Source organism: Pipistrellus kuhlii, unplaced genomic scaffold (genome assembly GCF_014108245.1).
Source record: "Pipistrellus kuhlii isolate mPipKuh1 unplaced genomic scaffold, mPipKuh1.p scaffold_m20_p_21, whole genome shotgun sequence".
NCBI classification, from domain to species: domain Eukaryota; kingdom Metazoa; phylum Chordata; class Mammalia; order Chiroptera; family Vespertilionidae; genus Pipistrellus; species Pipistrellus kuhlii.
In genome coordinates, this window is record NW_023425520.1 from 15,140,213 (window position 1) to 15,210,544 (window position 70,332).

General features: G+C 55.3%; 1 protein-coding gene and 1 long non-coding RNA gene across 2 annotated transcripts; one reads left to right on the forward strand and one right to left on the reverse strand.

Moving 5' to 3' along the window:
• Nucleotides 1-1,238: 1,238 nt before the first annotated feature.
• On the forward strand, nt 1,239-1,563 carry LOC123652869. Its single transcript, XR_006742408.1, has 2 exons — nt 1,239-1,289; nt 1,440-1,563. It is a non-coding gene; the product is annotated as an uncharacterized LOC123652869 (long non-coding RNA).
• A 6,364-nt stretch (nt 1,564-7,927) lies between these two features.
• On the reverse strand, nt 7,928-35,297 carry NDNF (neuron derived neurotrophic factor). The gene is made up of 4 exons (XM_036450416.2): nt 35,013-35,297; nt 13,836-14,024; nt 11,555-11,679; nt 7,928-9,312 (listed from the first exon to the last, which is right to left on the reverse strand). The coding sequence occupies exons 2-4, from the start codon at nt 14,021-14,023 to the stop codon at nt 7,928-7,930; spliced, it is 1,698 nt and encodes a 565-aa protein (XP_036306309.1). The 5' UTR covers nt 14,024; nt 35,013-35,297.
• Nucleotides 35,298-70,332: the final 35,035 nt, after the last annotated feature.

Below are 70,332 nucleotides of genomic sequence, written 5' to 3' on the forward strand. Positions count from 1 at the left end.
CATGGTGCTGGAGGCTGGGGGTGCAGGTGGCAGGGGCTCTGGAGGCTGGGGGCAGGAGGCTGGGGTGCTGAAGGCTGGGGAGCTGGAGGCTGGGATGCAGGAGGCTGGGGCACTGGAGGCTGGGTAACTGAAGGCTGGGGTGCAGGAGGCTGGGATGCAGGAGGCTGGGGAGCTGGAGGCTGGGGTGCTGGAGGCTGGGGCACCAGAGGCTGGGGGGCTGGAGGCTGGAGGTACTGGGGGATGGGGTGCAGGAGGCTGGGCCACTGGAGGCTGGGGTGCAGGAGGCTGGGGAGCTGGAGGCTGGGGGTGCTGAAGGCTGGGTAACTGAAGGCTGGGGTGCAGGAGGCTGGGGAGCTGGAGGCTGGGGGTGCTGAAGGCTGGGTAACTGAAGGCTGGGGTGCAGGAGGCTGGGATGCAGGAGGCTGGGGAGCTGGAGGCTGGGGCGCTGGAGGCTGGGGTGCAGGAGGCAGGGGCGCTGCCGTGGGCTCTGCGGGAGGGAAGACGGGTTGGCCCTACAAGACACGAGGGGATCTTCGGGCACGAGCAGGTGGGATGGGTCCGCAGACAGAAGCTGACTGAGAGTCCAGCCATCCTTACTGACCCTGCAGGCTCCTTGCTGGAGGCAGGAGGGGGAGCAGAGAGTGCCTGGTGGGGGAGGGGTGCGGGTCAAGTCAGATACGGAGGGTTCCCAGCTCCCAAGGTAGGGTGCAGTAAACAGACTCTCAGAATTGCTGCCCGAGCTGGGCTGTGGCCGGCCGGGAGGGCCCAGCGATCGCCTGCGGTGGCTCCCCAGGGCCCGGCGAGTGTACATCATGAAGAGGAAGCTCAGGGGCAGCAGTGACCACAGGGCGCAGGGGACGTCTGCTGGGAATGAGGATGGTGTCACTTGTAACTGGCGTGTTCTCTCACATGTGCTCACACTGACATGCACGCGGGACATCGGAAAGAATGTCTGGGAAGAGTCGATGTTTTAAAAAAAGAGAATGAGGTCTGGCGTCATGGAACCTCGGCCAAACAGCGAGTTCAAAGAGAAAGCCAAAGGCGAACTGAGTGTCATTCCCCGTTTGATCCCCATGAAGGACAGTGAGTGCTGGTTTGTGTGTAGGAAGTGCGAGCCAGTCGCTGCTGCTTTCTTTGGGAACGGAACTAGAGGAAGGCACACATTTTGTATGTTCTGCCGATGCCGTTTTTAAACATCACTGTAGACAGCATCACTGCATGTCAGACTCAAAGCCCTCGGGCCACGTGTGGCCCACAATGAATATCTTTGCAGCCCAGACAATGTAAGGGTTTGTAAGAAATGTTTTAATAAAAATTTCATAACTTAATTTTTACAATGTCCTGTTTTACATAATTATGAATAACAAACTACAGTGTTCCCTAATTACTCATTCCTATAACCATGCTGCCTTCACGTCCCTTATGCACCTTACACACAGGCGCACCATTTCTCTCCACTGACACCAGCAGCGAATATTCTAGCAGCTGGTGGCCACATCCTTGGTCTTGGACTGACTTGTTTGGTGTGTGCAACAGGAAATATTTCGCTTTCAGAGAACAAGAGAAATAGGTCTATTTGTGTTACTCTGATTAATTTGTGCAGTTATTCAGTGTCTGGTGAGTGAATGTTCAAGAAAAAAAGTAAAATATTATTAAAATGTTCTATTACTTCGTGTGAACGGTGACTCATTTATTCCAGCCCTCTGTTCAGCGCGTCTCTATCAGAATAAACCTCCCTTTCTATGAACACGGAAACGTTTGTTCTTTGCGGCCACACACTCAGACCTCGTGTACTGGGCCCGGGGGGCCTTTGGGTTGGCTGTGCTGGCTGCAGGAATTAGGAAAATCTATTTTTAAGGTGGAAAGGGGGCAGCAGAGCCCTACTCCCCTTCGCCCCGTCCCAGGAAGAGCAGGAGAGGGTCGGCCAGAAGGCAAAGGCCACTGACACTGGACTCTGAGGGGCGGCCTGGGCCCTGCCACCAGAGCGCCTGCCCCGGGCAGGGAGGGCTCACCAGCCTGTAGCCGGGCCTGGGCGGGGCTGGGCGGGCTTCCTCGGCCGAGGATGCAGGGAGCATTCGCAGGGAACAGAGGTGTCTGGAGGAAAGGGAACCGGGGAACCATCGACAGCAAGCACTTCCCGTGCCGGAAGCAAGGGCTTCAGACAGTGAGCACAGTCCACGGGCTTTAGGAGAACCTGCACCCACGGGTGCCGGAGCCCCGCCCCCAGGCTGGGCTGAGACTCCGCCTCCGCCCGCCCTAGCTCGCCCTGGAGCCTGCGCTGCCCCCTCCTCCGCTGTGTGACCTTGGGGAGGTGACCTAACCTCTCTGACATTTGGTTTCCTCGTCGGTGACTTGTGGGCAGTGGTAGCATCTGCTTCTCAGAGTTGTCAGGGGTTAGCAGCACCATACCTCTGCACCCTTCCCAGACCCGGAGACCACGCGTGGCTCACCCGCAGGAACCCGGCCATGTGCGGGATGGGAAAAGGAAAGACTAGGCCACCCCTGGTTCGGGTGTTGAGAAAAAACGTTAAGCTCTATTTAACAGGGAGGAGTATTCAATCCTACCGCTTAGAAAGCCGGCTAAGGGAGCCCGGATTTCTTTAAAAACATGTTTTTATTTTATTTCTTTTTTCTTTTCCTTTTTTAATTTATTTTTTAATTTAGTACATTTTTATTGTTCAGATTATTACAATTGTTCCTCTTTTTTCCCCCAATAGCTCCCCTCCATCTGGTTCCCATCCCACCCTCTTCCCTTACCCCCACCACTGTCCTCATCCATAGGCGTACGATTTGTGTCCAGTCTCTTCCTTCACCCCCACACCCTTTCCCCCTGAGAACTGTCAGTCCACTCCCTTTCTATGCCCCTGATTCTACTATATTCACCAGCTTATTCTGTACATCAGATTTTTAATTCACTTGATTTTTAGACTCACTTGTTGATAGTTATGTACTTGTTGTTCATAATTTTAATCTTTTTAAACTGAAGCTTTACTGTAACAAACCTGTTGGAGCTGCATTTGGTCAGTTAAGAGCAGACGTGTGCTTGTTTGTCTCACTTGCCTCCTCACCCGCCTCCATACAGTTCTGGCCCCGTCCGGAAAAAGCCAGAGGAGTTCCATGTCGCCAGGGCTGCTTGTAGGTGCCAGGGGCTGAGCCTCAGCCACTCCATTAGCCCCGGGGTCGGTGGAGAGCACAGCTCGGCCTGGCCACGGTTGTCCAGGGTCCCCTCGCCTCTGCAAGCCACTCCTCCATGGGCGTGCCCAGCTCTCCAGCCTGTGGGAGAGGCCCACAGACCGCCTCCTCCCGTGGATCCGAGTCATCCCACAGGGAGGGGTGGGACTGACCCCTTCCCCCGACTGGGCATTAACATGGTTCTGTTATTACAAACAATTTCTCTCAGAGCAGAACCTGTCCGAGCTGTCACTGACTATGGTCGTTTCGGGGTCTTGTCAGTACACAGATCGTATGTCTGTCACCCTGAGTCTCCCTGTTTATAGAAGCTGGAGGGACGACGTGGAGAATTGACTACGGACAAGGAATGGGTATGGGCTTGTTTGGATATTCATCCTGGCAGATTGCTTCCAAGAAGAGAGACGACAGATGTTTTTAAATTTCTGCTGAAAATTCACCAGGTTCTGACAATAATTCTGGACTCGAAGCAACACATTCATCCTGCCTCTTAGTTGTAAGATGGTTATGTGGGTTTGTTTGTTTGTTTGTTTTTAAATATATTTTTAATTGATTTTTTTTTACAGAGAGGAAGCGAGAGGGATAGTTAGAAACATAGATGAGAGAGAATCATCCATCAGCTGCCTTGCACACCTCCTACTGGGGATGTGCCCGCAACCAAGGTACATGTCCTTGACCGGAATCGAACCTGAAACCCTTGAGTCTGAAGGCTGACACCCTATCCACTGAGCCACACCGGTCTTGGCAGATGGTTATGTTTCGTAGGCGGTGCTGACAGAGTCTCACCGCCATAGCCACACCTGCCCGCCCTATCTCTGTGTCACTCCGAGTCCCCCCTCAGGACCTCGCTCCGCAGTCTGCAGGCCAGGGCAGCTCTGGCAACGGAGACTCACGTGCCCCTGGTCAGAACCTTCGGACTCCACCTTCCCAGCGAGTTCCTGCAGGCCCTCAGCTCTCCTGAGGCGCCTCCCTGTGGCATGGGCCGTGGTGAGAACATTCGCTCTTATTCCTATTCCCAGTGGGTCTTTCCTAGCACCAGCGGCCCCTCTGGTACAAGTCCCTCCCTCTCTCCCTGAGGGACGGCCGCGACCACCCCATCCTATTGGCATTCGGCCTGTGCCTGTGCCCCGGAGACCATGCCTGTGCCCGACGCCTCGGTCTCAGAGCCGCTGTTCATCGCCAGAGGCCTGCTGTTCTGTTTTCACTTTGAATATTTACAACATCTTTGAAGGAGCTCCGGGGGTGGATATGAAAAGCCATTCTGATTAACTTCCTCTCTGAACGTTGATTATGAAGTTTGTTCCTCAGAATTGAGGAGGAGGAAAGTAAACAAACAGAAATGAAGGGAATCCTCCCCAGACACACAGCCCACCGCTCCCAGGAACCGAGTGCCTATCACGGGAGACAATGTTAATTACTCATTTTTAAAACTCCTCACCAGGGACGTGTTTATTTACTTTGGAGAGAGAGGAAGGGAGAGAGAGGCAATGACTGGTTGCCTCCCTTAATTGCCCAGACTGACCCGGGACCAAACCCAGAACCTCCCGGCGTGGGGGACGCTGCTCCAACCAGCAGAGCCACCCCTGCAATGGTCAGAATCCCCAGGGAGGCTGGGTGTCGGGCAGAATCCCAAACCTTATGCAGTGGAGCCACATTGGCCCTCACAGGCCCCTCTGAGAGAGAAATGGGAGGACCATACCCTCCTCATCTCCTCTCTGCCCCCCTCCCACGACTCACCTCCCACAGAGCAGTGAAGCCCGGGTGAACCCGTTTGCTTTTCTGGCCGGAACTCTGGGAGAACAGGGCGTGGGTATGCAGAGCCCAGGCCCCACGGACCAGCCCACAGGACGGCTGAGCCCGCCAGCGTCCCTTCCCCAGAGCCCTCATGGAGGTGAGAAGGGGAACCCCTATTTTGTAAAACTGCTGTTTGGAATTCTCTGCTGCGGTTTTAGATGGCCTCTTATTCTAAAAAAGTAACTTTGCTTTCTAGCCTGTGTTAGCCTGCTTGAATAATGAGGCAGATAAACTTAGCCGTCTGACCTTGTAGACCAGAGACTAGATATGCCCATACTCTCAATGCCATGCCAGGTGCATTTTTTAATTGGATAGAACTGTGTTGTTTTCAAGGCCAGCAGCGAGATAACCATTGAGTGCCCATGGGGCTGGCTCTTCAATAAAAAGGGAAGCCTGTGTGTAGCCTTGCTTAGAATTTGAATCCATTTTCACTAAGCCCTCCGGTGAATGAAATGTGACTCCAAACTCTCTGGCATTTTGTGATTATTCTGGTTCTCTGTAACAGGGGGACACCCCAGGCCCAGCTCCCAGCCGGACTTCTCGGCGTCCCACCGTGTCACGCGGGAAGGGCGTGGCTTTGGAGGTGCCACAGATCTCTTTCTTCAAGGTCGATGCCGGTTAGGGTTTGGTTCTGCTTTGATGCCAGCCTGTGAGCAGAGACAGAGGTGCGCCCAGTTGAGGTGCCCTGGGTTTCTGGGGGGAACATGAACAGGGGCATAGGAATCGGGGTTCTGCTCTCACTGGGCCTGTTTCCTACTCTTTTTAAAAAGCAAACTCCACTGGGGCATGAATGAATGCCTGGATTTGCCCAGAACACGTAGCAAACCCATTGCAGTGGCTGGAGATGCCCACTCGGTGATACTGACTCGGCCTGGTTCCTGGCTAGCTGGGCATGGAGCATGCCCCCTCCAGTTCACCAAGTGGATTCAGTGCTTTGCTGGGAGAGAACATACGCGTGGCTGAAACCGGTTTGGCTCAGTGGATAGAGCATCGGCCTGTGGACCGAAAGGTCCCAGGTTCAATTCCGGTCAAGGGCATGTACCTTGGTTGTGGGCACATCCCCAGTTGGGGGAGTGCAGGAGGCAGCTGGTCGATGTTTCTATCTCATAGATGTTTCTAGCTCTCTCTCTCTCCTTTCCTCTCTGTAAAATAAATCAATAAAAAATATATTTTTTATAAAAGAATAAATGTGTAAGTCATGGGAAATGGTGGATTCCCTCCAAAGGCATCACGCTCAACTTTTAGGAGTGAACATCGCGGGGACCTGATCAGTTTTGAAGGTTTACTTTCAACCAACCAAGGGTCTGGGCGGGTCACACACATCCTTTATAGAAGGTGATTCCAGGGGTCGCTTCTGTGCTGCACAGGCACACGGGACACATTTTCATTTGGTCCCAATACGGACGAGTTGGATGGTCGGACGTGGGGAGAGGGGGCGTGAGGACCAGCACTCACACCCCCGGGGCCGAAGCCATCTGCCCCGCACAGAATGCATCTGTGCTCACCCCTGGGGAAGGTGGAGCCAGCACGTCGGGAACGAGGGAGCTGGGAAAGTTAAGCCTGTCTCCGCCAGGAGCTCAGAGACCCTCTAACTGAGGAGCAGAGTTCCCCAAGGGCAGTGTCTTCTGATGGAAGGGAGCCTGTCATGTCCTCTGACCCGCGTCCACCTTACCTCACTGTGTGCGTGGGCAGGAGCAGGTGTTCCTGAAGCCACAAAACTCAGGCGCCTGCCGGTCCCTGCCCGCCCGAGGCCCAGGTCTCACGGCCTCGTGTGCAGCACGTGCGGAGAGCGAGACCGCCGGGGACTGGCCTCCCAGGGCTCGGACACGCGGACACTGCCCCTCGGCCTCGGCTCTGTCTGACGTCTGAATCACTTTTTAAAGATTCATGGAAAGTCGAAGCATCGGACCGTTCACGTTACAAAGCAGCCGCCTCTGGCATGTCTTCCCATTACTATAATAGTTACACGCACGCAGGACACAAGTGGAAGGACCCCAGGTTCGTACTTAAAGGAAGAGCTTTTTCTCAGGAGAGACGTCCGGGCTGCTCAGGACGAGCTTCTGGGCGCTCGGAGCCGCCGTGCCTGGCTGTCCTGTTCTGAGAAAACCGGCCCTTCCGACCCTCAGGGCTCACAGCTGCGCGCTGTTCACTGTCTAGGCTCAGACCCTCACACCCGTCTCCCATGCCATGGCGGCTTCAGGGGGACACACCACGTCTTTAACTTTAAAAAAAGGGTCAGGCCTGGTGCAAAGTGCATACGGATGGTTTTGGGGGACAGACATTAACGGAACACACCAGTGTAGCTGCTTGGGAAAATGAGCAGAATATGCTGTAATATTGATAGCTTTAATTTTATGTACACGGATAGAACGTGTCAGCTCTGCACAGGAGACACACACCAGCACGTCAACAACCCGCTCCACAGAGAAGCGTGTACAATACAGCCGACCGGAGCTTGGATCCGATCGGCACATTCACGGGAGACCTGAATAGTTTATGACTACAGACACACCGACATTTAAAACAGGACTTTATAAAATAACTTATATCGATATATATCCTAGCATCTATCAGGAGGACTGGCTTGCAGGTTGGGGGATGTGTGCAATGAGTGGCGTCTCTTCAACGTCCAGGTAATAAAATAATTTAGAAGCAGTCCATGCAGTGGTTGGGGCAGGGATGGTGGCTCCTCCGGGGGGTCCATCTGTGACATCACACACCGGCACCCTGGGCACGCGAGGACCCGTCGCACCTCTGGAGGGGACACCGGCACCCACAGATGCCCGAGGACCCCTCCCTCGCACTCAGCGGCGGGCTCGTGTGTCTCCTGGAGGCCCCGGGACAGGTCCACGGGAGAGGTCCACGGGGCAGGTCCACGGGACAGATCCATGGGGCAGGTCCACGTCCACAGGGCAGGTCCACGGGGCGACGCTCCTGCCCCAGGTCACGAGCAGACCCTGCGGGTTTTGACGACTTTGCTCTGGTACCGGACGGAGTGCCCACCGTGCCCCACGAGGTACACATCCAGCAGGTAGGCCCTGCCCGGCTGGAGGCCACGCACCGTCTCCGTGGTCACGGCCCGCTGCGGGTTCCGGCTGTGGAAGTACTTACACAGCACCTTCTCCGACCTGTCCCTCGCGTCCGGCCCCAGGCACTGGTTCCGCGCCCTCCTCCCCTGCCTGTCGGCGTCGGCGCCGCCCAGCTCCCTCTTGTAGAGGCAGAACTTGCTCCGCTCCTGGGTGCCCAGCCAGGCCACGGTGGCCGAGGAGCAGGTGCGCAGCCGGTCGAAGGCCTTGATCCGCGTGTCCTCGGGGAGGGGCGGGAAGGCGTGCTTGTCGGGCCGCGTGGTGGCCAGCACCTTCAGCACGGACGCCTCCTGCCGGCCGCCCGTCAGCCGCAGCAGGTACGTGGCCTTAGGCCGGCCGCGGAGCAGGAACTGTCGCACGCCCTCCACGCGCTGGGACAGCACCGGCCGCCCGTCCCGCCGCACCTGCACCCGCACGGCGTCCAGGCAGGCGTGCACCAGGAGGGCCACCTTCTGGTGGGAGGCGGCCGGGGCGAACCGCAGCAGCGCGGCCCCCCGCCGCTTCACGAACACCTCGGTCGCCTTCCCGTCCTTCAGCTCCAGCGGCGCGGGCGCGGCCTCCTCCCGGGTGCGGGCGAAGGTGCCCACGTAGGCCGTGCTGGCGTTGGTGCGGGCGTTGGCCACGAACACGTCGAAGTAGTACTGTGTGCCGGGCCTCAGGCCGGACACCGTGAAGGCCGTCTTGTTCCCGACGCAGACCTTCCAGAGGTCAGGCTGGGGCGGCCGGGGGGGCGGCCGGGCCCGGGGGCCCCGCGCCCCGCCGCCCAGACTCCCCGGGGGGAAGCCGAAGCGGGCGAAGTCGAAGGGGCTGAAGTCGCGGCCGGGCCGCGGGGCCGCCATGAAGGCGTCGTCGGGGCTCAGCCGCGCCTCCACGGCGCACAGGCTCTTGAAGTTGTGCTCGCGGCCGACGACCACGCAGTAGGCCACGGGCTGGCGCAGCCGGGTGGCCGTGGGGCTGGGCTTCCAGGCCAGCGTGGCCGTGGTGCGGCCCAGCGCGGTGACGTCCACGCGGGGGTCGCGGGGCAGCTCAGGGTAGGGCCGGTCGGATGCGGGCGTGGTGGTGGCGTAGACGCGGAAGTGGGCGTCCCGCTCCGTGGACAGCAGCTCCAGCCGGTACAGCCCCGCGGGCGCGCCGGCCGCCGCGAAGGCCTCCACGTCGTTGCCGCGGTAGGAGAGCAGCGTGGCGCCCGCCCCCGGCGTGGCCCGCGGCCTCTGCTGCTCCAGCGGTTCGGGCTCCTGCTCGCCTGCAAGAGAGAGCAGAGGGGACCGTCAGGGCTGGGCTCTCAGCCGCCTGCAAACCCCGGGCTCCAGGCCCGTGTCCCTCACCCTCACAGCCACGCCTGCTGCCAGCAGAGACCTGGGCAGCTCAGGACAAGATGGAAAAAGCCCTCCCAGCCAAAGCCGGTTTGCCTCAGCGGATAGGGGGTCGGCCTACAGACTCAAGGGTCCGGGGTTCGATTCCGGTCAAGGGCACGTACCTTGGTTGTGGGCACATCCCCAGTAGGGAGTGTGCAAGAGGCAGCTGATCAATGATACTCTCATCGATGTTTCTAACTCTCTATCCCTCTCTCTTCCTCTCTGTAAAAAATCAATAAAATATATTAAATTAAAAAAAAGACCCTCCCAGTCCCCCTGGCTGGCTTGGTTCTGTGGGCTGAGAGACACTGTATGAGCCAGGAGGTCAGGATTTGATTCCCGGCCAGGCCATGTGCCCGGGTTGTGGCCTCGATCTCCAGTGAGGGGCGTGCAGGAGGCAGCCTATAGATGATTCTCGTCACTGATGTTCCCCTCTCTCGCTCTCCCCCTTCCTCTCTGAAGTCAGTACAAACATTATTAAAAAGAATAAGAAGTCATTCCAGTCAGGGTCCTGAGCAGCCCATTGAAGGTTTTGGGCTATTCCCATCCAGTCTTCATTTTTTTTAACGTCCTATTTTTCACCCTTGTTTTTCCTTGTCACCGAATCACATTCTTCTTCATGCCTGCATCCCTCTGCCTCTGGACAGACCTCTGTTGCTGACCCTGTTTTCCCCACGTGAGACTCCCGCCTGAGGGTGAGACGGTGGGTGGTTTATGACCATCGTCACAGGCGGTGCTGAGATGTGGGTGAGGCTGTGGTAGTTAACGCTCTTTCTCAGGAGAGACCCCAGTGATGGAACTTGTAGGTCACAGACAGCAGCCCTCCGAGCGAGAGCCACGCCCACCATCTGTCCACAGATGGGATCATCCCTTCAGCCCCATCCCACTGCCTGCCCCTCGCCAACCTGCCCTTGTGGGCACCGGGCGAGCTCCCTACATGCAGAGTGGGGAGCTCAGTGAGAGCACCAGTGTCCCGTGTCAGGAACATGGGTCCCAGAGTGATGCAGGGAAGGCGCTGGTAGCCAATCCCATGCCACAGAGATGGTGTGGGGATGAGAGCCGGCCCGCAGAGCCCGCCTTTCCCAGCTCACCCTGCAGGGGGCAGGCAGGGGGGATCCTGTACTTAAACCCGAGATCAGCAGCCCTCACAGGACTGTTCGCTTCCTCTCCCAGCCTCCTCCCCTCAGGAGCTGTCACATCTCCAGGCCCACAGCCCATGGCTGAGTGCGGCCCCCATGCCCGAGGCCTCACCCCTGCAGGCAGCACTGTCCGGCCCCTCAGGCTCCTCCCCTGCCCTGATTCTTAGCCATTTCCTGTCACCTTCATCGCACTTCCTCCAGCTGCCCTCCCTGTGCCTCCTGGGACATGCTTCTCCCCAGACTAAGGGGCCATGTCGCAGCCCTTTCTGCCCCAGAGACAGAGGTTTGTGGTTGGTGGGTCACTGTGGGCGCTGAGTCCCAGAGCCCAGCCCCAGGGCTTCTCAGACCCACTCAGAGCCCAGGGCTTTCACTTCCCTCCTTGGGGGTTCCAAGTTCAGGCAAGACGGAAACCCCAGCCAGAGCAGGGGGGCAGGCATACCCTCCATCTCCCCCCCACACCTACTTTCCTACCTTCCTCCTCCAAGGCCATGGACCTCCAGTGCCTCCCTGTCCTCTGTGCCTCACCGTCCTCTGTGCCTCCTCCCCGTCCTCTGTGCCTCCTCCCCGTCCTCTCACTCCATCCTCTCACCCTGTCCTCTGGTGTCTCCCCAGCTTCCCCTCATCTCCATGGAGAACTGCTAGCGCCCCCTGCATGCACCACTGACTTTCTGCACCTCTAGGAGGAGAGGCCATTTCTTGCCACAGCCACCTCGTGGGTCCTGGGCCTGCCCCGCTCCCCTGAGTCCCCTCTCCCCTGAGCCTCCCCTGTTCCCCTGCTCCCCTGCACACCCCCTGCTCCTCTGAGCCCCCCCAACTCCCCTGAGCACCCGTTTCCCTATGCCCTCCCTGCTCCCCTGTGCACCCCCACTTCCCTAAGCACCCCTGTTTCCCTGTGCCCCCCTGCTCCCCTGAGCACCTCCCCCCGGTCCCCTGGGGGCACCCCCCCTCCATTGAGCTCTTCCCTCCACTTCCCTCCCCGCTGCCCACTCACCGGAGCCCTGCCCGCTGGCCTCCTCCGGCAGCTCCTGCAGACTCAGCCGCCACTCCAAGGGGGTGTCGCAGGGAGTCACGGTCACGGACAGCGGGGTGTTGTCCTCCTCCACCATGAAGAAGTACCTGCGGAGCGGGCCGTCCGTCAGACCGGGGTCCACTGAGCCCGCTGGGCCCGAGCCCGTGGTTGGTTTTATTTTACAGACCAGTCAGCTCCTCATCTGTTACACTCACTCACACACACCGTGTCCTCCAGGCAGCGCTGAGCAATGCCCAAACCAAAGGCCACGTCAGTCCCTGTAGGACGCTGACCCTCTGCGACTGTTCACTTCGAGGACCGGAGGTGACATGCTGCCGGGGCCCCAGTGGGAGGGAGCCACCCCACTCATCACTGTCAACCCAAAGTGAAGTGACAAGAGAAAGAGAACCCAGCCGAAACCAGTGTGGCTCAGTGGATAGAGCGTCGGCCTGCTGACTGAAGGGTCCCGGGTTCGATTCTGGTCAAGGGCATGTACCTTGGTTGCCGGCACATCCCCAGTAGGGGTGTGCAAGAGATGATTCTCTCTCATCGATGTTTCTAACACTCTATCCCTCTCTCTTCCTCTCTGTAAAAAATCAATAAAATATATTTTTTTAAAAAGAGAGAAAGATGCACCTCAGCCTCTGGACAAAGGGTCATGGGTGGTGTGGCACAGTCTTTCCCTTCACAATGCTGGATGCCCCAGCTAAACAGAGAAGCTATTTCTGAAATGTGGTTGAGTGGGGCTTGGGGCACCACAAAGTAACTAACTTCACATAGAACCAGCATAATGAAGGGTATACGCATATATACTTAATTATGTAACACACTAGAGGCGTGGTGCATGGAATTTGTGCATGGGGCCCCTCAGCCCAGCCTGCACCCTCTACAATCCAGGAGCTCTCAGGGATGTCCTACAGATGGCTTAGGCCCACTCCTCGTGGTTCTCTGCTCTCTGTGGGCCTAGGGTTTTGCTGCAGCCATGGAAGTTAAGCCCCATGCCCTGCTCTCCCCTCTCTGCCTGCCACTGCCATGCGCCATGTGAAGGAAGCCCCAATGCCCAGCAGAGTGCTCTGTCTGCCAGGCCTGGGGGCTTTCCTGACACTGACACACTAAGTAAGTCCCCATGCCCTGTTGTCCCGGCTCTGTCTGCTGGGCCTGGGGGTGTTCCCATCCCCTCTGCCTAAGGAAGCCCCCAAGCCCTGCTGTCCAGGCTCTGTCCGCCGTGTCTGGGGCAGATCGAGACAGATCCAGCCTTGCTGTTCCTATAGACAGGCCAGACACTCCAGCAGCAGAGCTGAGGGACCTGGGTGCCACCATCTTGAGGCTATGGGGACTGCCGTTTTTGTCATGGAGTGATGGTTAATTTGCATATCATTCTTTATTATTATAGATAGGGCTAGAAGCCCAGTACACGAATTCGTGCATGGGTGGGGTCCCTCGGCCTGGCGGGCCATCAAGGTCTATCAGGAGGCCGGCAGGCTGGGGGAGGGGCTGCGGGAGGTTGGCTGTGGGAGCGCACTGAGCACAACCTGCACTGAGCATCACAGCGACCGGTCGCTGGCTTTTATATACATAGATGATTCGTTTTTAAAGGTCAGGATGTTTGGAAGAACTACATGAGCCCAGTTTGAAGAGGCTGGTGTGAAGTAAATGAACAGGGTCCATGTTTATCACCGTTGGGTTTGATTCGTTCAGAAACTGATGATATTGGTCAGAGTCGTGTTATCCTTCTAAGAGTAACTACACAACGCTGAGGAAGCGTGTGTGTGTGTGTGTGTGTGTGTGTCTATGAATCTCATTTCAATCCTAGAGAGCCCGCCTTGGAAATGTCCCTCTGTCCTGAAGAAAAGAAAGCAGCCGTCCAAAAGGTAAGACGTGGAAAAATCGCCCTCCACCCAGAAGGCCACTGTGGGCCAGAATGGGTGCCCCCGCTGAGGGCTGGCAGTGGCTCCACATCTTTCCCACGAGAGAGACCGGCCAGGCCGCCAGAGGCCAACCCCACAGCGTCCAGGCCCTGCATGCTGGCTGACACTCTGATGGCCCGCGGAAGGGGAGTCAGGGGAGGGGGTTTCGGGGGAGGGGGAGGGGGTGTCAGGGGAGACGGCGTCGGGGAGGGGGGTGTCGGGGGTGGGGTGGTGTCAGGGCAGGGGGGTGTCGAGGGAGGCGGTGTCAGAGGAGGAGGGAGTGTTGGGGGAGGGGGTGTCAGGGCAAGGGAGTTGTCAGAGGAGAGGGGGTGTCAGGGGAGGGGGTGTCGGGGTACCTCTTAGGCGTGTCCCGGAAGAGGTAGCCGCGGACCTCTGCTCCGTCCGGCAGCACCGCGGAGTCCTGGAAGAGGGCCTGATCGAGGACCTGCCTCTGGAAGCGCGCCTCGTTGCGGGTGGGCAGCTTCTGGGCCTGCGGGCCAAGGGGCAGCAGCAGCCACAGCAGCCACAGGGGCAGGGGCGCCATCCTGGGGGCGGGAAGGGGCGTCAGTGTTGCAGGCAGACACGGTCGGCGGGCTCCCGTCCTCAGCTCTGAAGGTCAGGGCCGCCTCACGCACAGGGGCCCACGCATCTGATACTGACAACAGCTTTGCTGGGTTTTCCCCCGAAGTACAGGGTCTCACTGAGTACCAGCAGGCGGCTCAGTGTGAAAACGAGGTATTTTAACAAACCTGCCTTAACGGTTACTCAGAGTGCGCGGATACACTCCAGGACGCTGTGTATCCCAGTCGGTGATGGACGCACGAGAACTCCAGGCAGGGAGGAACCGTGAGAGGAGAGGACCCTCGGTGCCTGGCCTCCCTGGTGCTCAGAGGGGGAACCCCATCTCACAGCGGCAGGAGCCCGTGGGGTCCCTGGAGGCGCCTGCAGACCATGTCTCCGAGTTTGACACCTACTGTGCGCTGCTGAGGGCCAGGGAACGACCAGCACACAATTACTTGATCATTTGTTGATTTTATTTTTTTAAATATATTTTATTGATTTTTTACAGAGAGGAAGGGAGAGAGAGAGCAAGAAACATCGATGAGAGCGAAACATCGACCAGCTGCCTCTTGCACACCCCCTACCAGGCATGTGCCCGCAACCAAGGTACATGCCCCTGACCAGAATCGAACCTGGGACCTTTCAGTCCGCAGACCGACGCTCTACCACTGAGCCACACCGGCTTTGGCCATTTGTTGATTTTAGAGAGAGTGGGAGGAAGGGAAGAAGAAAGAGGGAGGAAGGGAAGGAGGGAGGGAGGGGGAGAGGAGACATTGATCAGTTGCCTCCCGAAAGCATTCCAAATCTGACATCTAAGCAAGCGCCAGGACTGGGAATCGGACCCGCCTCCCGTTTGGTGCACAGCACGGCCTCCAACCAACGAGCCCGTGGCAGCGCCCTGCACAGCCGTGTGCGTTCTTCCTCATCACCCGACTCAGAGCTGTCCGCGGACAGTAGTATTCCTATTCCCACACCCAGGCTTGCACAGACCCGAGCTTTCTGCAGAGGCTCGGCTGAGCATTCTCAGGTAAAGCAGTTTGTTAAGAAATGCTATTTCACCTCGAGGAGGCGCGCAGCACGCTCTGCAGTGGCACCTGGCACTCTGCCTCCCAAGCATGAAGCCGGCCTCTCTGAACGGGAGGGCTCGCTGTCCACACTGACGGGGGATGTGGAGCCGGCACGCCCCTCGGCACGCCCGAGAAGGCCGGCCACGGCGGGTTCCCCCCAAAACCGCTCACGGCAAAGCAGCAGCCCCACGAGATGCGGGTCCGCCCGGAGTTGGGGAGCCAGCTAGGTCTGATGGTGGAGGATCCCCCAGCATCCTCGCTGCCCTGGGCAGCACTTCCTCTTTATCCAATCAGCTCACTGTAAGAGACGGGCTTTGAGTTCACATTAACAAGTCTCGTTGTGTCCACGCTGCATGCCATGCACCCTTCTTCGCGCTTTCCCTGCACGGTCCCCGGCAATGCCCAGACCACTCTGCCATGTGGGCACCGTCACTTCTCTCCCTTCTTTCCAGCCAAGACCCCAGGGCGAGACTGGGCACTATTTATCCCGAGTGCCTTTAGAACCTTGGTTAACGTTATCATGCATTCCTTCCCCAGATATTCAGTAATTTAGTTTAGTCAGGCAGGCCACTCGAAGGTCAGGTTATGCAGCTACGTGTTGCGACAGTTCCCCTGGGGCCTGTGGGCCGCTGTTTGTGTCTCTGGGGAGTGGAACAGGCTGCCATGTCTCCGGAGAGCAGAACAGCTACCGTGATGTGCGATCACCTTCTCCAGGGTGTGTGTGCAGTGAGGAGCCGTGGAGCAAAGAGCAGGCGTGGTCACTGCCTGCTACAGAAGGCGTGGGTCCCCCCTGAACTGCTGGTGGGAATGCAGACTGGTGTAGCCGCCGTGGAGAACAGCATGGAGCTTCCTCAAAAAGCTGAAAATGGAACTCCCAATTGACCCAGTGATCCCACTTCTAGGGCTATATCCCAAGAAACTAGAAATACCCATCAGAAAGGATGTATGCACCCCTAGATTCATAGCAGCACAAGTCACCATCGCTAAGATCTGGAAACAGCCTAGGTGCCATCAGCAGATGACTGGATCAGAAAACTGTGGTCCATCTACACGATGAAACACGACATTGCAGTAGAAAGGAACTCCTACCGTTTGCAACAGCGTGGATAGGCGTGGAGAGCATTGTGCTAAGTGAAACACGTCAGTCGGAGAAAGATAAATATCACGTGATCTCACTCATTTGTGGAATATAATGAACAACATAAACTGACGCACAAAAACAGATCCAGAGACAGAGAAGCATGGAATAGACCGACCAACCTCAGAGGGAAGGCGGGGGCAGGGGGAGATGGGTAATAACTCATCCAAAGGACTTGTATGCACGCCTGTGAGCATGATCAATGGACACAGAAAGTAGGCGGTGAGGGCATGTGTTTGGGGTGGGACTGGCCGGGGAGAGGTCCATGGGGGGAAAGGAGGCATATGTTATAATCAAGAGTTTTTAAAAATAACAAATAAATAAATAACAATGAAAAAGGTGTGGGTCCCGGGCTCAGGGCTGCCTCTCTTGTAATAAACCCATCCCACAGGCTGGTGCCGTCCCCTGAGAAGTGGGGGCCAGGGCGCCGGGGGAGACGATGCTGACCCTGTGGACCCCGCTGGGGGAGACGATGCTGACTCTGAGAATGAGGTCCCTGACCTCTGACCTGGAGTCTGGGCCCCGGCACTCAGACAACCCGGCCGGCAGACCCGGTGGCTCACACATCGGGGGGAACCTCAGTCTCCCCAGCTCTCCACTCTGAGCACTCACAAAGTAATCTGGTTACCAGCTCATCAACGTTCTGGCCTGGGGACACTGCCCTGGGGACGGACTCAACTTCACCTTTGGCTTTCTCTCTATAAAACACCCGCTATCCCCGGCTAAAACCCTGTCAGCTCGCACTTTTTATTTTATTTTTAAAATATATTTTATTGATCTTTTACAGAGAGGAAGGGAGACAGAGTTAGAAACATTGATGAGAGAGAGTCATCGATCACTGACTCCTGCACACCCCGTACTGGGGATGTGCCCGCAACCAAGGTACATGCCCTTGACTGGAATCGAACCCAGGACCCTTCAGTCCGCAGGCTGATGCTCTATCCACCGAGCCAAACCGGTTTCGGCAGCACTTTTTATTTCTGAAACAAATCTAACCATTTTAATCGTCACATCACTCACGGGCAGGAGGGATGGGTGCGGTCCAGAGAAGAAAAGCCTCCTTTTCTCCCTCCTCTATCTTGCTTTCCTCGTGCCCATGTGAGAAGAGGGGTATTAGCTGACCCTCCATGGTAACCACGTCACAGTATATGGAAGTCAAACCATCATGTCTACTCCTTAAACTTATACAGCAATGTGTGTCCATTACTTCTCAATAAAACTAAAAAATAAAAATAAAAAAAGCACAATCCCAACACACAAGACTTTCTACACAGTAGGAGTCTAGTTTCCAAAATGTTACGGAATCACATTCATTGATTGTTGGGGAAATGTAGTTAGGTATTAGAGAAAGTTACTCAATCAGATCAGCATATGGGGAAATTATTTTTAACAAAAAGTATTTAAAAGAAGCACTGAACAGCCTGGCCTGCCTGGCTCAGTGGGTAGTGCGTTGGCTTGTAGACCGAAGGGTCCTGGATTTGATGCTGAACAAGGGCGCGTACCGTGGTTACAGGCTCGATTCCTGGGCCTGGTTGGGGTGCATGTGGGAGGCGGCCAATTGGTATGTCTCTCTCACATCCATATTTCTCTCTGTCTCTCCTCCTCCCTTCCACTCCCTCTAAAAATCAACAAAAAAAATACGCTTGGGTGAAGATAAAAAAACAAAAGAAAACAAAAGAAAAACAGAAAAGAGAGAAAAAAAATAAATAAAAAACACATTTTTAAAAATAAAAAAATAGAAGCATTGAATATCGCTAATCAAAAAGCTATTTCACAGACATGTACATAGTCTTACAATTTACATTCAATGATTCAAATGTAAAGCTTTACTTATTCTTATAATTTCTCCTTATTGTTGAAAGTGATACAGATGTGTGTCCTCCCCCTCCTTCCGCTGACCCCCTCACCGGCTCCCGCCCTCACCCCAGGCCTCACTGCACTATTGTGTGTCCATGGGTTGTGCATACTGTATGTGCATCTAAATTATCTGGTCAGGGTGGTTTTAAGATTTTATAGGCTCTTTCCCTCCAAACAATAAAATACTCCAATTCAGCTTGAGAACAAGTCGCTGTAGATAAGTGACGGAAAAGCCAGGGAGTGAGCCTCGGTAAGCCAGTCCATGGGGACAGACATTTGTTCTAAGATTGCAAAAGTGCCCTCTAATGGCTTAACGCCTCCTCTCGTTTCCTTCTGTGACTTACAGGGTCCGAGCTCTTCTCGGCTGAAGTTCGAATGGAAAGACGTTTCTCAGCACGTCTGCGTCCACAGCTCTTCCTTCTCCCACTCCAGGGCGTCCAGGGAGACCTGGCCGTCTCCCTCCAGTCGGGGTCCCCCTCCCACAAGATGGGACGTTGCCGTGGTGACGGCGGGCCACAGATGTGGCGCCCCAATCCTCCCAGCCCGGAGAGCGGGGTCCGGGTGGCGGTCTCCAGTCGCTGAGAAGATGGCCTGGGACAGTCAGGGGAAGGCTCCGAGGGGCCGAGCCCGCAGGTCTGGCACTGACCTCGCTCCGGCACGAGGACACACCGCCAGTCCTGCTGAGATGACGGCCTGACACACCGCAGCCTTCCATCCATGTGGCTCACAGTCTGGGCCATGGTGACGCCAGCTAGTTTTATCGTTGGATTTGCACCGTGTCCCCCACCAAAGAGCAGGTGTTGGGAGAGATCACCGTCCTGGACGGCCCACGTGTCCTGCATTCAGACGGTGAGAGAGGACTGGGAGCTGAGCGGTCCGTCGATGAAACTCGTTTATGATGCGCACAGTAAAGGCAAACTGCTGAGAAGCATTGTCCGCGTCCATGAGCTGATCGGTACCTGTGTTGCCGCCTCCCTGGCGAGCAGCCGGCACCAGCTCAGAGGCGAGGAGGGGGCTTTGCTGGGACTGTTTGGGGGCCGTGAGGACCGGCTGAGCCTCCCCCTCGACGAGTCACCGGTCACCGTCTCTGTGCTCCCGCCGCACGCTTGGGGGCAGTGACCCTGTGGGCCCCGGGAGGAAGGGGAGACCTGCAGTCCAGAGGAGGCAGTGACGACTTCGGGAGTTTCTTCCCATCCCCCAGGGAGCTGTGGCCACCGGAGCAGACACACAGCTCTCCGCCCTCACCGGCCTGCCCATCCTGGGCAGCCTTCCCTGCAGCAGAAGCAATAGCAGGCCGGCCGGGCGGTCCTGCCCCCACACCCAGGGAAGGCTGAGCACAGGAAGTGGCGAGGAAAAGCTAAAGGAAGCTGGGACAATTTTCCAGGTATCACCCCCCATCCCCAGCCCCAGGGGGTGGGGGGAAGGACATCTAATAACCCTGAAAACACGGATGCCTAAAAACACATAACCTGCCGGGTGTCTGCAGCGGCCGCACGCCGGTCGCTTTGCCAAGTTCACCGTTAATGACCAAGGCCGGGGGTCAGCTTACCATCTCGGCTCACCTGGTTCCCTCAGTGAAAATACGGAATTATTATTTGAAATTGTGCAAACAATGATAAGAGGGGAGGGAATCCGATTAATTTACCTCTGTGTTCGTGTTGTTGTTGATTTTTAAACAAGAGGAAGGGAGACAGAGATGGAATATGACACGGTAATTGATCAGCTGCCTCTTGCACCCCTCCGCCCACTGGGGATCAAGCATGTGCCCTGACCAGGCATCGAACCCGGGACCTCTGGGTCTAGGGGACGATGCTCCACCCACTGAGCCACGCCAGCTGGGCGAACGCACCTCTTTAAACGTATGTTAAATGATGTAACTACAATCCTGGTTGAGGCACTTCGGAGTAGGGAACGTTTTCGACCACTGAACGCTGGCCTTTTACACCCAGAGGGCCTGCTGTTCCGTGTGGCCTCACGATGTAAGGAACTGGCAAACCGGAGTTTTCTCGGGACTGGCCCGGCTCTCTGGACCCAGGCCTGGCGACCGCGGGCAGACTCTCCGGGCCTTTGAACAGCAGTCACAGCCATGCCTGCCTGGGCGTCGCAGGATCAAAGCTAATCTCTCCCCCCGCCCCCAGCAGCCACCACAGCCCGGGGCCGGCAGATCCATGGGACAGATTTGTAAGTGCCAGCGGCGCTGTGGACACTCCGGTTACATAATGCCCCGAGATCAGCGTGGTCGGTATACACGCCACAGCACGTGTGAATTCCTGCTTAGCACGGAATCCCGCTTCCAGGAGGCTCTTCCTGTGAGGACTGCCATCAGTCACCTTCACTCTCAATGTCTGCAGCCCGCAACAGATTTTTAACAGGCCCGTGTGAACTATGGTATAACTTCTCCAGCATTTAAAAAGGGGTAATAAAATTATCTGTTCAGAAAAATAAGCCAGGAAAAGATGATGGTATTCATTTGGTTTTGACTAAATGGAGCTGTTCCTTATAATATCCGTTGTATAGTTAAGGAAATAACAGTAATTCACTGTGTATTCGGTTTAAATGGTTATGTATTTTTTAACTTGCCAAGAAAAATAAACAGCTTTGTACATTTGAAAAAAAATTAAAATTAAAAATGTCAGTGTCACCGAGATTCCCTCAAAACCTGTCCGTGCCCCGGTCACCTGCAGGCGCAAACAGGACGTGCCTGACCGCAGGGCAGGGTTCTGCACGGAGGCGAGGCCCCGGACACGGAGCCCGCCGGCCGGTTAGTGTGGAGGGGACACTGTCTAACCCAGACGGCTCCTGCGGGCATCGCGGCCACAGAGGGGTCTGGTCTTTCCTTCTCCTTTTTAAGGGCAAACATTTAGTCTTTCCAGGATGTTTTTAACCCGGGCCTTCGCTTTCCTTGGACTCTTCCACAGTACCTCTGATGAGTCTGAGCCTGTGACCCTGTGGCCTCGCAGTGAAGGAAAAGGTGGCTTTGGGGGTTCTGCCTTCCAGCCCCCCATGATTACAGCCACACCCCACAGCAAGGCTGAGCATCCTGCAGCGAGGCAGGGCACCCCACAGCGAGGCAGGGCACCCCACAGGGAGGCAGGGCACCCCACAGGGAGGCAGGGCACCCACAGGGAGGCCGTGACCTGCTCAGGGGGCTCTGGGCTCGGTCCCACACGGGTGCCGCGGGCACACAGCCCCTCCGGGCAGACAGGCGTGAGGAAGCTGGGCCCCTGGGAGTGCTGTGTGTCTTGCAAACAGGAGGAGGCCCCTGGACTAGAGGTCGTTCTCAGAGTCACCCAGAGCCTCTGCGGCTACACGGAGGGAACAGCCATGGGGTCTGCTCTGTCCCCCATTGAAAGGGGTGACTACGCCAGGGGCAGGGAGGGCTTCCCAAGGTGTGCCCGGAGGGTCCCCTCCCTGTGCCCGGGGAGCCCCAGGTGCGCACTCACTGAGGGGCCCTGCCTCCCTGTGGGTGCCCTGCCTCCCTGTGGGTGCAGATGCCTCCCAGTGGGTGCTGGTGTCTCCCTGTGGGTGTGGGTGCCTCCCTGTGGGTGCAGATGCCTCCCTGTGGGTGCAGGTGTCTCCCTGTGGGTGCGGATGGCTCCCTGTTGGTATGGGTGCCTCCCTGTGGGTGCCCTGTCTCCCTGTGGGTGCCCTGTCTCCCTGTGGGTGCCCTGTCTCCCTGTGGGTGCCCTGTCTCCCTGTGGGTGCCCTGCCTCCCTGTAGGTATGGGTACCTCCCTGGGGGGTGCCCTGCCTCTCTGCGGGGTGTTAGCCTTGCTGTGGGCTGTGGCTGCCACATGTCAATCAGCATTCGGCTCAGAACCCGGGCAAAGCCCTCTGAGGGCCAGGGGTCGGGACTTCCTGGGGTAAGGACTGGGGTTAGAGTTCATCATCTCTGCACCCGGACCTTCCCACGCACCTCACCATTGCCCAGGCGATGCCAGTGCTCCCTGCGGAGGACACCTGGTATGGGACACAATGACGCCCGAAGCCTCCGGGACCTGCCTGGGTTCCAGGGAGTCTCCCCGCCCGGCCCTGCAGTCGGGGGCCCACAGCCAGGCCAGGGACCCCGAAGGGAAAAGGCGGCCCCGCCGGTGGAATAAGAGCGGTAAAACGATGACCCAGTAGGTCCCCTCGGACATTCCCACCATCGCTGACGCTGGTGAGAAGAAGGAGGACCAATAGACCAATAGACCAATAGACCAATAGGAGGACCAATGGCCAAAAGCAATCACTAAGCACAGGAACAGCCTCTGGCCAGGCAGCCGACCCGGCCCTGCGGGGAGGGGCCGGGTCCCGACACGTGATTACAAGACACACTAAGTTCAACAGCAACTCAGGAGCTGATGCACACGGGACGGGACCGGACCCGGCGTCTCCCTCCTTCCGGACTTCCCCTGTGGGCGCTGGGAGCTGTGTGACTGCCTCCCGGAGGCCAGGGAGCCCGCAGGGACGGCGCCTGAGGGGGCACAGGCTGGGTGGCTTTTCCTACTCTGGCTTGGCAGCTCCGCCTCCTTTCCTGCGACCAGCAGCAAAGTGACAATCCCGTCCTGTGCCTTCCCCAACGCGTTCGGGCGCCGCTCAGGACGCACACCCAACAGCGTCCAGCGCACTTCTCCGGCCGTCACGGGCAGCACGTCCAGGTCCCCGTGTGGGCAATGCCGCAGACACGAAGAGCAGAGAGACTTCCTGTGGCCCGTCCGCTGGTCCGCCCGTCACAGCCTCACTGTCCCCGACCCCCACCTGCCTCCGGGGCGCCTGCCACCTTCTCAAAGGAACATGGACATTCCAATGGCGATGGAGTCCTCACTGGGGTAACCAAGTCTGCTGAGAAGCCGTTCAGACCTGGCAGCTCCATCTGCGGCTCGCGGGGCGGCCTCCCCCGGGTCCCCCGAGAGGAATCCTGGATCCCCGGGCGGGTCGGCGGGCGGCCTCTCACCCGCAGGCAGAGGCTAGAGCCCTCCTGGGAGAGCAGCCGGGAGCGGGCAGGGGCGTGGGCTCCTGGGCTGGTCAGCAGCCACATCCTGACAGTCACCCCGCGGGCGCTGCCCCGGCTCTGGGTCTCCCCGGAACGAGGTGCTGTGTGCGGGCAGCACGAACGGGTGGTGGGAGGGAGCCCTCGGGACCTGCCCCTGAGGAATCGGGGTGAGGGAGTGTTCCCCACAGACACGGTGCTGCCGGCTGGCAAGTGAAGGGCACTGAGAGGAAACAGTGCGTCCGACCTCCCTCCTGTCTCGTCCCAGGTTCTATTTATTTACAAATAGTAAAAATCAGCTCAAAGTAGTTGCGAAACTCTGTTCAGCAGCAAAAGACACCCATTTTGACTCGCTATTAAAATGGAAGAGGATTTTCAGTACAGATTACTCCACCTTTATCCACCCAATCCATCAGCCAAAGCCCCTGTTCCATCAGAGAGGGCAGGAAGCTCAGAGCGAGGCCAGGCTGATGAGCTTTCAGAAATAATCTCCTAAAACTCCGACTTTCCTCTCTGCTCTCCTCGATGGCCACATCTACCATTTCTCACTACACACGGTGGATCACGGAGGTGAGCGAGCTCAGGTCCCCCAGCCCCTCCGGCAGAAGATCTGAGAGGCCGGTGTGGGGATTAGCGAGCCGGGGATCAGGCTCCATTCCCAGGACCCCCCAGGTGATTATTTCTGGATTAAAAGACGATTAGAGAACCGGATGCTCAGAATGCCACGGTACAGACAGACCCTGCAGTCCCTCTCCGTGGAACGTCCACAGAAGATGGCGATGAAATAAAAGGAGTGTACAGACTGTGGCAGAGAGGCCACACGCCAGGAGGCACTGCCCCGCGAGGGGATTCCACGGGGAACTCAGACGCGGTTATTTCTTGCCTTCCCCCAGGAGCACAACCCGCTGTGGCTGTGGCCGTGCTTTCCCTTTAACCGGAAGCCTCAGAAATGAGCGGCTGCAGCTGGACATGGAGGCTGCACGTGGGGTCCCCGCGTGGGGCGGGGCTGCCTTGGGGAGAAGGCTGGAGACGGCCTCTGAGCTGCTGCCTCGTAATAAACTGGGAATGCCGAGATCCCTTCAGTGACAGCTGAACGGGTGGCTGGATGCATGCATCTGGTGTCTATAGGCCCGTCCACTCACTGAATTGTATTCCTCATCCGTGTAAAGGGCTTTAGCATTCAGAATATTCGCAATATCACACCCCAGGTGTCTGTAATCTCTCCCCCCCACTGAAATGTCCGATGGGCAAATATAAGGTAAATATAATATCACTTATCTTAAAACCCTTAGGAAGGACCTAACTCCAAGTCTCACCTCTCCAAAATGCCACATTATTGATGGAATGAAGGAATGATGCTAGAGCTGAATTACTCTCAGTTACTACTCATTTGAAAAGGGATTTTGCACTTGCCGATTTTTTGGGTTTGTACCTACTGTACATAATTGGAACATGTTTCAAAATCATAAGGAGCCTGCTGGTGTGGCTCCTCAGCTGAGCGTCCACCTGTGCACCAGGAGGTCTTGGTTCGATCCCTCATCAGGGCACATGCCCGAGGCATCTCTCTCATCATTGATGTTTCTACTTCTCTCCCTCTCCCTTCCTTTCTGAAATCAATATAAAAATAATTTTTAAAAATAATGGGTTATATGTCTCTAATAAACTTTCAACTCATTTTCCCAAGAAAATATTTGGGGTTGTTCTTTTTTACTTCTTTTTCCAGTGACTGGTCTTCAAAGTGCGTTAATGGTGCTCTCTCTCTCTCTCTCTCTCTCACACACACACACACACACACACACACACAGAGAGAGAGAGAGAGAGAGAGAGAGAGAGAGAGATCAACCAAAGGTCTGTCCGAGGGCACGTGAGCACCCAGACTTGAGTGGCAGGCCAGGGGACCAGGAAGAGAAGGGCTCAGGAAAGGGAAGGAGCTTTGCCTCCGAGTGGTTCCCTGGCTGCGGGCGACTCAGTAAAGCCACGTGCTGGTCTACCTTCTGGGACGGGGCTGGATCTGTGGGAAGGTGGCTGGGGAGGAGGGGAAGTTTACGCTGGGACTTCCAGATCCCAGGAACAGTCACCCCTTTCACGCTCAGCAATGTCCCCTACTTAAAGCGTCTCTCACTTGGGAGCAGGGCTGGTGGGGACACTGCGTGGCCCTCTGTGTTTTCGTCAGAGCATTTTCACTCTCAAAAAGGTGTTGCTTAAGCACGACCTCAAATATTAAATTCCCTACTAAGTGAACTAACAACCAGCACAACATATGAGCAGACTATGATTAAGGTCTTGGGGAATTGGACTAAATTAATGTTTTTAAAATATTTTTTTACTGATTTCAGAGAGGAAGGGAGATGGAGAGAGAGATAGAAACATCGATGATGAGAAAGAATCATCAATGGGCTGTCTCCTGCACGCCCCTTCTGGAAATGTGCCCTTGATCGGAATCGAACCCGGCACCCTCCAGTCTGCAGGCCATTGCTCTATGCATTGCACCAAACCAGCTAGGGCTAACTTAATGTTTTTGAGTCATTAAATTATTTTTAAAAATCTAAGCGAATGGTGGCATCTTTGCAAATTCATTGGCAATTAATCTCAATTTAGGATGTTTAGATGTTCCCATCCATTAAAGACTCACCCCTTTGTTTTACACGTTTGCGAGTTGAGGTAAGTCTGGCAAACTGGGCCTGGCCTCTCTCAGGCGTGAGAGGGTCTCCCCTCTTCCTCCAGTCCTGGGAGCTTTCAGGACCGTGGCTGATAGGGCCGGGCCTGTGACGGGCAGGATCACAGCGACACAGGAATGAGGGGATTCGTTTTCCCTCACAAAGTGCAGCCCACAGCACAGGCATGTCCGCAGCAGAGGTTAGTAACTGGGAGCTTCACTGGAAACCAGCGGAACTTCAATAACAAATTCAATCTAACACGTATGAGTGTGTATGAGGGCGTCAGGCTGTGACCCCTGAGCGCTGAAATTCTCAGGACGTAATGGGCTGTATTTTCTACATCCGGTAACGGGGTAATTATGAAATCCTTATACAAATAACGAAGAATGCTCTAGAAGACGATGATGACTCATTTATCCTAGGACCCTCTTGGCTTCCTGCCTGCCTCCTCTCAGGACCCTGACCCTTACACGTTGTCTCCAAACTCCTCAGAATTGTGAGATGTAGATATTATACAAACATGTGTATATATATATATATATATATATATATATATATGTGTGTGTGTGTGTGTGTGTGTGTGTGTGTATGTATATGCATATGCTTATGCATATATGTATTCCACCCCCAACATACACACTGAGTGCCAGATCTCTGAATGCATAATAATATGGCCTCTCAGTGTATATCCTATAGAATAAAAGGCTAATAGTCCCCTTGGCCAGGAGTTGGACCAGCAGGCAGGCTGGCCAACTGCCCACGTCCCCTCCCCCTGGCCAGGCTGGCAGGACCCCACCCATGCACAAATTCATGCACCAGGCCTCTAAAACACACACACACACACACACACACACACACACACACACTCTGAGTGGCCAGATTATTTTGCGTTCAGAGATCACATAGTAATCTGGCCACTCAGTGTATATGCCGTATACATAAAATAACTTACATCAGTTTATGACGGGGGGGGGGGGGGTGAAACTGTGTATTTCTACCCTTTTCTGGTTAATTTGGGGCAGAGCTGATCAGTGTGTCATGCTTCTCCCCGTGGGTGAGTTTCACTCTATATGAGCCACCACTCGGCCATGTTTACTGCTCAGTGAGCTCCGCTGAGTGGGTAAGATGCCCTGTCAGTAGCCGTATTAAGCATTTCCTCCTCCATACAAACGGTAACTGTCGGGCGGCCTCCCAGTGCCTGCTGCCTGCATGGGGGCTGGAGGACCATCCCTTCACTCTGCTCTACCAAGCGGAATCTCAGAAGCTGGGACCTGCCTGTCTTGGGTGGTTTTAGGGGAACCCTCCCCCTCAGCTACTTAAAAGGACCACTATGGGTCTTTCTCTTTCCTTAAAAGACAAGTTTTGTTTTGTTTTTTGTTAATCCTCAGCGGACAGCATTTTTCAGTTGATTTTCTGAGAGAGTGGAAGGAAAGGGGAGAGACACACAGAGAGAAACATCAACGGGAGAGAGACATCGTTGGTAGCTTCCCGCGGGAGCCCTAACCAGACCCTGCAACAGAGGCACATGCTCTTAACCCGAATCCAACCCGAGGCCCTTCAGTCTGCAGGCCAATGCTCTATCCACTGAGCAACACAAGCCAGGGCAAGAGACCAGGCTTAAAGACAATGTCCACTGCCCCTCAGCTTGGTGCCCAGACTCTCGGTCTTACATTCATACCACGGGGGAACACGGGAGGCACACAGTTTGTGCGGTGGGCACAGGACGGGGGAAATTGGAGAGGCACACAGTTTGTGTGGTGGGCACAGGACGGGGGAAATTGGAGAGGCACACAGTTTGTGTGGTGGGCACAGGACGGGGGAAATTGGAGAGGCACACAGTTTGTGTGGTGGGCACAGGACGGGGGAAATTGGAGAGGCACACAGTTTGTGCGGTGCACGCAGGACCGGGGAACACGGGGAGGCACACAATTTGTGGGGTGCAAGCAGGACCTCCTACTGGAGATGAGGACGTCACGGAAATGACAGAGGGCACAGCGGGGCGCGGCGGTCTGTGTGCACTCGGGTGCCACGGGCACTCGCATGCAGACACAGTGCCAGCGACCTGAGGGGCGGAGAAGGCGGGTGTGTGCAGCGGTCGTCGGTGCGAGGAGAGGCCCAGGCTCAGGCCCCTCGCAGCTCCTGCCTCTGCTAAGTTCGGCCTCCTCTGGCTGGTGCCTCCAGCTGCTCGCACCTCTGGGGAAGCCAGCTGGCATCCCTACCCGCTTTCCACCCAGGGTATCCACACTCCAGGGTCGCAGGGAAACAAAAACGGACTTCAGAAATGACGTCATCTTTGGGTGGATGCTGCTTTCATACCAGGAGAGGCCTGGGGACAGGGTGGGGACGGGTGGGGAGCAGGGTGGTGTCTCAGACCTCCAGCTCCGAAGGTCCCAGAATACAGCAGCCGGCACAGAAACCCCCGTTTTCCCACTTCTCAGGTGCTGCTGGGGCGCTGCTGTCTGGCCTCCTTCACCACCGAGGACCACAAACCCCTCCTCAATGACAGGACCCGCAACCTCTGAACCCTCCCACTGGGACGCTCTCGACAGCATCAGTGACTGACGTAATTCCTGTGAAATGACACCCCTTACTGACCACTGTCAATATCTGAATACTGTTCAGATTTAGGTCTAGTGTATCCTTATGAGCCAAGTGCATTCATTTTTTTGTCTTTAAGTGTATTTTAGACAATAGGACCGAGATGGGTTAAGTGCGTTTGTGTTTAAAAAGCGCTGATAGTGTAATCAGAAGCACATTGCGTTACAGGAATGAAATGCATCACGTTGCACTTGGCAGTGCCTGTGGCTCAGAGCACGTATGACCTGAGCAGTAGAGGGCGGTTCCCGGGAGCATCCTGCTGCTTTGGCTTACTTTAAAAAATATATATGTTTTTACTGATTTCTGAGGGGAAGAGAGAGAGAGAGAGAAACATCAACGATGAGAGAGGTCCATGGATCGGCTGCCTTCTGTATACCGCACACTGTGCGTCAAGCCCACAACCTGAGCATGTGCCCTGGACTGGAATCAAACCCGGGACCCTTCAGTCCACGGGCCAATGCTCTATCCTCCTCGCCCAACCAGCGAGGGGTGCTTTGGTTTACTTCTCACTTCGTGTGCTACAAGTTTTAGCCATCGCCCTCCAGGGCCTTGCACGCCTGCTGGCAGCACCTACGATGGAAAAACTAGCCCCAGCCCTGACCAGTTTGGCTCAGTGGATAGAGCGTTGGCCTGCGGACTCAAGGGTCCTGGGTTCGATTTCACTCAAGGTCAGGTACCTTGGTTATGGGCACATCCCCAGTGGGGAGTGTGCAGGAGGCAGCTGATAGATGTTTCTCTCTCATTGATGTTTCTGGCTCTCTATCTCTCTCCCTTCCTCTCTGTAAAAAATCAATAACATATATTTAAAAAAAAGAAAAAGAAAAACTAGCCCTGAAGATACCAGGGCTTTTACACTCGTTTTCTCCCCCTTTAGACATATTTTCAAGTAAGTGCTATGATGTCACTCCTCCTTCTCTTGATGAACTATTCAGATGTGGTAGTCTATGTCTTGACATGTGTTCTATAGATTCTAGATTATAACTTAGAAAATAGCCCCAGTGATTAAAAAAAAAAAGCAAAAAACAGGTACCCCCCCCACCCCTCCTTGATAAATCTCTCTGATTTTAGTTTTCCCTATGTATTTGATCAACCCCAGTCTCGTATTCCATCTCGATCTGTGTACACTGGGACACGGCCACCGAGAGCGAGGTGTAGTTATGACAGCTTCTGGCCGGGAATGAAGCCCTTTGTCTAACTGAACTGAGCGCCTATTTGGTGGCTCTGTCTACAGATTGTAGACAGACGGTCCCTGAGCACACAGCCGGCGGCCGAGGGTGTGGACCCGGTTCTCACGTGGGAATGGAGGAACACGGACAGGAACGCAGGCCGTGGCCTGTAGTGTGGCTGATGTCACTCCAAGGAGGGGACGGACATTGCCTGCTCACTTTCCGTTATTCGGCAGCTACATTACATGCCACACTGCAGGGCAGGGGCCGAGAGTTCTGCTCACGTAACCCCATTTCCCATCGTGCGTAAGCATGTTTCCACTGGTCCCTCCCAAACTCCCTATAACCTCCTCACTTCTAGAAAACGGCCTTCTTTCCTCGTAACCCTATGAGAGGGAACTAACTCTCTCGAAAGAATAACTGAAGGAGACATCTGATAAGTGAACAATAGGCCTTGTGCCATTCTTCTCTAAAGACCAGAGCCGGAGTGGGCACAAGTGAAACCGAAAATAAATGCTTGGAGAAATGGCTGAAACACTGGATATGAGTCATGTTCAAGTTCGCTACCGGAAGAAACTAACCAATGGAAACCAAAGACGAGTCACCAACATGCTAACATAAATCCACATCCAGAGGACCTGGAGGTCCCTGGAGGGATGAGGCGTGCAGCCTGGGAGTTATAGACCGACAGAGGTGAGGTCTGCGCACTCAGAGTGGAGTTTACATCAGATCCAGCTCAGGGAGCTCTCGAGGAAAACTCTCACTGTGACGGGAGCTGGTGTCCGGCTGCTCTGAGTCTGCACCTCTCCACGGGGAACCTGCAGAAGCAGATCTCTGGCTCCCTCTCAGTCCATGTTCCACGCCGGCCCAGCACCTCGCTCTCCCTCCCATGACGCAGTCAGAGCAAAGGCTCTTTCCTCCGGGCTGAGTGAGCATTAGACAGCTCGTGTTTTCAGAGTATTTCAGAAGACGATAAAGCCCTGTTTGTTGGCTTGCAGTCGCTAGTAAAACCCCAACACGCAGGGGGAAATATGGGCGAAGCGTCTTAAGACGTGTGTTCGGGGAGGAGGCAGCCAGGCACAGGCCTGCCTCGGCCCCAGCCTGGCACCGAGGGCTGCCAGTCGGCAAGGGCAGGTGTCAGCTCAGAAGTGGCAAGTGAGTGAGGCTTTCCCCCCCCACACACACACAAACTCTCTCACACACACACACTCATACCCACACACATACAGACTCACACCCATACACACACACACACACACACACACACTCACACACAGACTCAAGCCTTGGGGTGTCTTCCCCAGAAGCCCAACTAAGTTTACAGTCAGTCAACCTGCCACTCCGTGAGGCAATAAAACATGATGGTTCTCTGTCCCCACCCACGTGACGTGACTTCTCTTTAACGACCACAACAAGAGCAGTGGCAGCCAGCCCCGCGAGGGAGCAGAACCGCATTCTCAGTGCAGGGGACAGAGAGCAGACCCGGCCGCACTGGGCTCTGAGGGGCAGAGTGCTGTTAAACGGAGTAAGTATCAGAGGACCTTAATTCCTAATCATTCTCAGAGCAAAGACCTGGATCTACTGGTCAGGGATCGCTCACTTAGCAGCTGCTTCTGCGAAGCAGTATTAGCCAGCAGGAAAGAGTAAGTCACAGCCTTCGGAGTCACCGCTCCAAAGTAAACATTTAGACAGGGCCAGATCACGGTCCCTCAGAGAGCTGGAGGGCCGGACTATATGAACTACTAATTCCTACTGTAACACCTCGGCTGCGCTCACTGCCCAAAAAACCTGGCAGGCCGGATCAGACTCCTCTGCGGGCCGCATGTGGCCCGCGGGCCGTAGTTTGAAGACGCCTGATTTAGAGGGTTTGGATGTCGCTTCAAGGTCAAGTGAATGATCTGAATGGCTTTCGTCAGTGACGCTTGCCCTTGACCCTGTTCAGACGTTCAGACGGCCACAGGAGAGGCTTCCTGGGACGGGCTGACGGCACAGACACCGGCAAGGTCACTCGCAACACGCGTGCTGCCACGGGCGCGGGCTCCCCAGAGGAAGACCTGATAGGAAGTGGTGTATGGGCTCCCCAACGCCAGACCTGATAGGAAGTGGGGCGCGGGCCCCAGAGCAAGGCCTGACAAGAAGACAGGGAGCAAAACAAGCCTGAGGGCACCTCTCAGCCACAGGAAGCAACCGCCTCATCGCTGGGAAAAGTGAGGAAGAAGGCTACAATGATTTCTATCGGCACACACACTCTCTCGATCTGTGTGCAGTGGGACAGGGCCTCAGAGAAGGAGGTGTAGCTACGATGATGGTTAGCTGGGAACTACCTCCAGGTACTGCATTCCCACTCCCTCCTCACCCACCCCACAAAACGGAAAACCAAGCTCCGTCCTCACGCCACGACACCCAAAGCAGCCGCGTTTTAAAGGAAAACCCTGACCTCTCGAAAGACTGAGGAAAACTACTCTGGAGATGAACATAGGAATGTGACAGACAGACAGACATTGTATCTCCACTGCCTCCCCTTTCATTTCAAACGATTTGTTAGTTTTTCTAAAATACATATATCCCCACTGCCCCCCGCCCACCCACCACATCACAGAGTCCGGTCAGCGAATCCGAGTGAGAAAACGGACATGTGGGTGGCCCGTTGGAAAAGCAGCTCCGGTGAGCTTTCTGCAGGCCTGCCCGGCTCCCGGGCCGGAGGCTCCTCTGCTCCCACAGCCAAGGGCGCCTCCACCCTCCTGGCTGCTCAAACCCGCGCTCTGCCGCTCGGGGTCCACAGGCCCACGACAAACACGGCCCGGGCTGCCCTCCCGCTCAGAGGGCCGCTTTCAATTACACATGTTTGATTCCGTCTCAGATAAAACGCTGGATCTGCAAGCGATTAAAAGATGTTTTATAGTCACGGTCCCGTTCCTGCTGAAATAAAGGCGTAATTCAAACCACACATAATTCACAGCAATTTAGGCCCATTACAGAGTTCTAGCTTCTTTTTTATGGTAGTCGCTAATTAAAACAGAGTGTCCCCGCCCGAGGAGCCTCAGAAGGACGGCAGCACACAGGTTTGCCGACTGAAACGTCCTGACACAGAAACGAAAACAGCACGAGAGCGGCGGCCAGCTGCCGGCCCAGCGTGCGGCGGACCGGGCGTCCCTCCTCAGAACGGCCGCGGAGCAGCCCTGCCTTTCTTCTGAGAAGACGCAGGGGTTCTGTTTTTTGTTTTGTTTTGTTTTAGAGGAACCTGGAAGAGTGCTCATTTCATCTGAGCCCCCATTCCCAGCTGACCCGGCCCCAAGCATGTGAACTCACTGGAATCACCTTTAAAGGATAAATGATGAGGTATTTTAATATAATCCTGCAGATAGGTTTAGATTGAAAGTGGGAATTGGGACCATCACTAATTACGTCGCCAAATTTCCCGACTCTGAGAAGCCAGAGGGAGGCTGGGGGCGTTTCCGGCCTGCACCTCCCAAGCTCAGGGTCAAGCTGGAACAGGTGACCTCCCTCTGCCCGTGAGACACCCCGTCTGCGGAACGGGTGTGAGGAATCCATACGCTTTCCGAGGCTCCACTTTCTGAAACCGCTGTCATAGGAGGCGGACATAAAACCAAACCAAATAGAAGCACAGCCGCCAGCCAGGTCAGGGCCTCATTACCACTCTTAATAAGCAGCCGTGAATCACAGCAAATACCGACTACCCATCTCCTCCGTGCCCTGGGCTCTGCGGAGGACCTGCCCTGGCATCTGGCCTCCCGCCTCTGGGGACAAGGCCACCCAATGCCATCACCCTCACTCCCTCTGACACCCAGTGCCCTCACAGCCTCACTCCCTCTGACACCCAGTGCCCTCACACCCTCACTCCCTCTGACACCCAGTGCCCTCACAACCTCACTCCCTCTGACACCCAGTGCCCTCACAGCCTCACTCCCTCTGACACCCAATGCCCTCACACCCTCACTCCCTCTGACACCCAGTGCCCTCACAGCCTCACTCCCTTTGACACCCAGTGCCCTCACACCCTCACTCCCTCTGACACCCAGTGCCCTCACAGCCTCACTCCCTTTGACACCCAGTGACCTCACAGCCTCACTCCCTCTGACACCCACTGCCCTCACACCCTCACTCCCCTCAGGGGAGGCCTGCTCTCAGGTCTGCAGCCCCAGCTTCCAGCTCCTGGCAGGGGCAGGGCAGGGGCAGGGGCAGGGGCAGGGGCAGGGCAGGGGGCGGAGAAGCTAGAGGGTCTATTGATTTCCACTGGGGACGCCCGGGTCCCCAGGGGGCTGGTCGGAGGAGAGAGGGGTGGGAGACCACCCTCCCCTGGGAAAGAGAAAGAGTCCAGAGTGAGGCTGGGGGGTGGGGGGAAGGGGGGGGAGGGGGGGAAGGGTGTTCAGAGAGAACCCAGCTGCATGAAGAAATACATTCTTTGTGACTTGGCTGGATGGAAATGCCAGTAAACAAACGTTACCAGCCCAAGTTGCTCCAAACCTGTTTAAAAAATAAGTAAATAAAGCAAACCCAGAGACGTTTGCTCGGGTCCATTTCCCACTCAGGGCTCTGGGTGGTCCCCGCACCCAAAGCGGGAGCCGGACAGTGCCCTAAGGACAGCTCCCGAGGGGACGCGGAGGGGGAAGACCCGGCCTGGAGACCTGGGCTCAGGGCACAAGGAGCGGGCTGAGGGTGCGGGGTGCGGGCTGTGCGGGTGCAGGGAAGAGGAGGAGGAGGAGGAAGAAGAAGAAGAAGAGGAGGAGGAGGAGGGTCCTGAGCATCGCAGCCTGCGACGGCCGGCCACCGCTGGGACCAAACCGCTATCCAGGCCACCAGCGCCCGGCTGCTCCCCTCGGTCCCGCGGGCTCCCCGGCTGCAGCGAACCCCGAACCCGCCTCCGCCGGCTCCCAGGTCCCGCAGCTGCAGGCTCCCCGGCGGAGGAGGGGAAGGTCCCAGGACGCTCGCCTGCCAAGCGGGGGGGACAGGGAGCCGCCTGCGGCCAAGTCGCCTGGTACCCCGTCGTCCGGCCGCCCGGTCAGGAACCTCACCGAACGGGCAACCGCAGACGGCGAGGAGGGCGGGAGCCGGAGCCACAGTCCCGCGGGGAGCCGAGGGTGTCCGGGCCGAGAGGGGCTTCTGGGGAACGGGGCCCGGGTCCACCCGCGGGTCCTCCCGCCGGTCCGCTCACTGGTCCGCCAGCTCCAGGCCCAGGGACTCCGAGGACCCCGCCCGCGCCCCGGCCCCAGCCCCTGCAGTCTCGCCCTGGCCGGTGGGACCGGAGGACCTCTGTCCCTAGGGCCCCGGGTGCCCGCGTCCTTCCCCGAGCCCCCGCGTACCTCCCCTGGTGCCCGTGTCCCTCCAGGGGTCCCCGCGCCCCGCCCCGGGTCCCCGCGTCCCTCCCGGGATACCCGGGCCCCTCCCCGGGTCCCCACACCCCTCCCCGGGTGCCCGCGCCCCTCCCGGAATCCCCGGGCCCCTCCCGAGGTGCCCGCGCCCCTCCCGGGGCGCAGGTCGGTGCCCCCGCCCTGCTCACCTGGGACCGCCGCTCCTCCCGGGAGGAGTCTCTGTCCCGCGGCCAGAGGCGCGGCACCGAGGACCACGGGGCCGGCGGAGGCGGAGGCGGGGGAACCGGGAGCCTCCCCGCCGGCTCCCAACTTGGCGGCTCCCGAACTTCAAAGGCGGCGGCGGGGCCGCCCAGTGGCTGCGGAGCGGAGCGCGGAGCGGAGGCGCCGGGTGCGCGGCCCGCAGCGCAGGGAACGGGATCCGGGAACGGGGCGCAGGGAGCGGGGCGCGCAGGCGGTGACGGCTCCTCTGCTCTCTGGCGGCTCCGAGCGGGAGTGAGAGTTGGCTCCCGAGTGTCACCGCCTAAGCCTAAGACGAGCCCTCCCCCCTCCTCCCCCTTGCCCCCCTCCCTCCGCTGCCCGCTGCCTCCCGGGTTCCTGCTCCTCCCCACCCGCCCGCTGCGCGCCACTGTGTGCGTGCACTCACACCCCTACACTTACACTGGCACACACACTGGCACACACACTCACACACACACACAGTCACACACACACTGTCACACACACACACACACACACACACACACACACACAGTCACGCTCACACCCCTGGACCCGAACTCCCCAAACCCGGACCCTCCCGAGCCTGAGCCTTCTCAGAGCCTTGTGCGGTCCTGCCTCCGCAGGGCAGGGGGAGGAGAAGGGGCCCCTTCCGGCCCCCTCCAGCAGCAAAACCCAGGGCAATGGGTCAGGGAGACCCCTGTGCACAGCCGGGCGGACTTGGGGGCGGTGGGGGTTAGGGCAGGAGCAGGTGGAGGAGGCCAGGGTGCACCCTGTGCCTGCCTGTCCAGGTCCCCCAGGCCTCCCTGCCCACCGGGAGGCCCTGCAGGCACCCAGCCTCCTGGGCTGGAACACGGCAGCTGTTCTAACCATTGGAAAGGGCCCTGCAGACCCAGAGCCAGCGGAGTGAGTGCAGCCATTCAGGCCTCAGGTGATTGTGATGAGAAGTTACCCAGTTAGCAGCCTGGCCCGGCCCAGGACCACGGAGGGGAGAGTCCAGTGACTTAGGATTGCATCTTCACAAGCACAAGCCTAGTTTCCAGCAAACCTGCTGTTCAGACTCCAGAGTTTTAGGTTCTCGGGACATGTAGTTTCTTAAGACGCAGAGTCAGCACTGAGGCCAGGAAATGGACTGGTTCTCTCCGGATGCCACGGCGAAAAGACAAGAAATAAGAAGAAAATCAGCCTTCCCAAAGCCATTGGAAACACGGGCCTTCCTGTGAGACGCCTGGCCGCAGAGGGCGGACCTGGGGGTGCCCGGAGCTTCTGGCTCCTCGGGACTTACAAAGCCATGGGCACACCACGACGGGGGACCCTGCGATGCCCGTGCAGAGGAGATGATGGCACTGGGAAACGCGGAAAGTGACCCTGCACTTAGGACATGGGACCGAGCAGGTCACTCCAGCCTTCGCAGCTCCTCCAGTGCCTGCTGTGTCCTGCAGGTCTCAGTGCTGAGAGTTCGGTGAGACGCGTGCTGGCCTTCACGGGGAGACGGGGTATGAATGAAAGCTGCTGAGGCTGTGACGGTGTCTTTACCTGCTCTGCAGGCATGGCATGTGGGCGAGGAAGCAGGGCGTCCTTCTAGAAGGCTCTGTGGGCAGACTTGAGGGTAGGGTTTGGCGTGCCTTGTTCTGAAGGAGGAGGAGGAGAAGGCCTGGAAAGGGCGGGAAGGGCATTCCATGCACAGAGAGAAGCGAGGGAAAGGTTAGGACGGGGTCAAAGTTCACGGCGTGTCCTGGGCGTCAGCTGTGGCTGCATTGCCGCTGAGGCCCATCCCCAAGGCCAGACAGCACCAGGCTCCACGGGCCCAGAGAACCAGAACTTTCCTGACGGTGGCCTGTGGTTGGGAAGCTGGTAGGGTCTTAAAGGAGGACAGATTTTAAGGTTTTTAAAATGCCATCGATAGGTGTTTTAGAAAGCAATCGCTGGGACTGCTGTGGAGACGGGCACGCAATGGCCGGGAGGCGGTCATTCTAGAGGAGAAGGTCCAGTCTGCATGCGGCAGCACAGCGTGCCAAGGTTGGGGACTTACAAAGGGCAGCACCGCGTGATTGGCTGGACATGGTGGAAGGACGGAGGAGTCTGGACTGACTCCCAGGTTTCCTCGGGGCAAGAAGGCAGGTGCCGGTGCCCTTTGCCGAGAGAAACGCCACAGGAGCCTCTCAGGGGGGTGCGGTGAGGTCTGCTGTGAACCTGTCAAGTTGGGGTGCCTGGGACCCCAGCCGGAGGCACCCGTCAGGACCACCAGCATCCTGGGGCCCATGGAGAGGAGCACGTGGCCTAGATCAGCGTGTTGGGGTGGAAGGAGGAAGAGCAGCCATGGGAGAGATGTAGGGACAGGGGGCGGAGGGGACTCAGAGAGAGCAGGGTGAGGACCCCCCCTAGGCAGGGACCAGCAGCCAGGGTCGAAGGTGGCAGGGAGATCCTTCCTGAGGCAGAGCCACGGCGGCTCTGCACGGTGTGCCTGCGACCGTGGCCTCAGCAGCCGTGGTCCTCGGCCTGTGCGCCTGAAGGACCCGGACGACGGCAGGTACGGACGGCAGTGTCCTGGGGACACAGACCACGAGCTCACTGACCTCACAGGTGGTCCTGTGGGGAAGGAGGGGCTGGGGGAGTTTCACTAAACCAAGGCTGAGACGGCAAGTTAACACTGGCAAGAAACAATTAATTTATATTTAACACACTAAACACTAATATGTTAATTAACATGCTAATTAATATGTCAAAATTTTATTTATTTATTTATTTATTTTTAATATATTTTATTGATTTTTTTTACAGAGAGGAAGAGAGAGGGATAGAGTCAGAAACATCCATGAGAGAGAATCACCGATCAGCTGCCTCCTGCATACCCCCTAATGGGGATGTGCCCACAACCAAGGTACATGCCCTTGACCGGAATCAAACCTGGGACCCTTCAGTCCGCAGGCCAATGCTCTGTCCACTGAAGCAAACCGGTTTTGGCCAAAATTTTATTTTTTAAATATATTTTTATTGCATTCAGAGAGGAAGGGAGAGAGAAACATCCATGATAAGAATCATGGGTCGGCTGCCTCCTGCACACCTCATACTGGGGATGGAGCCCACAACCTGGGCAGGTGCCCTGACAGGGAATCAAACCAGGACCTCCTGGTTCATAGGTCGACACTCAACCATGGAGCCACACTGGCTGGGTGAGCCCGAAAGACATTGAAGTGACTTGTTCATTGAGCCAAACAGTGATAGACCAAATGGATGGGGAAGTTCCCGAAGAACCCTGGGAAGGGTATTTTTATGACCGTTCATAAAAATAGTGCTACCCATCAAGATTTGTGTGCATTCATATTCCTGACCTGTTTTCTCAGGGGAAAAAATAGACCGTTGGTAAGCCCAGTGGCCGTGTGTACATGTATGTATGTACGTCAGTGTCTCCCGTGTTTGAGAGACGCGGGCAGTGTGCCGCCACGGCCAGAACACGCACTGTCTTGTCAGAGGGACCTGCATCTCATCCGAGACTGGTAATTGCTTGCTGTGAGACAAATTAACCTCCCTGAGCTCCAGCGTTTTGTTCTTTCCGAGGATAAAAGCGGAGCGAGGGAAGCCGGCTCACAGCTGTTTTGTGAGGATCAGGCAGTATGTCAGCTTCAAGTGCTTGGCAGGGATCTGACTATTTACATCTGAATTTACTTTTAAACCATGAAATGCATCAACAGCCCACTGGGGGGGGGGAAAGAAAAGCGAAGACCTATTATACAATTAGGAGAGTGATTTCGGTCTCTTTAAGAGAAGCCTGTGTTGCCCTAACCGGTTTGGCTCACTGGAGAGAGTGTTGGCCTGCAGACTGAAAAGTCCCAGGTTCGATTCCAGTCAAGGGCATGTACCTTGGTTGCAGGCACATCCCCAGTAGGGGTTGCAGGAGGCAGTTGATTGATGATTCTCTCTCATGGACCTTTCTAACTCTCTATCATTCTCCCTTCCTCTCTGTAAAAAAACAATAAAATATATTTTTTGAGAGAGAGAGAAGTTTGCGTCCTTCAAACCCGGTCCTAGGACCCCAGGGAGGTGGGGTGATAGGGTCATGAGACCCCTTTATCCGGGATATCTACGAGGCCAAAGCTAGTGTCACTTGCCGTTTTAGAAGAATTGGCATGTGCATTGTTGGTGCAAAAGCAATGGTGGGTGAAAGGCTGCCACCTCCATACAGATCCAGGCCGTGGCCCCAAACTGTCAGGGTGGCTGATGCCACCGCCGCTGCCACCAATGCCGGGGTCGCTTACGACAGTCTGTGATGAAGCAGCAAAAGCTGTTCACTGTCTTACTGTTCAGCCCCCCATGCTGCCCTGTGAACCTGTGTGGCTGTGCCTTCACCCGTCACCTCTCCTGGGGGTCCCCAGTCCAGTGTTTCTCTGAACCCCATCGAGCATGGGGGCAGAGCCGCGGGCAGAGCCGCGAGCCAAGCCGACTGCGTGCCCCGTGGAACGTGGCTCCCTGAGAGGAACCGCGGCCCCACAAGCCGCTCTGGGACAGGCACTGTTTTCCCACACAAACGAAAGGAGCCCGCCGCCCCGAGGTAAGCCATCGATCGGAAGTCGTTACTGTCAGTTGCAGGCGTGAGCTCACAAGTAGAAAACATGCTGTTTCCAGAACTGGTATCCGCCACCGTGAGCTTGACTGCCTCCCGGCACTGGACTCGATCCTCGGGAGGTGCCAGCTCTTCCATCAGGTGGGTTTTGACGCTGGCAGTGAGATGTTCTGCTATTCGGTGGCTCCGTGTAACCCCGTGAACCACTGCTTTCCAAGGGACCAGTGAAGTAGGATATGGTAAAACCACGCCGGAGTGCGAGGGCCATCCCAAGCAGAAGTTAGGGATGGGTTCTAACATAACAGACCTTGAGAGCTAACTGACGTGGTTTCTTACTCCACAGGCAACAATCAGGTTTAAGAAGCTAGCAGTGGTTGAGCGTTGGTGTAGCCTAAGAGGACTCGCCGAACTACTGAAAGGTTATTGGGACGCTGAGTGGTTTTCCAGCTGCCAGTCTGTGTGAGGGCAGGCATTCCTCGCTGACTTCACGCAAAACAACCTCGCAACAGATTGCACACAGGAGTGGAACTCCACGGAACCTGACACCGAGGGAATCATTAATTCCTAAGGGGCCTGGGAGAATGACTGCAGGAATGATGGGGCAACTTTTGCAGGGGGTGGGGGAGGGGAAGGGATGGAAACGGGGCGAACAAACAAAAGCAGAATGCAAGCTCCCGGGTTTGGGTGCAGGTTCCGCTGGTTCCTCTGGTATCCAGAGCAGAGATGGGCCGACAGCACTTGGGCATGGAGCACTCGTGGAGGGTGTCTGTGTGTATCGGCTCAGGGTGAGGGCCAGGCGGTGCCGTGCGATGAGGTGGCGGCCGGCCTCAGGGGAGCCCTGTGCCAGGCCTCAGAGGGCCCTTCGTCTGTGTCATGATCGGGGCGATTCCATGATACCATCTTAAAATCCTCAAGGGTCCCGAGAAGCTTTGTTCATGTGGGTTACTTCTCAGGAACCTGCATTCCAGAGGCAGGTTAGGGAATTGCCATAGGACTTAAGGGAATTCGGGGTGCTGCGCCCAATGTGAGGAGATGGGAGTGAGGCACCCAGTGGGGGTTGTTGGGGAAAATAACATCCAAGCAGAAACCCGAAGGCGGCCAGCCATCTTGGATCGACGGATGGGGGTGTGGAGTCAGTGATCACTGGAAGGAAGGAGGAGCCATGTGGAATTATGAAATATTTGGGGTATATTAACCAAAACATACACCCCTATAGGAACCTGCCTTCATGTAACAGCTGTAGATAAGACCAACATAATTCCCTGGATATTTAGTTTGAGAAGTAGAACAGGGTATTTTTAAATTACTGCAATACTTTTAAATATATTACCTTAAATAGTAATTACCATAACCTTACACAAGTATTCATGGATGTAAGGAAATAGTAAACGTTTTAGTAAAAACCTCAGACAGCTTCCCAAAGGTTAGTCTGGTACGCTGGGAGAAACAGTGCTTGTTCTCACTCTGCGTAAGGCCAGGGCGAAGGCCTGAAGACACGGGGACAGCCCCCAGTGTTTGCAGGAGACTGGGTGAGCTCAGACAGGCTTTGCTCCTTCCTCTGCGCGTTTGGTATGCAGTCGCTGAGTGCCCAGCGCCCGCAGCCGGAGGAGACGGCATTGAAAAGACCAGGTGGGCCCTGCTCTCACGGACACACCGCACAGCAGTGACGGCTGGCTGGCTTTCAGACCCCCTCCCTCCACAGCCTCAGACCCCGTGCCGGTGGCCGGGGGCGGGAAGGGATGGGAGAGCACCCTCCCACCTGGGGAAGGCTGAGAGCACCCGGCCCACAGACCACAGACGTGTCCCCAGAGAGCCTGAGGGGTGCACAGGTGCCTCAGGGCAGGAGCGAGGCCAGTTTGCCTTGGTGGGGGGGAGGGTTTGCCGTGTAACTAACATAGAAAAGGCACTGGGGGTGCGAGTGGAGCAGGCTGGGGTGACCACATTAGGAGGAGCTTTGGCCTACGTTCCTCTTGGCGAGAATAGACCCTGAGTGGGTAAAGCACTGGAGCCAGCACTGCCTGCCACGTGGAGGGAGGTCGCTCTGGTTTGGGCAGCAGGGGTTCCTTTTTTATTTTGATTTTTTTTAATCTTTATTGTTGAGAGTATTACAGACATCCCTCTTTTTTCCCCCATTGTTCCCCCTATTGTCTGTGTCCGTAGGTAACGCGTATATGCATATAAGATCTTTGTTTAATCACTTCCTGCCCCCAAACCCCTTTCCCTCTTAATCTTCCATCCTTCAGATTGTAATAGATGGTTCTTCTTGCAAAAAATCTCCTATTTGTTTCACTTCAAAGTATATACCTGCGCAATCATTGCATTTCCTGTGAGGGTTTTTCCTAGCCTGTGTGTTGCACTGCACCCGTTATGCGATGGAAACTCGGGTGTATTTTTCAGCCCACCCAGAAAACAGTCTCAGAGAGCTCCCTGTGTCCTGCAGCGGGGCCTCGGCCTTTGGGACCCGCTCTGCCTGTCCTGAGGGCCGGGCCGCGTGGCCACGTGGGCGTGGCCGGCCGTGTCAGCGCCCTGCACTCACCCGCTCTGTGGCAATGGCAGCAGTGCAGTGAGGGTGTGGTGCTGTGTGCCCACAAACATCAAGAGACAGGGGGCTGCCCCGGCTGGTCTAGGGTGGAAAGAGGCTGGGAGGACCAGGGCAGAATGCACTCCTAGAGGTAACAGGGAGTTTACACTGATGTGATGGATAGGTTCCGATGATCTGGGAGCGTATATGAATGGCTCTACTTCCCACATCCTGCCTTGTTTAGGCGAGGCAGGGAGGAGAACTCTTTTACATAGGCCTTTGGCACGCACGCCGTGGCTGCTGCTGCAGTGACATCGTCCTGCCTGAGGCTGCTTCTAATGTGAAGCTGACGGCAGCAGATGGAGTGGAGAGAACACAGCCTCTGAGCCCCCGGGTGTAGCCACCTGATGACTCGGGGCCCGAGTGGACTTGAAAAATGGCTGTTTTCTCATCTGTGAAATGGGGAGAATAAGATTCCCCTGATAGGGTTATCGCCAGAATTAAACTGCTTTGAATGTGTAAAGTGCCCAAAACATAGAACACTTGCCCCTGCCAATCAGAAAGCCATCTGTGAGTGAGAAGGAAGTGAAGGGTGTCACTCAGAAGCTGCTCAGGACGACCCAGACGGTGCTTTTGTCCCCGGAAAACCCCCTCCCCCCATGGGCTTGGCTGCCTGTTGCTGTGTCCAGACACGAAGGCCACTTGAATCACATAAAGCATTTACTGAGAAGTGCCACCAAGAAGACAGGGTGCTGCTGAAACCTGTGTGGCTCAGTGGATAGAGCGTTGGTCTGCGAACAGAAAGGTCCTGGGTTCATTTCAGGTCAAGGGCATGTACCTTGGTTGCGGGCACATCCCCAGAGGGGGTGTGCAGGAGGCAGCTGATTGATGTTTCCCTTTCATCGATGTTTCTAGCTCTCTATCCCTCTCCCTTTCTCTCTGTAAAAAATCAATAAGATATATTTTTTAAAAAGAAGAAGAAGAAAAAAGCAGGGTACTTGCAAGCACCCAAAACCTGTCTTGACTGTCAAGTGCAGTCTGCTCACACCGTAAGTCCCTCCCTAAGCATGTGGAAGAAATCGGCTTATCTATAAACACGGGAGGGCTAACAAAATTCTAAAGATCTTACCATGTGCAGCTCAGAAAAAGTAGACATGCATGTGTCTTTCATTCAGTCCGTGTCCATGTTCCATGACATGGAACTCATTAACCCTGGAACTCGATTGCTTTAAGAAGGGCGCCCCCTAGTGACTCTCGGATGGCTGAATCCTTGTTACTACCCGTTTTTCCCCGAAAATAAGACCTAGTGCATGGAAAGATAAGACATCCCCTGAAAATAAGACCTAGTGCAACTTTGGGAGAAAAAACTAATATAAGACACTGTCTAATTTTCAGGGAAACAGGGTAAGTGAGCCGTTCCTAGCGTCTGCTGCTGTGCCTGCTCGCTCACCCCTACAAGAGTCCTGGGCAGCAGGTCCTCTCATCACTGCTCTGCAGAGAAGGGACTGCAGAGGCTGTCAGAATGTGTGAGAACCGAGGCAGTGGTTTTGCTGCGATGCTGTCTGCCCCCTGTGGGCGGGGATTCACAGTAGCCCCTCGCAGATGTGCGGACTGAACTAAAAAATGGAACAAGGAGCCAAGTCCGGTCTTATCAACATCTATTTTTAACTCTTTCCTACTAGTTTGGCACAGGAACATGCTTCCTCTGAGAAAATAAAAACGTTTCTTGAATAGAAGAACAAGACTGTCTTAAAGTTCTATTAAGCATCTTAGTTTGTGTTACCAGATGCAGATCTATGAAATTCCTATGGGGTGAGTCCTGTAAACGCTGGGTTTTGTCTCATGTCTACTTAAATGCTGCGTCTACAAGAGAAGTGTTCTAATATTAACTGCGCTATGTGCCACATCAGACCCTATTACAGAACCAGATCAAACAGGAATCACTTCCTCGTAAAACCCAGCCTCTGAGTGTGGAGGGTGATGGGAAGCAGAGGCTGCCTCATTTCTGGGCATCACACCTCAGATCGCGGCATGCTCTGGGGAAGGGAAATTTGCATTATTTCAGGTCATTTGAAAGGAGTAGAGCCATTTTCCCCCCCGGATAATAAATCATAATTGGATCTTTGGAACCATTTTGGAAAGACTGCTTCCATTCCATGGTCTGGTGTGACTGCGAGGGAACGCTCTTGGTGTCAGAAAGAAAGAATGCTGTTTCCGCTCGTGTGAGCTTCGGTCACTTAGTCTCGATCCTCTCCCTTCCTTCAATGTATCCTGTGCCACGTTTCCTCTCCATGAAGTGTAACAAATGTGGAACCTTCCATTTTTCTCTCAACTTCCAGGCATTTTATGAGCATCTCTCTATTCTCTGTTCATAAGTTTATGTTAACACGATAACCACAGTGTCAGTCCACCACTCCCAAAGCCCAGATCTTCAAGGCTCAGGCAAGATCGGCATGGATTCCTGTGGAGGAGAGGCTGTGGGCCTGGGGGTGGGACGTCCTTCGGGAGAAGAGAGCAGCATCGGGACAATTCTGGTAGGCAGGAGCTTGGGAATCATGGCAGCATGAAGCTCCAAAGAACTCGTTGGGTATCTGTCGAAACTCAAGAAAATCATTTTGATTTTGAAAGAACTCTCCTTACAAAGGGAAAGGGCTCAGCAATATGGAGAAAGACTTTGCGTAGATTAAATGAGTCTAAAGACAAAAGATAATTTTGAAAGGCATTGGGGGTCAGAGGAGCTTCAGCTGAAGTTCTTTCTTGTCTCAGAACCCCTTGCTTTTTATTAACACAATTTGTCCTCAGGCAAGGTGGAGATAATACCCTTCAAAGGGTAAGGTAGGGAAGATGAGGACGTCCAGAAGTGGGGGTATCCAGGAGAGAAGGTGAAGAATAGAGGGTGGTTAAGAGCTCACAGTGGAGCCCAGCGGCATGGCTCAGTGGAGGTCACAGTTTGATTCCTGGGTGGGGCACATGCCCTGGTTGCAGGCTCCGTCTCCAGTGTGAGGAACACAGGAGGCAGCTGATCCATGATTCTCTCCAATCATTGAGGTCTCTGTTTCTCCCTCTCCCTTTCTCTCTGAAATCAATTATTATTTATTTTTTTTTAAAGAACAACAGAGAGTGACAAGGCAGTGAGATGAGCAGTGAATGGTTGGGGCCGAGGATAGGCTGCCCAGGGCGGGAGGCTGAGCACTGGGAAAGCAAAGATGCAGGAAAATAAAGCGAAGCGAGCACATCAGAGGGTCAGAGTCCCCGAGAAAATGTGGCGATACCCTGAAGCTGGCACTGCCATGGAGAGGGCGTGAAATGGAGCCGGGGCGGTGGCGTCTACCGGGTCCAGAGGCCTGAGCTAGGCATGTCTATGCCCGGGCCAGGTGGGAAGGCCTCAGCGTCGCTGGGTTGCCACGGCGATGGAGGGAGAGGGAGGAGGTCAGACAGACGGACAGACACTGATTAGGGGCCCTTGGTAGAAGTAAACCAAGTAGGATTGGAGCCAGTGAGCCTTTGAGCAGAATTCCCACAGCATTTCCAAGTTTAAACACAGCTTCCTCGATCACTTACTCGATTTGTTTAAACTGTAAGACCTTCTGTTTTAAAATAGCTTGTTCTAAAAGGAAATTAGCAACCAAAACAGTAATATCTGTTTCACGTGCTGGTTTGTGCTGCATGTTTTCTCCTTTGCATTGAAGTCAGTACAGTTCTGGCGATGGGCCCCCCTCTCCCCTGAGGGCAGTCTCTTCTGCTGCTGCTGCTGCCCGCCCCACGCCTGAGTGGGGGAGGCAGGAGGGTCCAGCCTGGCACCGGAGGGCAGCGCCTCAGACATGTCGGGTCAGGAGGGGCAGGAGGGGCAGGAGGGCAGCAGCAGAAGCCACCTGACCTGGGAGGATGGTGGGAGGACACGGGCCTTGAGGTCGGGCAGGGACCACCCATTTCCGCTCCCGCCTCCTCTATGGGTTGAAGCCTCTCACAGAGGCAGCCCGGTCCAGGAGGTGCGGGCTGACCCCTCCTGGGTGGGCAGAGGTGAAGAATTTATGCCCTTCATTTAAAAAATAAATTGATTTCAGAGAGTAAGGGAGAGATAGAAATATTAATGAGGAGAGAGAATCATGGATTGGCTGCCTCCTGCACCCACTACCACATACTGGGCATTGAACCTGGGACCCTTCAATCTGCATCTGACGCTCTATTCACTGAGCCAGACCGGTGAGGGCTGTGCCCATGTCTTTGCATCATAAAGCACAAAAGCACAGGCTGCAAAGCTTGGCATGAATCAGACACGGCTCAGACAGGCGATGCTCAACCCAGGGCCCTGCTTTCGGGACGAAGTGTGTTTGGGGCTGTGTTTCCCGGGACGAGGTAGGTGAAGAGCGGGGCGGGGGTTTCCCCACCTTTCACTGCTGCCCTGGGGACACTGAGGCATGCAGACACACACACACACACACACACACACACACACATGCACAAGCACACACCTCCGCTGACACAGGGGTCTGTGCTGTCAGTCGTGTGAACTGGGAAAACCATTTTCCAGTAGGCCTGGGACAACCAAGGCCCCTGATTGACTGTCACTACAGTGAACAGGGACCAGGCTGTCTTCTCACATAGAGGGCTCCCTGACACCCCGGCGAGCACAGCCTCTGCGCCCGGGCACCAGTGTCCTGGCCTCAGAGCCCGGCGGCCGGGGTGGGCAGCCCTGTCGCTAGGAGGTCCAGCCGCCCTGCTCCTGGCTTCAATGCTGGCCCTCTCCTCTGTGCCACCAGCCTTCTCGGTGCTGAGACGTGCCCTCCTGCTCCGTCCTCACCCCGCTGCACCCTTTTCATCCTGTGGGGCCTGGACACACCCATCCTTGTTGGGAGGACAGCGTGGCCTCTGTGGCCTGGTAGCCCCTGGCCGTGGTGCTGTGTCCTGCTGGGAGGACTCAGACTGTGCGGCCGGCTCGTTCTCACTGTGGAGTTCCGTCAGCAGGGAGCAGAGCCAGTGAATAACTGCCATCTCCTGTGGCCCGGCTTCAGGGCGCACCTACCAGAGGCTATAGAACCTGCCTGCAGGAAGGTCCAGCGTTACAGCCCCGCCCGCTGCGGTCTAGGATGAGAGACTCTTAGCGTTAAAGCCACACACTCACTGTTAGACTCACACTCACAGTTAGACTCACACTCACTGCTAGACTAACACTCAGTTAGATTCACACTCACAGACTCACACTCAGACTCACACTTAGTTAGACTCATACTCATTGCTAGACTCACACTCACAGACTCACACTCAGACTCACATTCAGTTAGACTCACACTCAGACTCACACTCACAGACTCTCCCAGAAGGCCGGACGGGCCTAGAACCAGCACTTGTGTCACATGCACAGAGCACTTGGGGCCCTGACAGGATGTAGACAACGCACCCACAGGTCACCCAGAGGTGAGGTGCCCCCATGCAGGAGTTTCAGACAAATGGGAACCACGTCATGCGGTGTGCATCGGGCTGAGTGAGGGTGGGGAAAGGACAAGGGAACCGCCCTGGCTCTGGCTGGGCCGTGGAGGACAGGCACCTCACTCCTCGTCCTGAGCACGAGGTGTGGCCGCCTGGCAGCCCCGGGCTCAGTGCTCGAGCTCCTATGCGGAGAACGAGGCCTCTTCAGACCCGCAGGGACCGAGGTCTCCACCGCGAGGGCGGGCACAGGTGTCTGCGGCTGCAGTGTGGGCGTCGGCTGGGGTGGCCCCGGGGAAAGTGCACCGAATGAATGCCCAATTGTTGAATTAACGCATATCAGGCGACAAAGAGGGAAGGAAAGCACAGAGCCCCGCCCGCAGTTCTCTCTCCCTGTCTCGGCTTTACCGACCCGGTGCTGGACGTGGCTGAAACCCACGCGGCACCACGCAGCACATGGCTCCTGTCCCAGGGATGGGGTTCCACGCCGCTCCGTCTGCCCGGGGCCACATTCCAGCTCAGCCCTGAGATGCTGTGGGACTTGGACAGGCTTCAAGGTACACAGATGGGGAAGAGTTAAATGGCCCAGAACTCATCGTTGACTTCACCTGGTTTTTAACACTGTTGTTCGGGGAAGATTTAGCTCCCACCATGTCCTCCTGTCCGAGCTCCACAGCACGTCCCTGCAATGGGCTCCGTGTCCCGAGGCCCAAGCCAGAGCCGGCCGATCTATGCTGTGCACAGCCACCGCCACAGCCACGGCCACAGCCACGGCCATGGTGGCAGGCGCGTGGAAGGAAACGCAGGAAGGTGTGGCCCAGACCCCACTAGGGTCCCTCTGACAAGGGGGGAGTTACCTGTCTGGGGGCGGGGGGGACCTGGTCGTGAGGTGGCTTCTCAGGATGCTGCTCTTCGTCTGTAGGATGAAGGAGGGGGAAGAGGCCCCTGCCCAGCTCTTGCCCACGAAACCCCAAGCGTGTCCCAGGGTTAGGGCCCCTGCTGCTTGTTTTATGGGATGTGTTTGCTGTTTGGGCAGGTAAACACGGTGCCTTTGACGGGAGTCTACACACCTAGCTGAAGGACTGCCCTCAGTTTGTGTGACAGGGACTGTAGGAGCCAGGTACAGCTGTGTCCCTGGTTCAAAGGTGAACGGCTGCTCCCAGAGGAAACCCCGGGAATGGCCCCTCCCCCGCCCGAGGGTTAGTCTGATCCTCTCGCAGGCGTGACCCTGTGTCTGTGGGAAGCGTGATCCCTGGGCCTGCCCCTGTCCCCGCTGCCTCACGGGTGTGACCACGGCATTGACCTGCTCAGACATGCCATCGTCATCCCACATGGTCAGTCACGTGGCAGAAAACAAATCAAAGCTGTCTCCCCAATCACTAATGCTGTTTCTCCCAATAGGGCAGGTTCGATTACTTTTCAAAATCCATCACCTATCACATGTGTATTGGACACCCATGACCCCTTCAACACACACTGGACACTTCCGTGTGCCTGGCACGTGTTAGGCTCTGCGGTTATAGCTGCCCACACAAAACAGCCGCAGGCCCTGCACACCGGCTCCTGAGTCTCCAGGACGAAGTGTGACCTACACAATGCCAGGTGCAGCTGGCGGGACTTGGCGAAAGCCTGCCCGGGTGCGGAGTCAGTGAGAAGTCTCCGGGGAGCAGTGCACAGAGGCAGAGGGTTGAGAATGAGGGCGACCTGGACCTCAGGGATGGCTCATGCAGTCCACTCAGGGTGAGAGCCCGGAGACCAGCCTGTAGGGTTCATTCTGGAGACGGAGCTGTGGGTACACTCACCCTGTCCAGGGGGCTGGCTGTTAGGGGGGCAGAGAGATAGTACAAGAGTGGAAAGAGGATATCGGTGGAAAGAAGGCTTTGGAGAGACCAGCATGTTTCTATGCTGCTGGGAAAAGCCAGTAAAAATGGAGAAGAACAGCAGCAGGAGAGCCCAGGAGATAGGGGTCAGGAGGAGGGGAGGCGGAGGACATGGAACCCAGTGGGAGCTCAGGTCTTCCCCAGGGAGAGGGTCCCCCAATCACAGAGGAAGAGACGGTGGCCTTGGGGGGATGGCTGGCACTGGGAGAGAGGGTGATGAGAGCTTTCAAGACACAGAGATGACGATGCCAGGGTCCCTGTGCCAGTGGGAAGCGTGATCCCCAATGGAAGAAGGGAAAACGTGCCGATGTTCTTAGGAATGTGCAGGTGGCTCAGAGGAAGAATGTGAAATTACGTCTTAGAGCCTGGGAGACTCAGCCGGGACGTCAGCCACTGAGGAGGCAAAGGCACAGAACAGCTCAGAGAGGGGGGTTCTGAGTCTCCTGCAGGAGGCAAGCTCTGAGTGAGCTTGAAGCATGTGAGCAGCTCAGAGGAGTGGGCCCATGTACAGGGAAAGAACTGTAAGCAGAGGGAACACAGGGAATGGTGTGGAGGCAAGATGGGGCGAAGCCTGAGATGCATGGAGCCATAGCGGTACATCTCCGTGTTAGCTGAGGGCCATGCATGTCCGACCTCAGAGCCCGAGGCTGGGCCTACTTTCCGTGGGCAGCGGGGAGTTACTCCTTTTTCTGTTTGACAATAGAGCCCGGGGGAGTCACGTCAGCGAGCTATGACAGCATACTAAAAATAAAGATGTGCAAACATCGACGGCTGAGAGTGGAATGCCAGGAACTGGATAAATATTGATGGATGGATGAGGTCATGGGAGGGACGGGTGAACAAGGCTCCATCACATTCCACCGCTGGGACTGCACCTGCTGCAGTTGTGTGAGGGACCGACTCCCCTCCACTCCACCCACCGGCCACACACCACCAGCCCCCACCGGCTGGCCACACACCACTGGTCTGCGCCGGCCATGCCCGCAGACAATTCAGTCACCTGCCTGTAGGACCAGGAAACCAGCCTCAGGAAGGTTCTGAGCGACAGGATTTCACGGGCAAATGGACAGGGTGTGGACTGCTTTTCTGTATGTCAGTGCAAGATGATTACAAATCAAAACCCAAGCTGTCAGACGTCATTCTGACAACGGATCCAAAGGAAGAACGTGACATTCTATTTAAGGCTCGAGAAACTAATTTGTTCGATAGATTTTACTAAGTCAATTAGGTAAGAAAGGATAGTTACTCTCAAAATTTAAAAAATACCTTTGAATTATGGAGACTTTGAGAAAGAAGTAAAAAAAATCATAACCATTTAATTTTTAAAATTATCCCTCAGCTTTTATAGAGGGGGGGGGGGGGGAAGACCACTATATTTCCAATGACATCATGGCCCTTTAGTCCGTTCTCTATGGTATTTCCAACAGATAGGAATTACACCAAAGGGTTTGCCTGGGGTCCCACTGATTTCTTCCCATCTCTAAGGCTTCAGCACAGGTGTGTGCGCTGAGGGTACAGGCTTGTTGGAGGACCTGGTCATGAGCATGGAGGTTTGAGCCTCCAGGTGGTACAGTGTCCTAGAATTGCACTTGTAAAGATTAGTTCACAGTCACTCCCAGAGCCTGTGTAATTATAACACGAAGCATGCTGTAGGGCATTACGTTAATACTTTAAAAGTATTAGTCACAGGTTAGGCTTGTATGTGTACACTTAAGTCCTTTGGTTGATCTCTCCCTTTTATCCCCACCCTCCCTTTGAAGTCCAACAGTCTGACCCATGCTCCTTATCTCTGGGTCTGTTCTTGTTCATCAGTCTATGTTGTTCACCATTTCCCCCAGATGAGTGAGCTCATGTCCTACTGGAAATATACAAGAATCAAAAATGAGACAAGCAATAATGGTTATGCTGAAAGGCATATGAATCAGTCTGTAGTGAGCCTAACCAGTGGTCAAGGACAATAGGGGGGTGGAGACATGAGGGGGGAGTGGGGGATTGGAATGGGGGGTTGAGGACAAATATGTGATAACTTAATCAATAAAGAAATTAATTTTAAAAAGTATTAGTCACAAACATCCAGTGACCAGAGAGATTGCTTTAGACACTGCCTTCAGTGCACGAGGCTCACACTGTGACAACCTGAGTGAGGAAAGGGAGAGTTATATCACGTGGCCAGCCTGGAACGGAATTCGCACCCGTGCTGAGCTATTTGCATTAGCGAGTGGGTAAAATGTGCACTGTGAGCACACCGTGTGCACCGGCAGGAACGTGTGCACACACGCTGGCACGTCTCTCTGAGAACCAGGCAGGCGTGATGGGCAGACGCTCACACTGGATCCTGTGTGCGCGTTTCCACACGAGGTTTTACCCATTGGCTGTAGCGTTGGGGGTTTTATTGAACCTCTGCGGACAGTGGCTTTTAAGGCACATTTTATGACCATTTTATTGTTTCTATTTGTCATTAAGCTTGTTAAGTATACAGGAAAAAAGGTTTAAGAAGTGAATTCAGCAGCTTAAGGAAACAAAGTCTCAGATCCAGACATTTTCAGAATTAAGCTCTGATTCATGCACATTAAATGCTGATGTCATTTGCATAAAAAGAGAGTTTTTAAAAACCAAAAAAAAAAAAAGGGGGGCTTATCTCTCTTACTGCTGTGACTCCTCGGAAGATTTTAAACACCTCACCTCATTCTCTTGAAACAATAGCGCCATCTAGTGGACATAGAGCTAAGAAACAAATCTTGGATTTCAAAGCTTACGCGTTTTTCCTTTTATTGGAATCAGCATTAAAGGGAAATAGCAAGCATGTCTCCATGTAGACCCAGAAATGAGAGAAAAGCTGCCCTTGACCAATCACAGTGGCCTGCATTTTAATACACACATTTGATTATAACCTATGAGCAAGCAAATCAATCTTCCAGAAGGTCCATGGCCCTGGCCGGTGGCTCAGCTGCTTGGAAAGTCTCCAGTACACCCGCATGTTTCGTTCGAGAGTGGGGATTTTTGAGCATGCTTCCAGAGAGGCCGTGGACTGTGCCCCAGATGGAGTTGTCAGTGCCAACACCAGGCCAGGCCTTGAGATATGCTCTCATGGCTCCTTCCCAGCACATAGGCCTTCTTTCACAGAACACTGTCAGCTTTCTGAAGGACAGGATGACCCTGTGAAAAACATGGTCATCAATGGCATGACTCTGACGTTGCTTGGGGAAAACTGTTTTCTCTTCGGTTGCTTGCTCTGCAAAACCAGGATGTGATAAATGTGCTTAAAAGTGGTCCTGCACAAAGGGTCAGGGCTGCTCTCTGGACTCCCTGCATGGAGAATGGCACAGCAGATGCCTGGCCTGCTAATAAAGGCTCCCTAAATTTTAATTTGGTCTGGGCTCCAGTGGTTATTCACTTGTGTTCACTCCACAACAGTTTGAGGCCCGACTACCGGTCAGGGCACATGCCAAGATTTGGTGTTTGATCCCCGACTAGGGTGCATTCAGGAGGCAACTGATGAAATATTTCTTTCACAACCACATTTGCTTTTTTTTTCTCCCTTCCTTTCTTTCTAAAATCGAGGGTTCCTGGAGTGAGGGTTCAGAAACAGACAGAAAAGGGCAGGTGGTTTCGGGCTGGACAAGGAGAGGCATGTGGGAGCTGAGGGTTCTTTAACTGATTGGAATTTCGTAGGAAGAAAACCTGTCCCGAGGCGCTTTGTGGCCCAGCAGCCCTATCTGGCGCCTGCCGGCTAGCTGCTCTTCCTCCTTCACTCCCTTCCATGCACAGCATCTTCCTCCTTCGCTCCCTCCACACTGAGCACCATGCCCGTGGCCAGGCGAACAGCAGTGACTCCGGCAGCTCAGGTCCTGCCCCCAGGCTGTGGGCCGGCATGGGGAGGGCCGAGGGGTCAGTGTTCCCTGCAGGGCCCTGCCGTGGTCCCGCAGATACAGCCTGCGAGGACTCCGCTCAGCCAGTCTGCGGAGGCCAGAGGCTGCTCAGACGTTTCCAGCTGGTGCTAGGCCAGGCCACCTTGGTGTGCAAACTGCAGCAAGTATCGGGGGCTGTTTGCATGAATCTCGCAGCTCGCAGAGGCCTGCCGTGGGCTTCGGGTTCCTCACATGTTTGGAGGTGCAGTGCACAGATCCACATGTGCAGTGCACAGATCCACAGGTGCAGTGCACACATATCCCCGAATGCAGTGCACAGATCCACAGGTGCAGTGACAGATCCACAGGTGCAGTGCACAAGTCCACAGGTTCAGTGCACAGATCCACAGGTGCAGTGCACAAGTCCACAGGTGCAGTGCACTGATCCCCCGTGCAGTGCACAGATCCACAGGTGCAGTGCACAAGTCCACAGGTTCAGTGCACAGATCCACAGGTGCAGTGCACAAGTCCACAGGTTCAGTGCACAGATCCACAGGTGCAGTGCACAAGTCCACAGGTGCAGTGCACTGATCCCCCGTGCAGTGCACAGATCCACAGGTGCAGTGCACATTGTTTCACACGTTTTGTCTCCATGGCATAGAGTTGATTATGATGTTAGTCACAGTAGATTGGGTCATGACAAGCAAAGGGGGGACATAAAAATAAAGACGAGTTTGGTGTGAATGTTTTCTTAAAGGATAAAAAGATTCCCTGAGGGTCTTTGACATGCCGCTGTGTTTGAGGAGCGAGGGCTGTTGGACACCCACAGAAGAGACCTCTTGGGGACACCCCCAGGCAGGCCCGGGCCTGAGCGGACCTAAATCACAGCACTGCCTCTGAGAGCCAGCCAGCTCCGGCTCCCGGGCAGGATCTGACCCTCCTACATTCAGTGGCTAGTTTGGCCCTGAATAAATCACTGGAATAATTGGAAACAGAAAGAGCTTCTGCACACTGTCCTTTCTTCAAAGGCCAAAGGAACAGTCCTTCCTCCCCCCACCCCCGCTGCTCCGAGAGCCACGGACTTCTCATGACTATGGATGACGCTGTAAACGGGCCTGTTACTGTGTCGCCTCCAGTCTAAAGGCTAATTTGGGGACACGGTAGGCGGTGAGGTGCTCTTTCACGGGGGATGAGTTGAGCATACGCTGTGATGGTGAGAGACAGCCGCTGGCTCTGAATGAGGGCGTGTGGATGCTGGGTCAGCCTTGCAGGAAGCCGTTGATCAGGGACGCTGCTGGGAGTGGCCGCGGTGAGAGCGGACGGGCCTGCAGGGAGCTGGGGTATTGAGTCGCTCTCGGCTCCCCTCATTAAAAAGGACTTAACTGGGGAGCCCCGACTGTGAGGAGGCAGCCTGGCTGGCAGAGGGGTCTCCGCTCACAAGCCTGGCCTGGGCCTCACACAGAATGTCCGCACAATGGCCTCCCTTTGCTCCGACATGGTCACTGTCTGGCCAGAAGCTCCTGTGGGTTAATTGGGGGAACCCCTTTCAAGGGAGCCTCAGCGTGGGGGCTGGACAGTGAAACAAAGACCAGATGAGATCATGGGGCACGGCCCCATGGCACCTGCAATGCTGGCTCCGGCACACGGGGAGAGACGTGCTGCTCCCTCCGGGTACATGCTATGCTCACGGGGAGAGACATGCTGCTCCCTCTGGGTACACGCTATGCACACGGGGAGAGACGTGCTACTCCCTCCGGGTACACGCTATGCTCACGGGGAGAGACATGCTGCTCCCTCTGGGTACATGCTATGCACATGGGAGGAGATGTGCTGCTCCCTCCGGGTACATGCTACAATCATAGGGTGTGCTACCCTGAAGGTGCTGTGTGAATGCAAAATGCTGAGATCAGCACGGAGTGTGAGACCAGGCTCCTCAGTCAGCCTCCCCCACGAGGTAAGCATTCTGGGCTCGGTGTTCTGCTTGCTACACGGGGGGAAAAGGGGGGCCAGAGCTGGGGGCCCCGGAGCCCCAGGTTCATGACCAGGAAGGACTCACCGAGCCCCTGCAGTCCATAGCTCAGGCTCCTGTCAGTGTTTACGGGGGACACACACCATCATAGACTGAACCATGCCCCTGCATTTATATACTGAAATCTTGAAGCCTGGTCCTCAGTCCGGCCTTATTCGGACAGGGTGTCTTTGCAGACGTACTGAGTTCAGGCGGGTGAGCCCCTAACCCCGTGTGATCAGAGGTCGTACAGGAGGAGGAATGGAGCCCGTGTGACCAGAGGTCATGTAAGGAGGAGGAATGGAGCCCAGGCTGCAGCAGGGAGAGTGCTGCAGGAGGTGAAGGCAGAGGAGGAGGGATGCTTCCACGGATGGCCACTGGCCCAAGGCCAGGGCGGAGGCGGGAGCAGCTGTCTCAGCCTCCAGGATGGCCTGCCACATGGGCCTCGGTCGCCCCACCCCAGCGCTAAGAGACAGCGTGTTCCGTGGCTCGGCCCCCGTGGCATTGTCCTCGCGGCACCGGCACACGAACACCCGGCCCTGCCTGACAGTGGGCGTACCTTCGTGCTGACCGTCCTCGGGATCACCAGCCCTTGTCTGGGCTCGCTCTGCTCACCGGGCAAGACCGTGGGTGCTGGGGTGACGCCCTCAGGGCAGGGGGCTTTCCTCCCCCCACCCCCGGGGCAGGGGAGGGTTCGAGGCAGCCTGTGGAGGGCGTCACTCTGAGGTCTGTGTGCTCTCGTGTCCCCGCCTGGGAGCTGCTGTGAGGACCCAGGCTGAGCTGTTTACAGCCCAGGCGTGTGTGTGTGTGTGTGTGTGTGTGTGTGTGAGAGAGTGTGTGTGAGTGAGAGTATGAAAGTGTGTTTATGTGTGTGAGTGAGTATGAGTGAGAGAGTGTGAGACTGTGTGTGTGTATGTGTGTGTGAGTGTGAGTGTATGAGTGTGTGTGTGTTTATGTGTGTGTGAGTGTGTGTGTGTGAGAGTGTGTGTGTGAGTGTGTGTATGTGTGTGTGAGTGTATGTGAGTGTGTGTGTGAGTGTGTGTGTATGAATGTGTGAGAGTGAGAGTGTGTGTGTGTGTGTGTGAGTGTATGAGTGTGTTTATGTGTGTGTGAGTGTGTGAATGTATGAGTGTGTGTGTATGTGTGTGTGAGATTGTGTGAGTGTATGAGTGTGTGTGAATGTGTGAGTGTGAGAGTGAGAGTGTGTGTGTATGTATGTGTGAGAATGTGAGAGTGTGTGTGTGTGTGTGTGTGTGTGTGTTGTGGAGAGTATTGACCCACGACGATGCGGGGTGGCCCACAGGGTGCTCGGTGTGGGAATAGGTGTGCAGAGCCGTGGCCCCGGCTGGAACATCGCACCAGGCGTTCTGGAGAAACGGCCCTTTTCCTCCCTCAGGTTCTGTTCTCAGGTTGCCTCCTCTCAGTACGGTTTCCTTTTCCAACCAGGAAGAGAAAAGTTGTGTGGGATCTGTTTGACAATGGAAACACAACTACCTTTCAGATATTAGCTTCATGGTGCATTGGGATCAATTAAAATTAGCTTTACTATCACACCTGCCAATAACCATGTCCTGCACTTCCATGTCTATGTCACAGTGCTGATGTAGTTACCATAGCCTGTCAGCTGTTTGACACTCTAACCACTGAGCCAGATCAGCCAGGGTGTAAATCTGCTTTTTGTTGTTAATCCTCACGGGAGGATATTTCCCCGTTGACTTTTAGAGAGAGTGGAAGGGAGAAGGAGAGACATAGAGAGAAACATCAATGTGAGAGACACATCCATTGAGCCGAACCAGCTAAGGCTAACTCTACTTTCAGTGCGTTTCTACATTTATGACACTAACTTTAAATGTGCTAATTAGTTGATTCATTGAACTAAGGAATGCTCACTTTCCAGGAAACTGTGTTAAGTGGCGGCATCTGCTGAAGATGCATGGTATTGCAACCTAATCCCACAAACTCTTAAGATTTTAGAATGGAAAGACGCTGTTGGGTCAAGTTTTCAAACTGCAGAAGGCATGTTCGTGGGGACACGCGGTAGGTATGTCTGGAGTGTGAACATCATGGGACACGCATGGTACATTTCCTGACATCACAGCTGTACTTAATATTTACGTATGGAAACAAACATGTTTGCAAAAGTGGCCTGAATTTTTTACCTACGGTGCACCTCTCCCCAAAGTGTCTGTGTTCCAACACATTCACCTTTACAGAATTCACAGAAGGACGATTCCTTCTCAGGGCTCGTGTCGGAGGGTGGGAGGCGAGGCTGGACGTGGTGGACAGTCAGGGCTCCACACCTTCCTTTACACGATGCATCAGGCGTTTCCAGAAACTGGGAAAAACACCCCAAACGCCTGCGCTGGAGTTAGGCCTGGTTTCTGGACGCTGCCCTCTGTCAGCAGGAAGTCTGGGTGGTTCCCAGGGCGGCAGTTTCAGCCGATGGCCTGGTTTTCAGGCGCTTCCAGTGTCCCCGCAGCCCGTGGTCTCCCCTCGCGGCCCGGGGTCTCCCCCCGCGGCCCGGGGTCTCCCCCCGCCGCCCGTGGTCTCCCCCCGCGGCCCGTGGTCTCCCCCCGCGGCCCGTGGTCTCCCCCCGCGGCCCGTGGTCTCCCCCCGCGGCCCGGGGTCTCCCCCCGCCGCCCGGGGTCTCCCCCCGCGGCCCGGGGTCTCCCCCCGCGGCCCGTGGTCTCCCCCCGCCGCCCGGGGTCTCCCCCCGCCGCCCGGGGTCTCCCCCCGCGGCCCGGGGTCTCCCCCCGCGGCGGGTCCAGGTCCTTGCAGAGGCCTCAGCTGATGCATAAGCTGCAGACACCGAGGTTGCTTCGTTGGCAGACCCCGCCCACCCCGGCGTGGCTCGGCGGCAGCAGGAAGTGACCGCGGGACGTAGGTTTGTTGGTTTTCTGTTTTATTGGCGTGAGGAGTCAGGTTATGCTTTTCATTAATCACCACTCGAGTCCACGGGAAGAGAACCACGAATGTAACTGCCAGCCTGGGTCTCTGAGCTGCTCTGGGAGCACAGGGGGGTAGGGCTGTGGCGCCCCTCACGCCGGGACCCCCTCCCCGGGCTGGTCGCCCAGCACGGTGGCGGCCCCAGTTCTCCGAGCCTCGAGGAAGGGAAGGCTGCAAGTTTATCGTTTTATTCAGGTCGAAGCACCGTGGTTCCCACGAGTATGTGCACCTCCGCAGCTTGCTTCTGGGGTCTCTGAGGCCTGAGGGAGGCCCGAGGGAGGCCAGCTGACCCGCTTAAGGCTGAAGCCTCAAAACCCCAGAGCAGACACTGACCCGCAGACACCTCCCCCAGGGAACATACATTTATGTCTCATGCAATGTCACACCAGCGGGAGGGGTCGAGGTCACCACGCTGCCTCTGTACGCCCACGGCCGCGCCAAGGCCTCAGGGCGTGGCTCCCGTGGCACATGTCAGGCTCTCAGGGCGTGGCTCCCGTGGCACATGTCAGGCTCTCAGGGCGTGGCTCCCGTGGCACATGTCAGGCTCTCAGGGTGTGGCTCCCGTGGCACATGCCAGGCTCTCAGGGTGTGGCTCCCGTGGCACATGTCAGGTCTCGGGGCGTGGCTGGCCATCTGCCTGCCAGTCTGTGCAGAGGACCCGACAGTGTGTGTGCCGTGTCACGTGGCCTCGCAGACCCCACAGAATCTCAGCCGTCAGAGTCTCTCCTCTGCCCGACCAGCACGTCCCACAGCGGCAGGCAGGTGGGGAGCAGGTGGGGGGGCAGGCAGTGCACAGCGAGGGCACAACCACAGGCAAAGGCGGAGGGTCCTGAGCTTTCGCCTCACAGGCTGCACAAGGTCCCCTCTACCCCAGCCGCTGGCAGTCCCACTCATCTCTGAGGCGACTCACACTCGGGCCCTCTTCTCTCCCTCCCCCCCACCCCCCATTCACTCTTCGGAAGTCCAGAATGGACTGCTCTGGGGTTTGGGCACATTTTCTTTTTCCAAAACAGATGTGTTTGGGATGTCTACTGAAGTATAAACACTCTGTCAAACTTAACTGTAGCCCATAAATAAAGCCATTTCCTGTCAAAACACAAAAAACGGAGTTCCTTTCAGAACCTCACACAGGAGGCAGCAGGAAGACCAGAGAGAAACATGGCAAGTTTAGTGTTTGTTAGTAGATCCAGGGAGGGTCCTGAGCTGTGGAGGGAGGACCTGGCCTCTGGGCTCAGGGTGGGGCAGCACAGCTGTGCCCCCCAAACCCTGGCACTGTTCTCAGGAACCCGCCCCAGGTGCCCGGCGGGTCAGGCTGAGGGGCTGGCACCAGAGCCCACACCTGGGTTTCCTCTAAGGTCCCCGCCAGAGAAGAGCAGCCGGATGTTGAGCATCAGGGAACATCACATAAAATGCCGTTCTTACATTGGCCTGTGCTGGGTGGTTTCCAGGTGCAGTTCTCAGCCCAGGGTTTTTACTGGTCGGAAGGACAACCTGAGCCAGACCCACCTTCGAGGTGGCTCATCTCTGCTCCCCATGCTCGGCCTGCATCCTCTCTAGGCACCGAGTTCACACCTGTCCTTCCTAGTTCACACCTGTCCTTATAGCTCACACCTGTCCTTCCCTAGTTCATACCTTTCCATTCCCTAGTTCACACCTGTCATTCCTAGTTCACAAATGTCCTTCCCTACTTCATACCTGTCCTTCCTAGTTCACACCTGTCCTTCCTAGTTCACACCTGTCCTTCCCAGTTCACACCTGCCTTTCCATATATAGCACCTGTCCTCCCTAGTTCACACCTGTCCTCCCTAGTTCACATCTGTCTTTCCTAGTTCACACCTGTCCTTCTTAGTTCACATCTGTCCTTCCTTCCTAGTTTAGTTACCTCTCAGAGAGAATTCAGGGACTTGCTCCAACCCAGAGCTTAGGGAGCTTTGCAAGGTGGCCTGGCAACTGGAGGGAGCCCCAAAGCTCAGTCCCTGACAAGACAGAAAGCTGCTCTCAGCACAGCCTGCCCATGCCCTCAGCACCTCCTCAGACACCTCGGCTGGCTCTCAGCTCCCTTAGAGCACAAAAAGCTGGAGAGGAAAGGTCGCCTCTGGTTTCCATTGCTGCCTGAGATGCACTGGGGGAGGGACCGAGCCTCCACCCAGCACTCCTGACAAGGTGCCCAGTGTGGTGACCGCTGTAGTTTTACAAACTCGATAGTACCTGCATTTGCTCAGCTTGGAAACAGTCTCTGAAGACTAACTCTGAACGTCTTTGTGGATTCTGCCATCATGCTGAGACTTTGTTTACTAATGAAAATGTGGGCCTTCACACCAGCTTGGAATCTTTTTCAAACGCAGGCTTATGGGTGGAAATTTTACATGGTCAGGCCCTTATCTCCTGTGATAGATGAAAATTTGCTGAACAATTACAGTCAAATGACCCCAAGAATATTCTTCCAATTCCTCAACCAGTAGGAGCTGACATCTAAGCAAATTCCTATCTCTTTATTGTTTCTGCAATAGTAACTTACTTCTCCCTTCTCTAAAAAGTATGTGAGGAATCCTGGCCGCATTTGGAGATTCCAGAAACGTTTCTGTAGAGACTGAGAATCAGCAAGCAGGTAAGGAAACAGGAGAACTGGAGGAAGCAGGCGAGCACACAGAGGTGGCAATTCTGCAGCACCACCAGGTTCGAGCAGAAGGCTCATTGAACCCCTGCAGCCATGGACACTGGCTCTCCATGGGGAAGGGCTCAAGTCACACTCAGAGACAGAGGGAGGAGCCCCGGAGGGCCCTGCTCTCGGCAGATGCTCTGCTGGGGAAATCCAGATGACGTCTCAGACTCTGCAGAATGAGAAGCACCGTTACTAAAAGCAGCGGGAGAGGGGAGTGGTTGGGCCCAATGCAAAGCATGGAAAAAGGCCTCTTTTCTCTCCCTGTGTGAAGGCTCTGTCAGCACGGGCAGGACGGAGGGCATGGGGAGGAGGGCGGGGAGGAACCTGGGGCTGAGAGGCAGGGAGGGTGCTGGGCTGGCATTCAGGCAGACTGTCTGTGTCTGCTCCACTCGCACACCATTGCCCCACTGCCCATGCCTCTGCCTGAGGGGAGGGAGCACACAGATATGGAAAGCAGCGGAGGTGGGTCACTTTTCCATGGCTCCTTTAAGAATATCCTTCCAACTGGAAAATGCCAAAAACTATCGTCCCCCGATGCAGCACTATCCACAGTCGTTCACCCTAAGTTTACAACAGAATGGGCATCTCTTGACCTTTTTGCTTTCTTCCCTTTGCTATGCTTTGCCTTGTACATAAACACATCCTCTTGGTAGAACCAGGTCTGGCATTGAAAACGATCCCTATAAAACGCTGTGTGTGTTCCGGGGCTTGGAGCTCAATGTGACGTCTTGCATAATGTGCCCAGATTTTAACATTGGTAAAGTGGGACACCATTGACCAGGGGGAGGGAGTTCTTGATTAAATATAAAACTCATATTCTGGCTAAATAGCCACATGGCCACCAAAAACCGTATATTCCCTTCCTGTTCTCCCACCGTTCCCTAGCTTGTCGTGCATTCTTTCCAAAAATCGGGACTTTTTTAAAACACTGTGGGACGCCAAATTGTTAAAAATCAGGACTGTCCCGCAAAAAGTGGGATGTCTGGTCACCTTAGCTTCACAGGGAATGCTCATATCTCTGTGGGCACAACATATTAATAGCAAGTGAGTGACAGTGCGTGTGGCGCATCACTCTGCAGATTGGGGGTGGAACTTAAGGTGCCACAATTCCAGAGACGGGCTGATGTCACCGCATCAGAACACACTTTGGAGCATGGGCCAGGCCTCCGGCAGGAGGGGGCGTACTCACTGGGAACCTTGGCAAGTCCTGCACAGCTGCAGGGCTAGCCAGGGCGCCCTTTGCCAGCAGGGGAGGCCCAGGCCGCAGCCACAGGGTGGGGTTTGCATCTGAGGAGACAAGAGAAACATTGATGTGAGAGGCAAATGTCGAGCAACTGCCTTCTGTCCACCCCAAACCTGGGGCTGAGCCCGCAGCCCGGGCACGTGCCCCGACCAGAAACCAACTTGCTACCTTTGGTGCTCAGAACAACACCCAACCAATGAGCCACATTGGCCGGCAATCTTTTTTTTTTTATTGATCTTAGTAGAGTGGGAGGAAGGAAGAGAAAGAGAAACATCCACATGAGGGAGAAACTTGGATCTCCCTCATGTGGATGTTTTTGCACTGACTGGGAATTGAACCCCCAACTTGGGTCTGTGCCCTGAGCAGGAATCGAACCTATGACCCTTTGGTGAACAGGACGATGCTCCGCCAGTGGAGCCACGCGGGCCAGGGTGTGCCTAAGGCTGGCATGACCTCCATCACAGCAGGAGAGGTCAGCGTGGGCCATGGACTGACACAGATGGGCTCTCAGGCCTCGGACTGTTACTTAAGGTGAAATTGTTATTGTTCTGACGGTGAAGAAGTTAGCTCGACCTGAGAGGCAGATGGCATTGACTTCACGGAGCTGTCTCCAGAGAAGGTCCTCTCCACTGAGCTCCAGGAAGCTCTCTGACCTGAGGCAATGCCTCCTCTTCCTGAAAGCAGGAGGGGAGGCCCCATGGAGGCTGTCCCCTCCCCACACAGGAGGACCGGGTCCTCGGGTCCCCAGGGCCAGGGCGGGGGTTCAGCTGAGAGACCTCACATCTGACCTCCTTCCTCTTCTCCACAAAAGCTCTCTGTGTTCAGCCTGATGACAAGGCATTAGGGGTGGGGAGAGGTCTGCATCTCCACAGGGAGGTCCCCACGCCACGGAAGACGTGAATGTGGGTGCTGTCCTCTCTCCAGCCCCAGCCCTGAGCTGGGACGGGTAGAGACACGGATATTTCCCTGTCACTACGAAGGACTGATTCCTCAAAAGGAGAGGCCGGCCATGTGGGGCCGCAGACACGGTGAGTCGCCAGCGTGCTGCTTGGGGAAAGTAGTTTTCTCCCCGTAACATTCTCGGAAATAAGCATTTCAGCGGGATCCATTGGTTAATATATTTCACAGTCGTGTCTGTACTGAGACGAGGAGAGGAGCCAGGCCTGGAATGCTCATGTGAAAGAACCGCATTCTCATGTCAATTACAGCTTTCTTCAGTCTACCGAGTTCAAGTCTTGTGCTGTGGGAACCAGGTGTGTAATGAGACCTGTTTCTGAAAACCTGGAGATTCCACAGGTTCCTTCGCAGCTGGAAACACTGCAGTACTGAGTGGTGCCTCCAGAGGGTACTGTGCATTCAGTTCAGGTGAAAACCAGCTCCTGATGTTTTCCTTTTGAATTTTGAGTTCAGGAGAGAGAGACACACATGTGCAGTGCACACATGTGTATTAACTGTAGCTTGTTCTTATTTCATTTACTTTAAAATTTTTAATAAGAATTATTAATAAATTTTGATGCTGGTTAGGAACCATGTTTCATTTTTAATTGGCTATTTTTTTGTTATAGGTATTGCTTAACGTTTATGTGGCACACCATTTAGCTTTCCATCTATGGTGGAGGGCTGACTTTGTTAAGCATTGCAATCATCCACATTCCTTCTTCTGTGTGTGGTGTTCCTCTGGATGTGAAACTGATGAGCCTGGGAAATCTTTTTGTGCCAGAAATTAGGAAGTACTCAAAGGACCTGCTCAGTTGTGACCATTTCAGCATTAAATAAATAATGATTAAAATGTGGACAGCTGCTGAAACCGGTTTGGCTCAGTGGATAGAGCATCAGTCTGTGGACTGAAGGATCCTGGGTTCGATTCCGGTCAAGGTCATGTACCTTGGTTACAGGCACATCCCCATTGTGGGGTGTGCAGGAGGCAGCTGGTAGATGATTCTTTCTCATCGATGTTTCTAGCTCTCTATCCCTCTCCCTTCCTCTCTGTGAAAAATCAATAAAAAATATATTTTTTTAAATGTGGACAGCTTTACACTGGGGAATCCTCGCAGACATCACCTTAACCAAATAATAAAATTAAAACCACTTGTAATGAGGAAAATCCAAACTGACCATCTGAAGGATGCATTAAAACAAACAAACAAACATTGCTTCCTGTCTGTGGTGTTCCAGCCCAAAATGCATCCTCTGAACCTGAGTCTGAGGGAACTTTGGGCAAAAGCACGTTGAGGAGAGACAGTCGCCCGCCTGCCAGGCCTGCGCTGTTTTCACAGGCCAGGTCCCGCAGGTGCACGGAGACAGGGTTCGCCGAGGCCGAGACCATCAACCGAAGGCAGCCGTGCCCGGACCTGGGCCCCCTTCGCCATGAAGGACGCGGACAGGAAGTGGGAGGGGAAGGAGCGGCGGGGGTTAGATGGGGAAGCCAGGGCAGCGTGCCTTTTCTGACTTTCACGGCAGGGAAGCGAGCGTGCCACCCCCAGGGACCCACTTCCTCCACAACAGGATTATTGTGAGCTGATGGCAGTTACGGAGGGACAGACCCAGGAAGAGGTCTCTGCCCTCCGCTGACCCCCCTGCAGCACCAACTAAGTTTCCCTCCAAGAAAGTGGCTGAGTTCGCCACGCTCCTCTCTCATAGGAAAGGGGTTTGTACAAGTACAATAGATCTTCCCCAATGCGCTCACCTCAGGGGCTCACCCGCCCGCCAGTTTCCTGGGCACCTGGAAGCCCCGAACCGCTTCCTCTCGCTGGGGTGGGAGAGAAGGTCCCCGTCGAACTGCTCCTGTTAGTAATACACGTGAACTCCTCTCTGCCCACTGGCCAGCCTCTGCCAGTTAGGTTGATGGGGAGGAGACATGCTTGGGGGGCCAGCAATCTGAATCTGTGCCGTCACTTAATGTACTTTCTTGATGGCCTGTTATTAAGTCACTGCCCCTTTCTCCACCATCTGGTCTGGCAAGACTTGTCTTCCTCATCACTCCCCATGTACAAAGGGGCCACAAACAAAGAATGTAACAGCTTAGCTCCAGGGAGGTCACTGGCACCACCAGACCAGGCATTTAGATAAACTCTAACGTCCCCTTCTAACTGACTCAGGAGGGGCTGTGGAGCCCACCACAAGAGCCTGGTAGTTAGAAAACGGATAGAAAATAAAGAAACAGAAGGGTATAGAGAGAAAGCTTCTTCTATATTGGCTTGCTCAGAATTTGGAGAACTGACCCTTGAGGGACTGTGCTAGTACATGTGAAACATCCTATATAATAAAGAGGTAGTATGCATATTGACCATCACACCCTCATAAGATGGCTGCCTACCACCAGGCTGGCAGGAGGGTTAGTAAGGGAAGACCAAACAACTGAACAGCAGGTTGTGTGGGGCGACCAGGCCAGCTGGGGGGCCTTGAAGGGTGACTAGGACAGCAGGTGGGGGGGAGGGCAATTGGGGGCAACCAGGTCATCAGGGGGGGGGCAGATAGGGGTGACCAAGCTGGCAGGGAGGTAGTTAGGGGTTATCAGGCCACCACACAGAGGCAGTAAGGGGCAATCAGGCCGGCGGGGGTAGGGGGGGAGGGGGCGGCAGGCAGTCAGGCAGTTGAGTGATTAGGAGCCAGTGGTTCAGGATTGTGAGAGGGATGTCATGTCTGGCTGCCGGTTTCAGCCTGATCCCTGGGATTGGGCCTAAACCAGCAGTTGGACATCCCCCGAGGGGTCCCAGATTGGAGAGGGTGCAGGCTGGGCTGAGGGGGACCCCCACCCCCCATGTACGAATTTCAAGCACCAGGCCTCTAATCTGAAAATAAATGGGTTCATCCTGGACCTCCAAGTACTCCTGTGTAGTTTTTGGTTGCCTGGTAAGTTCTGTAACAAGATTAGCAGCCCTCTGACCCAGAGTAAGGACAAGTGTTTCCTCCTCAGCACATGGTTATCTTGTGGTCACACGGGGGAGACTGTTCTTGGATGTCAGTGGGGATGGATTTCTGAATGGCTCCAAAGAGAAAGAAAAGAAGATCTTTGTATACTTCTTACACGTGACGGGCACGTTTGAAATTATTTTAAAAATTTAAAAGTACTTCAAGATTAAAGCTTAAAAGTAAAATCTGATTTGGCATTTAAATTCTTTTATGCTCGATTATAAATCCTTTTATAAAAATGAGATTAGCATTTCCTGGTGTAGCAGATGCTCAGATGTGAGCCAAGAAATCCTCTCTGAGATTCGTGGAATCCGCACAAGCCAAAACAAAGCGAAGATGCTTCCTGTCTTGTTTTGCTTTTTCTGAGAGAACGTGGGAAAGCCTTTGTACAAAGCATATCACTCTGAGGGTCTAGTCACCCCCCCCTACCGGCCTAGTCACCCCTCAAGGCCCCCCAGCTGGCCTGGTTGCCCCTCACAACCTGCTGTTCAGTTGTTGGTCATCCCTCACTAACCCCTCTGCCAGCTTGGTTGTAGGCAGCCATCTTATGAGGGTGTGATGGTCAATTTGCACACTAGGATGTTTCACATATACTAGTGCAATGCTTCAGGGGGTCAGTTCTCCAAGGGTTCCAGAGAGTCACAGGAGCTGTTTCTGGCAGAAGAGGGACAGCCCAAACAGGAAATAGCAAAATAAACAAAACCCCTACCCCCTCCACCCTGAGGTCTTCCCTTTGCTCGCAGGCTGCCCCCCGCCTCCCTGTGAGCTTAAACGTCAGCTTCGTGGAAACGACTGATGACGGAGCTGCCTCTGCAGATGTGGACCAGCGCCAACAACCGGAAAACATGACACCTAGGAAGGCCGCCTTCTCGTGTAACTCAACAAACACGTCTTAAACTCCAGTGTGCAGGGCCCACTGATCCCAAAACCAACCCCGAGGAGGCTCCGAGTGCGGGAAACGCACACAGACAAGGATTTCTTTCTTCCATGTTTTACTTTCTTTCATGTTTTACAAACCAGGGAGTGCAGGTGGGAGAGCTCAAGGGTCCTGGTTACCTGAGAGACCAGAAAAGTGAAGGTTATTTGCTATAAAATCGCTTTTGTTCATCACCCGCCTTCCCAGGATGGACTTGAAGGCAGCTCTGGGTGAAGGCAATGCTACAAAGACCTGTAGGCGGTGTCCCTGGAGGCGGTAGGTGAGATGCTGGCCCCGGAGCAGGTGTCCCCAGAACGGCCTTGCAGAGGTCCAGCGGGAAGGAGGACACAGGGGCTCGTCCTGGAGGGGGGGGGAGGCAGGCCAGCAGGCAGGATCTCGTTCACAAGAGAGGACAGGATGGAGGGAGTCGGTAGCATCCCGCCGAAGAAATGACATTCGCCGCGTTCAGGTGGTCCTGGTCTGGTGGGAACGTGTACAAACGCCCCGCCCTGGAAGCAGCCATGGTAGCCTCAGCTGAGCTGGGCAGGGCCCTCAGTGCTGGGTCTTTGTCTCCTTCAGGCCACAGAGGGCGCTCTGCTCTCAGGGCAGGAGCTGCTTCCTGGGTCTGAGCCAGGAAACTGGTTCACAGAGATGGAGTGACCTGCCCAAGGGGAGCCCTCTGCCATTGCCTTTCGTGGGGCAGGGATGCGAGCCGATGCCACAGGAAAGGGATCTAAGCCACAGGGGAAGGGACAGGGATGGGTGGCGGTGAGCATGGAGATGCGTGTGGGAGGAGCAGGGGAGGAGGTGAAGGGGTGAAGGTCGGGGGAATTCGGCGGCTGCAGGAGTACACTGCTCATGAATGGACTCCAAGCCATGTCACTGATGCTTCCGACTTGCCAGGAGGATGGGGGGCAAGAGAGGAGGTTTTGGGGTGAGGAAAGTCCAGAAAACATGCGAATCAAATGTTCCACCAGAGGGAACCACGGGCAGCCACGCTGATGCTGAATTTAGTGCTGGAGGGACCGGGGGCTCCCTCAGAAACCACAAGGCCATCCATGGAAACTATGAGGCTGTCCAGGGAGGTGGCTGTGGCTGCAGGCCGGCCTCCCCGGCAGCAGCTGGGCAGGACACCTGGTGGTCAGGCATCCTGCATCTCACGTGTTTCAAATTAGCTTCCAGGCATGACTTTGAACGCTTCAAAAAGCAAAACACAGAAACAAAACCACAGCTTCCTCAGAGGATACAGCTCTGTTCCGCACAGTGAGGGCAGAGTCTGCCTCCAGGTGAACGCAGAGACGGATGCTCACAAGACTTTTCCAGATGTGCCTGTCGCTGCTCCGGGGAACACACACATCTGTCCCCCACCATCTCCCAGCCTGGGTCCTCACGCCACAGCCTGGACCAGCTCGGAAGGTCTGGGTGCCAGATGGGCCCCCGCCACGAGCTGGCTGTGATTTGGGCAAGCACTGAGCGCTCATGCATCCCTGCACTCACTCCGCGGCCACAGACTGAGGCCCTGCCATGTCCGTGCCATCCCCTTTCCTCACAGGGAGCTTAGAGGACCCACCCTGGAGCACTCAGTGTTGAGATCAGACTTCATTTTAAATGCCCCATACCTTTTGAGAATTGATATAGAAATCAACGTCTCTACTATGGCACACACACTTGCTATGGTGCAGAGCCCATGCAGGAAAGCCCATGCATAGCTTTCATGCATCAAAGCAATGAGCTATGTATTTCCAAGTTGATAGCCTGTGTTATTACTTTCTTTATTGGAAATTTTTACATCATAAAAGTGTGCCTGTTTTAACAAGCAGACACCAGATAAGATAAAAAGAAAAGGCTAATTACATTTGTAGTCTTTCCTCATTCTATCTTATTGTGATAATTAATATTAACACCAGTGTTTCCCCGGAGGCTGACAGCCATGAACAAGAGCCGGGCTCTCCAATGTCACCACAGAACAGCGTGGGACACGGTGCTGCCCACCGACCCCTGTCCTCACTGGAGCTCCTCCGCCTTGTGACCCCCGGAAGGTGACCCCGGCTCAGCCCCATCCCTCCATCATGTGATGTTCATTATGCAATCTTTGTGTCCATAACAAATATGTACTGATGTGTGCTATGGACCACGGACAGTCCTGGGAGCTCTTTCCTTCTTACTGTAAGAACGTATGTCTGGGTAAGAGGGGGAATTGTTCCGAACCCTACACAACGGCCTGTGAGTAAGAGGGAATCAGTGAGATCCGAACTACGCTGAAGGGAGGCCGTTCTCTACCATAGCCTGAGGGGTTGTCTTAAATGCATCGCAATGACTGCACGCTTGCTCTGCGGCAGGAACGCTCTCAACAGTGTGTCCTTCATCCTCACAACCATGTGGCCTCCAGCAGGAAGGCGGCAGGATGGAGGCTGAAGAGAGCCAGTCACTCACCTCAGTGTGATCTGACCTCAGGCCTTTGAGCAGCCACACCCTAACCACAGCGGCCGCTGTAAGCTTGGTCCCTGCTCTGTTCTTGCCAATGAGTAAGAGCTGCTCTTTGCCAAAACTGGTTTGGCTCAATGGATAGAGGGTCGGCCTGCCGACTGAAAGGTCCCGGGTTCGATTTCGGTCAAGGGCATGTACCTTGGTTGCAGGCACATCCCCAGTAGGGGGTGTGTAAGAGGCAGCTGATCAATGTTTTTCTCTCATCAATGTTTCTGACTCTCTATCCCTCTCTTTTCCTCTCTGTAAAAAATCAATAATATATATATATATTTTTTTTAAAAAGAGCTGCTCTCAGCTTTGCTGACGAAGCTGGATGCGAGGCCCCCCAGTGATGGATGAGAAGGGGTTTGCCGCCCTCCGGCACATGACACAATGTATGAGGAGAGGAGAGATCGCCAACAGTGAGAGTGAATGAAATCCTCATCCCCAGGAACATTTCTAAGAGCCAGGAGTGGTCACCTTACCTTTGATGATAAGGGGACACGTCCCAATATATTGCCGGGGTTTCTAGATGCTGTTACATACTAGCAGTTGCCTAGTCCAAATTCCTCCACTCAAACTCTCAAGTCCTAGCGGAACAGCAAAAAGAGCAAATAAAGTCCATGAGAGGCACCTGTGGCACAGAGAAGGGCCTCGGCCTGCTCAGGGCACCACAGGAGGAGGCTTACACCACAGGGACGCACTGCTCACAGGACTGGAGCCTGGGAGTCCAAAGTCAAGGCCGGCCAGGAGGGTCTCATGCCAAGGCCTCTTCCCGTGGCGAGCAGGGTGTGCTGCCCGGCTGAGCGCTCACTCTTTGCCATGTACATGGGCGTGAGCCCTGAGAAGACGGGAGTCCGTGTCCATCTCCTGGCCTCGCCTCCTGAGGGCCTTCTCCAGATGTT

What these genes read in the sequence shown, in the direction of transcription:
- NDNF (XM_036450416.2), bottom strand. Translation starts at nt 14,023, where the DNA reads ATGGCGCCCCTGCCCCTGTGGCTGCTGTGGCTGCTGCTGCCCCTTGGC. An exon ending in TTCCGGGACACGCCTAAGAG is followed by an intron (nt 11,680 to 13,835) that starts GTACCCCGACAC and finishes CCCGCTCCGCAG; the next exon opens with GTACTTCTTCATGGTGGAGG. An exon ending in GGCCAGCGGGCAGGGCTCCG is followed by an intron (nt 9,313 to 11,554) that starts GTGAGTGGGCAG and finishes TCTCTCTTGCAG; the next exon opens with GCGAGCAGGAGCCCGAACCG.